This window comes from Poeciliopsis prolifica, unplaced genomic scaffold (assembly GCF_027474105.1).
Source record: "Poeciliopsis prolifica strain line A6 unplaced genomic scaffold, Auburn_PproV2 SCAFFOLD017, whole genome shotgun sequence".
Lineage (NCBI taxonomy): Eukaryota > Metazoa > Chordata > Actinopteri > Cyprinodontiformes > Poeciliidae > Poeciliopsis > Poeciliopsis prolifica.
In genome coordinates, this window is record NW_026562392.1 from 10,279,522 (window position 1) to 10,334,869 (window position 55,348).

The window sequence follows — 55,348 nt, forward strand, 5'->3', positions numbered from 1 at the left end:
AAATCCAGGCCATGTAGAGCAACAAACACTGACAAGGTTCTGAGCTCCTGACCCGTAGCGGTATTGTCATGACACATCTATGATTTCATGCAATTCTACAAGTGAATGTTGATATGAGATATTTTTATGTTTTTTTTTTTTTTTGCTTTACTGGATGTATCTAACTCTATCGTACAGAATCTCCTTTCATCTCTGCTCAGCTGAATATAATGTAGTATAAAGATGAGCGACTTACATTTTTAAGGTGTACTGGGGCAGAGTTTAGTGCCAATGATGATGAGAGAAGACAAACTTTGAGTGGTTGTCATATTAAACATTGTACGCTGTATGAAATGTACTGTAAGAATAATGAAGAATAGGGATTTCTAATGGCCAATAATTAAAGTATTATTATTTATTTTGTGGTTTTGTTTGATTATGTTGCTGCACAAATGAATTAGAGTTTGGTGAACTAAGTGTTGTGTAATTACTAACTCTGTAAATATTGATTCTGTAGTTAAAACATATATATATTCTGTCACACTTTGACTTATTATTATTGTTACTATTGTTTTTTGCCCAGAATTTATAGGAGAGGATTTAAACTTAGCACAAAAAGCAACACTTTTCTTGGTTGGTTGACTATTTCTCTGTTGCAACACTTCTTGGAAATAAATTGTGTACTTTCAGACTTATACTATTTATTTTCTCCAAAATGTTGCCACATTTGTGAGAAAATGTTTTTGGTTGCGCAGCAGAGGTTGGAATAAAACCTCTTGGTTGCGCAGCAGAGGTTGGTCATTTTGGTGGGAAGAACAAAAGCTGACCCCACAGGTGTTCAGTGGGTCAGAGGTCAGGTGTGGAGGTCAGCCTTTCTAGTCCCAGAATCTGAAGGTAGTTTCTGATGAACAACCCTACGTATGACCAAAAATCTTTGAGTTTGTGGAACCATCTAAGGTGAAAGAAATGTGTGCTGTTGTTTTTTAACAACATAAGATCTATTGTCAAAAATCATTGTTCTTACAAACACAAAATAAAAACATTTAGTTGTTGTTTCTAAATGTATAAATGTCCACGACAGTCATTCAATGGATCTTCATCAGTAAGAACGGTGAAGATGTTATTACTTTTTTCTCTTGATTTGTTTTGTTTCTAAAATGATAAATTCTTCTAAAGAGAAAAACAATTTTTAGTTTTTAAGATTTCTGCAGATGTTCACACACATGCTAAATTATACAAATACTATATTTACTGCTTTTATCGTTGCTGGAAAAACTGCTGTAGTTTCTTTCTGGTGTGTTTTATTTTGAAGTGCTGATTGACAGTAGTTAAATCCTGCACTTCCTTTTCCGTGACATTTATGTCTTATTATGCTGTTAACAGAAGTGAGATGTGTGAGCTTCTTGTGTAATTGGTAGAATATGTTGTTGATCATTATTTGAGTCAGCATACAGTCGACTTGTGGCACCTGGTTACAGTTGAAGCTAATATTTGAAGTCTGCAAATGTGAGTGAATAAATAAAACATGACTGCATCAGGCTGTGTTGCTAGTGAGATTTTTGAACTCCAAAAGAAAAACATGATAAACTGTTTCAGGATGTCTTGTATCGTTTTAACTCTGACCAGCTCCTCCTATTGAAGAAAACCTTCCCCACATACTTTCCCATAATGCTGCCACCACCATGCTTCACAGTGATCGTTGATTTCTGTTCTACATCTTGGCTGATAAGTTCAATTTTGGTCTTTAGAGAGGTAAAGGAATTAGACATAAAACTATCAGTGTTTCTGACTCAGATGTGAAATGAAAAAACAACTTTAATCAGATCTTTTTGATTTTCTTCCCAGCTTAAATTTTAACATTACAGACTAACTGGGAATTGACGGGGGAAAAACAACAAATAACGGCATAACCATTTTCTCACATAAAGATAAAATAATAACAGAGGGAATTTAATGGAAGCATTCATCATCGTTAGCATGCAATTTCGAAGATGTAACAGATGCAGGCTTACAAACCACAGTGGACATAGTGGCATATTGAAATTGAGCAATTCATGTAACACTGACGAGAACTGCTGAGTAAGTGCTATTTCACCCAGAACTTAATATTCGCCAGAAGAGACATTACGATTATTTGATTCACTGATGTGGGCTTGGTGCTCTCTGCAGCAGATGCTTGCAAAATGAAGGATCAGATCATCGAGCCTCGCTTGAAATGTTGACTGGAAAGCTGAAAAACAAAAAGCTGCGAAGCATCAATTTTTATTGCAGGAGAGCCGAGACTGGATGCTGAATATGCATGCCATCTGCTAGCAGTCGAAGCAGGCTGCTTGGAAATGAGAGATTCGTAAGGAAGTGAAGCTTGACCAATATATTTTACTTTGCTGACAAAACAGAAGTTGGAACTCAACCCTTTAACTGTCGTTGTGATTCACTACCAGCAGAATACACTTTGTTATTCCTCACAACGGAAGGTGACAGCTTTATTAGGACCTTTAGTTGGATCATTGAGTAAATGAGAAAGTGTGGAAAATCTGTTAAGACTTAAAAACTTAAATGCTTGTCTCTAAACCACAGAGATAATTTTTAAAAATAGAAAATGGTGGGTAGATTTGACAAGATGTTTAGCCTGTTTCTGGACTAAAGCCCAGTGATCTCTGACTACATCGACTGAGGCTGGCACTCAGACAAAATTATGTGGCAATTACAGCTTTATCTGGGCAGATGAGAATATCACTGACTTAGTTCAGGGATTCAAACGCACAAAGTTATGCACAGAGTTACTTTGATGTCTGTGTCTAATAAAAATTCTAATTTGGGTTTGTCTAAAAATTACAATATCATTTAAGATAAAATAGATTTTAATGTAGAAATGGACTGGAGAAGACTAGAATGGAGATAACCTTTACTGTCTGGTGTACCAGCAGTAAAGTGACGGCTGATGGGAGCATGCAAATTCAGACAGAGGTGAAAAACATAAAAACGAAAAATAAGAGTGTACATAAAGTCCTAATTTAAAGAATAAACAATTTAACAGCATCAAGTTTCTGTTTTGAAATGAATTAAATTAACTTTCTGATGATGTTCTGATGTGTTGATTTGTCTGCATGTGTTGCATTATTCCTTCTTCTTAATTTGAGCACTTTTATAAATCATTAATTCAAAACTGATTGGAAGTGCATATGAAATTATAATTTTTAAAAAAAGTGCCTCTCCATTTATGACCACCCACCACTTCAGCTGCTGGTAATTTCCATTCTCTCCCAGAGAGTCTCCCCCTGGCAAATCTTTTCACCGAATCATAACTCAGACTGTCGCTCAGCAGTTGGATCAAAAGAAATGGTTTTTATTCCAACCTGCCCGTCATGGACCTCTGAGGCTAATTATCACCCAGTCAATATGAAAGAGACACAGAGGTCCATCAGAGGGATGAGTCACACCACGTCCTTCTTTCACGGCTGCCGCTGCACTACCGTGGCCTCCAGGGGAACCTTCAGCCCACGGGATGAGCGACCCAATCTATCAGGCAAATCACCAGTAATTACAGGAGCAGTCTGCAGGCAGTGGAAGACCCGCAGTTTAACAACAAAAGAGATATTTATTTGCAAATGATCCCTGTTTGTTTTCTGCTCGCACGTTTTCTCAGACAAAGACAATAACATTAGAGTATTTATGTCGTTTGGTACATCAGATACTGACTAATGCATCAGTGACCAGCAGTGGCATTTGCTGCTTCAATGTACTGACAGGCAGCTGTTTGTTTTTGTCAGACAGGAAGCGTGACTCTATAAACAATTAAAAACCCGGCGGTCTGTAAAGGGCCCTTGGCCAACAAATGAGCCCACGGATCCTGCGTTGTATTCCCACCTGCAAAGTAAAAGCCGGAAAACAACGCACTGTCAGGAGTGGTTGATGAAAAAAAGACGCGTGGGTTAAATGTTTGCTCGTACAAACATAAACACTCACTCACACCCGCGCTATCGGCCATTTCATCACAGCAGTGACAAAAAAACGAGGAGTGGCTCAACAAGTGGTTTAGGGGCAGCAGGGATGGTGCCAGACTGTTGTCAACCTTTTGTATTTCTCTGTGACTTAAGTATCACACAGAACGTATATAATCTTAGCAAACCTATTCATACTGTTTTAGCTTTCTACATGTTGTCGCTTTACAACCTCAAACAGGCAGATAGACTGACAAAAAGTAGAGCAAAGTTGTAAAGTGGAACAAAAGAATGATTCTATGAACTCCAAAAGAGTGACGAATTGTCTTAGAGTAAAATTTTCATTAAGCCCCCTGTGTGCTAATACCTGTAAATAAATCCCAGGAAGAAGCTTTTCTGCAGCAAAGGCATTAAAGGAAACATACATTTAAAAAGAAAACGTCGATAGCTAGTAAAGACTTGAGATCAGAGCATATAGAATGGCCCAGTCAAATTCAAATGCGACTTTAGGGCAAAATTTGATGCCTATAAATGTTCTCCAGTCAATCTCACTAATCTTGAGCTATTTTGCAGGGAACAATTGCCAGAAAAATATCCATCCCGAGATGTGCAATGCTGGTGGAAACTTACAATACCTGAAAAAATCCAGGTGTAACTGAATATATAGAGATACCTGCTTTCCATCTTTCCCTCTTTTTCTAATTAATAGGTAATTTTTGAAGGAAACTGGTCACGCTGTATTTTATGTAGGGGTATCAGAGTAAGTGGGCAGGATTGAAAATGCATGCCTTGCATTTTAGATTTTCACACGTAGAAAAACATTGAAAACCATGCACTCTTTCCCTTTCACTTTACAATCACGTTTCTCTTTGTTTTTATGTTCCAAATCCATTAAATCCAATAAAATACGTGAAGGGTTGTCATTGTGGTCCAAGCCTCTCAATACCAAATACATTGTCCAAATGATTTATTCTATGAAATAATCCTGGGTTTCTTAATTGAAACCTCCTTAAGACACTGCATTCAGTCTAATTCTTAATGACATGTTAAATAAGAAACCAGCCGCGCAATTCAAGAGCTGCCAAGTTACACACAAAGAACTGCAAAGTGATGGGAACAGGTGCAATATTGCACTATTTTATTGAACACATGGTGAATGCACACGCATACGGTGTGAAGAGGACGCTCCACACCTGCAGCCTGGAGTCACATCCCGTAATGGATCAGCTGCTGCTGTGATTAATGTGGCTTTGTCTGTCATTAGGAGCGAAGGAGCAGCAGTGCAGGCGCCGGAGACGTCTTGGTCTCTCCTGCGATTAGCTTAACAAGAAGAAGATTAGAGCCCACACTTGTGATGACAAATCCACTTTCAGTGTGTGTGAATGAAAGGAACTAATCACAGGATTCCATTGCTTCCATTCAGCACAAATGTCTGTCTTTGTGCTGGGAAATTTTGAGTCTTTTTCTCTTTTTTTTTTCCACCATTATCCATCACTGAATGTTTCTGCTTTTTCAAAGCTTATGAAATCATTCCTTGACACCCGTTAACCTTCACAGCTTAAATTGGTCAAAACCTGTGTTTTTAAAAAAGGCTTTTACTTTCAGCTCTGGGGGGAAAAAATTTAAATGTTCTGCCGTTCAAACTGAAAGTTAATTGACTAAAATTGCATTCCAAAAAGAAAACCTTGCAGTAAAAATATTTGCAGAAATCATGTGAGATGTGTTTTAAGAGTTGGTTAAGGTCTTTAAACAATCCATATAAAGCGGAGATTACAGCATGTTTCATGCAAGGAAGCGAAGCATCAGAAATCAATACAATCTTGTTAAAACTCAGACAGTGCAAACATTAAGACATTTGATGCAATCTGACCTCTTATAATTTCTGACATTTTTTCCAAATCAGAGAACATGCAACAAAACAAGTGATGCACTTAGACCAGCCAAGTGCTTATAAATTCTACATTAACAGCCTTTTCCCACAATAACTCCAGTCCAACAGAGAATCCTCAGTCCATTTGGTCAGATGAGAGGAAGATGAGACCAATGACGACACACGCATCTCAGCTTCACAAATCAAACACAGGTGAATGTGGCATCATTTACATCCTCTCTGTTCATTTAAATTCATGACTGCGTTTGTCTGGAATGTGGCTATTTGCATTCATGATTGGCATAAAGTGAATGAGATGCAAACTCCTGAGCATTCAGGGAACCCGATTTACATATTTCTCTTTAGAGGCTCAACAGGACAGTGTCCAGCTGACAGTAATGGCCCTGGAAAGCAGTGATGTAGGCGTATTCTAACAGAAAATTGAAGCGCATGTGGAAGGTTTAGAAAAAAAGGGGTTGTTAATAAAAAATAAGGGATCTAAATATTCTATTTACAATTCGTTTTTAAGAACCAGCAGTTCACTCTGTTGGGTCAGAGTGAACTGCTGGTCCATTACGATCGGGATGATCAGTTATGTTCAGGGATCTCCCATCGTTTTTGCTTTCATAAAGCTGCGGCCGTTCCTCTATATGTTATCGGTGGTATCCTGTGTGTCATTTGCCTGATTGCTAAACTGATGCACTGACAGCTGTGTTTAGGGCTTTAAATCTTTTAGTTGAATCTCGGGTGATGCTGAGTGGTGTTGACCTGCCTGAATAAGGCTACATGCATTTTTAATCAGCGTGGTTATGATAGAAAATTCAGAAATGTTCTGTGATCACTCCGCCTTTCAAGCAAATTTTCCAAACTGCTGCAAAATTAACTTGTAACTAGTTCATCCATCATAACAATTTTTTATCATCCTCCCCCTTTTATCCCTGCTCCTCTTCCTCCCACTCACTGCTGTCATCTTTTCTGTCACTCTTTATCCCATTTATCCACCTAGTGTTACAATTAACCTTTAATAAGAATCACTCCAAAGCATTCAGAGTAAAAACACAACTAATAAGCCTCAATGTGCCATCAAGCAGATTATTGTCAGTGCTGTCCGTTTCAATATTATAGCAAATTAATCCTTCAGCTCTTTCCGCAGCTCTAACAATGTCAATTTGATCTCTGGCTCTTCATGCACACTTTTCTTTTCCCCAAAGCCCCTTTGAGGGATGGAGGATACAGTGACAGATGGATCTCTCATCTCTCGAGTTTGAACTTCCCCTCAAGCCTGAGTTTTTGTCTCCCAAGTCACATCTGTGGCGATGGCAAACTAGTCATCAGACTCTGTAGTTCGATGACTCGCCTTTTCACTTTAGTTAAGCCAGTAAACTCAAATCAGTGGCTGGGAAAGTCTGGGTGATATTTGCTGTTATGGCTCTGAGTGCTGTGGACATCTACTCTAATCTTCTCATTTCTGTGACTGTTGTGCCCTGCAAACATTTTCCATCTTCTTTCTATAACTGTTGTGAATACCTTGTGTAGTTTCTGGCCAAAGCACATTGGTAGTGCTGCCCTCATAATGAAATGCAACCAGATCCACAGGAAAGTACCAACCATTTCATCCATTTGCAGTTTTGGTCATTTTGCTCACATTTTTTAAATAAAATTCAGATTGAGCTTTTGGTAAGTGTGGTTGAAGAGCTCCACTTTCTATTTAAAGTGGAATTTTATTACTTTGCTTACAACATAAAGAAGAATCTCTTTGAGGCTAAAAGCAATTTATTGAAGTCCTAAAACTTGAAGCCACAACTTTAAAATATGAAGTACTGGTATGTGTAATTTACAGAGTGGCTTAATGAAAAAATAACTTGCTGCATGTCAAAAACACATCTTAAAAAATAATCACCTTTATTTTTTGCAGGACCCAGAATGTTATTACATTTTCAAACAGTCACAACAATTGTGTGTGTTTGCGTGTGTGTGCACTGAATAAAAACGAACAGTAGTTACACATCTTGAACATGAATGTCCCGTCTAAACCGGATTATTGCTTAAGGAAAATACTTTAAAAGACTAGCCTTTAGAAATGTCAAACAGCTTCACACTTCCTTGTCGAACAGTTGCTTTTATCAATGCACTAAACACTTTCATACAGAATGACTAAATGAAAAACAAAAAAAACAAACAAACAAAAAAAAATTTAAAAATAGTCTCTCATTTTACATGATCTACCATGTAAGTCATATGAACATGTCACCCACATTAAGAACAAAGCAGTTCTGCTAAAAAGCCAGGCCTCACCTCCTCTGCATCCTGGCCGCCGCTCTCCCTCAGCACGGACAGCCGAAAAAACTCTATTCAATCTGATCATCCTGAACATGGCCCCCCACTGCAATAATTACCAAAACTATCCCCATCATGGTGTCAGAGGAACATCAGCTCTCCTGTTTGTCTTTAACCAGAAGGGCCGTATGCTGCCCTCCACTGGAGGCAAGGAGGACTTCACGATTCTCCAACTGCTTTCCTGTCATCTTCACTGGGCTCCACTCGTCTTCCTCCTCTCCTGTGCCGAGCTGCAGGTTGGTTCCCATGCCCCAGGCATACACAGATCCTAAAGTGAGTGTGTGTTTGAGAGCGGAGAACAAAACAAGTAGTGAGAACTCAACTAGAAAATTTTAACATGAAGTCAAGCAAAGAATAAAATCTGCTCATCAATTTTTAAAAGTGCAACAAAACTACATTTGACCACAATTTAAGTTTTAAACAAAGAATTCTTTAGGCCAGAATTCCTTGTTTGACACATTTATGTTAGATGATTTTACAGTTCAGAAAAATATTGATTTTGTTTCACTCTCTATTGTTTACTCTCATCTCAGGAAAACAAAGCAGCACTGCAGAGGATCTACTGGTTTATTTAAACAAAGTTGAACAGCCTGGAAATCGACTTCCACAGAGACGTTTAAGTAACTTTTGAAAAATTGAAAACAATTATACAATTACTACAATTATTTAACACAGCGTCAAGGACTAAAGCAGAACAAAATGACAGATTAAACTAGAATATAAAGCTCACAAACACAAAGAAATATCAAGGTAGGAGACAAGAAGCACAAAAACACTGCAGCTGTTGAGTAATGTAATGTCATACCAACACAATCTGTGAAGTTTTGTTTTAAAAGTCTGACAGCAACTAGAAGCTGGAAACAAACCTGGAAGAGTTGCTTTTGTGAAGGATACAAACTGTCTATGACTGATTTTTAAAATACCTTTACTTGCCAGTCTTGTTTTCATGATAAATACAGAAAAATGACATAATTAAACTATACTTCCATATTTGCCTATTGCTATTCAGAAAGGCTACAACAGCTGGTGACCGGAAATGCTGAAATGTACAAAAATAAATGCACTTTAGTGACGAAAAATCTGATTATAGTTGTGACTTGATTAGGATAATCTTATTTATATTGCTTTCATTTTCTGTTGGATCCTGAACTGTTTCTTCATGTTTATTCTACATGCTGAACCTTTCTGCTGCGGCTAATCTTTGTTCTTATTAGATCAGACATCAAGGAAAAACCTGAAGCTGTATTTGTTAATATAAATTTGATTCAGGAAACTTTAAACCAAATACTCCAGTGAAACTCAGAGACCAAATCCAGATTGTTTCTCACCTTCTCTGGTAACTGCGTAGCTGACTGAAGCTCCACATGACACTCCTTTCGCCAGTTCTATCCCCTCCACAGGAGTCGGCTCACTCTTCTCTTCAGCTCCTTCACCAAGACCAAGGCGGCCGTACTCGGCTCTGCCCAGACTGTAAACCTGTCCTTAAAGCACAAAGGGCATAAAAGATCTGGTTTGCCTCTCATTTCTATTTTATTTAACATTAATACTGTCTCTGTCTCTACATATAAAAGGTATTCATAGACAGTCATGTGTGGTCTGCCAACCTTCAGCATCGAGGCAGAGAGTGTGATGTTGTCCTCCAGAGAAATCCACCCAGGCAGTGGTGGAGTTCCTGAAGCATGTTAGTTTTACTGGGGCAAAACACATCGAGGTGTTTTTAGTGCCTGGACAGAAAACATACAGATTTATAATGGAGACATGTACCAACACCTTTTACTGCCAAACTGAATCAACTCAACAAGCGGCGCAGACAGATGAATGGAAAGAAATGAGGCCAGCATTAATAGATTGATAATCACTCCAAATATCGAGCCAATAGCCGCTCTTACCCAGCTGATGGTAGTTTGAGAGGCCAAATCCATAAATGTATCCTTCTTTAGAAACAGCAAAGGTAAAATATGCTCCACAGAAGGCATCTGTGAAGCAAACTTTCCTATGAAGTTTCACCATCTGCGGGACCAGCAGTCGTTCTAAAAGGCCGAAACAAAGTCCACAAAAATAAAAAATTTGAAAAACATACAAAGATTTTTGCCATTGATCATTTTTTTAAACCAGTAGAGGACATGAAGTTACCCACCAAGGCCTTTCCTGCCTCCTCTGTTTGAAAAATGTTCTGGTACTCTCCCCAGCTGCCCCTGCTCCGCTGTGCCCGACGTGTAAAGGTTTCCATCCAGCGTCAGCAACACTATGTGATCGTTACCTATTAATGCACACACATTCAATTAAAAAAAAAGAAACAAATACCTGCTTTCTAACACAGAGAAAGCATAAAAGAACTTGACAATGAAGCAAAAATATTTCACACCTGAGGCAATTTTCATAACAGGTTCTGTGAGGGGAATTTTCACAGGAAGAGGACATGATTTCATGGGCTCCAGGAGACCAATAACACCATTGTTGTCCTGGAAATGAAATGGATCAAACCCACACAAATTAGGCACTTTTCAAAAAACATAGCAGGACAAAAAAATAGAAAAGCAGAAGCAAAAAAAAATACAACCTAAAAGATGGGCTACAAACGAGAGCGGACAAAAAAATGTTGAAAAAAAAATGTTGACATTGAAATTTAGCAACACAGAGATACTTCTTAAAATGGTTTATGTCAAATATTAACAAGCTGATTAAGCATTTTTTAAGCTATGAATTAGTTACTAATAATCAAATGATCCACAAAAATTAAGCACCTTTACCTTTATCTCATTGTCAAAAAGGTCAAACAAGCAGAACATGAAAACTCCCATTGTTTTTATCTAATGCTGCCGTCTATCACACAAATTTTGATTATGTTTCCACTGCGATATATTTTGACTTGTGATTTCATGCAAGGAGGAAACTTGTAATACACAAAGATGTCCAACTATATGAGAAGTTGATCTAAGCAGAAAATATTAAAAGATGAACCCTGAATGAGCCGCAGATGTACACCGATCCATCCTCTGTGAGCGCAGCAGTGTGGCTGTCCCCTGCAGACACCTGGACCACCTTCTCATTCAGCATCATCTTCCCAGGAACCGTTTCGGACCCTTCCTCTGACGTATCCCGACCCAGAGCTCCCTCATCATTACAGCCAAACGTATAGACCTAAAAACAGCCCAAAAAATCACAAAACTCCTCACTTGACAAATTCAGACTTTTTAATTCTTCCTCTTACAGAAACAGACAAAAGTTGACTTACATGACCAGTTTCACCCAGACACACTGTGTGCATGCCTCCAGCCACCACCTGCACTATCTCCTCTGGTAGAGACAGCAGGGCTGGCTTCTTCCTCTCGGTGATGTTCTCACCTAAGCCCAGCTGTCCAACATCACCTTGGCCCAAAACCAGAACCTGGCCCACCTCTTTACAGTGACTCCTGTGTGAAACCACAACTAACACAAATACAAAGACATGAACTGAATTATAAACCATTATTAATTTCCTTATAAAAAAATGGACTCAGACATCACAATAGACTGGGTAGCTTTGCTAGAAGATGTTGCTTAAGAGAAACGATACTGAAATAAATACCAACACCCAGTTGTTAGTAGTAGTAGTACACATTTTAAATTGTTTTGCAAATAACTCAAATGAACAAAAAATAGTTTGCAGAGTAACAAAAGAAAATATATTTTGTATGGTCGAAAAGGATGTTTTTCTTGAAGTAATGAAAAAAAAAAAACGCTTTTGACTCAGTAATTCTACAGACACAGGTTGTATCAGGGAGTGTGACATAATGTATAAAAATGTCAAAGGCACCTAATTTCACCCTTGGCGGCCTCCTGACATTTTATATGTTATAACCCTGAAAAATTTAGCAGGAAATACAAAATACAATGCATGCTTGAATGTAGTCTTGTGGTAATTTCCCACCTTTTCTAAAAACTCACAGGAAACCAGAATAGTTTTGAAGCTTAAGACTTACCTTTTATTTTCTTGGCCTGTTCCACATCTTCACTACTGGCTACAGTCTTCCTCTTGTTGGCTGACTTTTTGGCAGGCATGGCAGCAATGCATTCACACTGCAGAAAACAGTGGTACAGTGAAAACAGCATTGGACGGGATTTTCATTGTAATTTCAGACAAAAATCATTCGTTTCATAAAACCATGTTTTAAAGGGAAGGTTGCGTGAGACAGAAGTCTGCTTGGTCTGAACAACAGCAATATAATGTTTTTAATCACCTATAATGCTCAAAAGTTTATGACTTAATGAGACGTGTGGTAGGACATGACCTGATGACTGACAATAGCACAAGCAGTCTTTATTTCATTGACCGGTGGCTGATGGGTTTTAGCAGCTGTGAAGGGATCGTTTTACACTGGAAACAGCTGTACTTTCTCCACCTCTGCTACCAGACGGAAAGCGACGTTCAACGTGAGCATGCACGGTGAGCCACTATAGTGCAACTCTCTCCTGGGTTTTATTACATCCACACAAAAAATGACGTGCATACATGAATGACCATTGGCCAGTCTATGTTGCCGTTTAGCAAACCCGGACAGTTTAAATTCAGTTGCGTGACCCAACACTTTCCACATGTGTGCTATAGTTAGCCTTACATAAATGTGTCTCCTAACAATAAATATATACGATGTGTATATTGAGATTGCGCCTGTTAAAGTAAAAAATGGAGCAGTCGTTAATGGTTCAATGTAAAAGTGAGACATTCGCTTACAAATAAATATGAAGCTGGGTTGAGTCTTCAGAAGCCAACGCAAGCTAGCTAACCGTTAGCGTCACTCACACTTGGTAATGAATGAACAACGGTTACAAACTACGGTAACTTACAAGTGCGCGCATCGGTAACGACTGACTTATTTGTCTGTTGTTAGCTATATCATCACAAAAACTGGGTAAATATTTTACTAACCTTAAAACTCGCAACAGTTTGTACTTTGGGCAGAGGTGAACGTTCACAGCCTGTTCCCGGTTTCCACACGCGAGATGTACGTAAGACGTCACGTTCTTTGGAACCTTGAGAGAGCACGTTTTCTTAAAGAGACAGTGACGAATTGAACTTGCTGCACAAACACCGAGTCTCTACTTTCATAATAGTTGCAGTGACATGAAGACGCTGCTTGTCTACTTATGTCTTTTATTTTAAATTTTTGTCACAATTATACAGAACCCGTCTGGTGACATGGGAGAAAGAAAATAAGTCGTGGGAACAAGGTGTTTAATTTAACATCTCCAGATAGCGAGTCGTCCAAACAAATTATAACATCACACAAATACTTAATAGAATATAATTTACTGTCCCACAGTGGGCAGCAAGGACCGTAAATACAAAACGCAGTTTTGAGTAGAAGATATGAGAGAAAAAACCCCTATGCAAACTAACCAAATCCAATGTAAAATAATAATAATAATAATAATAATAATAATAAAAGATGTAATACTATTTCTCTTTGCTCTTCAGATAAGCAGTAAGCATGAAACGTGCCCTACTACTCAAAAACAATTTCGCAGAGATGATTACATTAGTAAATCCGTGAAGTAGTAGCAGTGTCCAGAGATTTGCCTGCTCTGGACACTGCGATATGCTAATTCAAGTCAGATTTAAATAATATTAAGAACACTAATTATGACAAACTCCCCAGAAAAATCAATTGCCTTAAAGTGATAAGAACCTAATTTGTAATCTTTTCTCGATTTACTTTAAAAATAAACAAAATAAAAACCCAATAAAATACAATGCCAACCTCACATATATAGAATAGCAAGGATGTGTAAAAAGACTTATTTTGCCACATCAGCAACATATTGAATGATGATCAGCTGTTAATGGAAGTGAATTTATTCAATGGTAGACACACACTTTAAGAGGGTGGAGTGAAACAAAGGTGACATAAGGTAATTATTTCATAATGCGACATTTCCACGCTTAAATAAATGTACTCACATTTAAGATGACATAATAAAAGATCACTTTCTTTCAAGGCTTTTTGCACATCCTTACAAAACCCCTGGCCTGCAGGGGACGCTGTTAGACAGTCATATTGAGTAGGAATAAAGAGTCAGGCACAAGTTTACTTCAAATGAGGTTCATAGAATAATAGCATTATTTATTCAGATCCAGATGTGACTATTTACAGTTAAAAAGAAAACTCATCAGCTCATATAATTCAACATCCAATTAAAACTGAACTTATCATTATTGTGTTTTTTTTTTACAGGAAAAGAAAGGCATTTCATGTTCCCATTCTTGTAGCATTTAATCACAAACTAATGTTTTGTACTTAAAAAAATAGCAACCTATAATACCTTTATATTTAAAATTTATTTCCAAATAAAAGGAAGACAAGATATACAGAAGCATCAGTTAAACCTTTATCAACCTGTATACAACAGAAAGAACCCTGTAAGCTACTGGCCAGACAAAAGTACATTAAAACAGCTTCAAAATTCTCCAACCAAAATTGACTCCCTGTTAACCGGTTATTCATTTTCAGACTTTTTTGTTGTTGTATAAATCCCTGATCTACACTCACAGCAACTTATATTTAAGCTCTTATCACAGACACTATGAAAATGACCTTATTTAAAATGGCTACAGAATGCATTGCTTGCTCAATCGTTAAAGGGAAGTACAAAAACTCATAAAAAAAAGTATAAATGAAGAGAGATCGTCCGGATCCAACGGCACTGGACGTCCGGTTGGCTCATGCAGAGGATTGCAAAAATTAGTTTCCTTTAGTCCTTCAGGCATTGCTTATGTTGGCACGCATGAAAATGTAGATGGCCTCCCTGACCTGCACTTTTCTTTTCCTGCAGCTAGATTGATGCTAAATTGGCCACCTTACAACACAACCACAAATACAGGCAAAGCCAAATAATAGTAAAAAAAAAAAAAACAGCTCAAATATAAGCTCTCACTACTCATGTGATTACAATTACAAAATAAAATGTCTTGTGCATTACAGAGTATTTTATCATAACATCTTTTCCCAGTTGCATTCTAAGATATAACAACAGCAGTCTGTACATAACTAATAGAAAACACAAAATCCCAGAGATGCAAAGTCCTAAAGCGGAAAATGTCCAAATCTTCACATTCTGGTGCTTCAGTCTCTGTTATCTATTATTACCGTGTGAAGTATGATAGGTCCTCATCGTTATTACTGTTTTTATTGTATGCTATTACATTAACAAGATGAGTTAGTGTTTCCATATACAACAAAGAGAAGAAAAAGGCAACACAGAATGAGGCCGCGTTAAAGGTTTTAACTAGATCCAAGTCTCTGAAGGGTGCCACACGCAGCAGCAGAGTGGCTGTGATGCAGCTTCTCTGCCGCCTCACTCCCTCGTTGGCACGTTGGGTCTCTCACACTCACCCCAAACCCATGTCATCTAGGAGAAATACTGCATCTGGACCTCGCCTGCCACCGCCTCGGGTCAGGCAGAAAGCGATGTGGTGAGAGGGTGATGGAAGGCAAGCGGCGGGCATTCTTGTTGTGAGTCACTTCCAGGCTCTTCCTCGATCACACAATACAGCAAAGTCTGGATATGGTGGGAAAAAAGGGGCAATCTGCGCACAGAGCCGCCTCTGTTCACAGAAATCCTAAGTGCTTCACTCTCCGAGAGCTTGAGCGCTAAGGCCGATGAAACCTACACAAAACAGAGATCCAGTTTAAATAAATTCATCACCCTAATATATCTTTTTACTGATGGTGCATATTGCTTAAGAAGTAAATTAGAATGATTTCATTACTAAGTCTAAATAATCACTAAGTATTTACACCATGTAAGCTTTACTCTTTTGTCACATTAACCACAAACTTTGAGGTATTTGTTGGGATTTTTTGATAAACGGAAGGTTATGATTTTGATGTAGGAGGAATATTAACTTTTCTACATTGTTTACAAATAAAAAAAATAATACTGTGGAATGCATCTGTATTCAGCTCCAGTTACCCAAATATTCCTGATTGGCAAAAGTCAGGAAGAAAGTTGTGGAGTAGTTTTAAGCAGGGTTACATCCTAACCTGTTGATATCTCAGATCACATCTAACACATCACCAAAAGGAGTATGCCAAGACATGGGTGTCAACCTAAATTGACAGGCTGACAAGGAGAGCATTAATCTGAGAAGCAGCCAAGAGGACCATAATAACTCTGGAGGAGCTGAAGAGATCCACTGCTCAGGTAGGATAATCTGTTAACAAGATAACTAACATTTCCGAACCCCACAAGTCTGGTTTTCATGGAGGAAAGATAAAAGTAATTGTTGAAAGAAAGCCCAGTTTGCAGACGCAATGCAGAGGAAACAGCAATTAAAGATGGTCAAATTAGATCAAATTAAACTTTTTAGCCATATATGGTGATATATGTAGTGCACAAAAAACAACCAAAACACCAGAAACCTGGTGGTAGCATAATTGTACAATATGCTCCTTTATTGTACAATATGCTACCCGACTGATTGTATGCAATCAATCAATATGTCAAGATTTTGAATTGAGTTTTTGAATACGATATTTTCTATGGTATTCAGATTTATTGAGAAACACCAGTGTTATAAAGGTGACATTTAACCATAACTGTACCTTGTGTAAATTCTACTCTCTTCATGAACTTCCATTTCAGTGCTTTTATAGTCGTTGAGCTCCTTTCGAATGGCGGCCTACAAAAACCAACAGGTAACGTTAAAACAGGGAACTTTAGAAGAAAAATATTGAATGTCACTCACAGTTTTTATGAACATAATCAATTAGGTGTATTTTTTACAAAAAGTATTCTCTGTTTTAGCTTGATAACAAGCAATACTTTGTCTGCAGGAGTCAGCTTGGTCCATGGCTTGTCTGCCCTCCTGTCATAGTCCTGGGCCTCTGTGACTTCCACATACTCGTGGAAACGCAGGATCTTTCTTGCCTGCAGCTCTGCGACTGTGGGTCTTTGACTCAGCTACGACAGAAGGATGATTTTTGTTACTGCTTCATATCCATCAAAAGCAAAATAAGACACTTGGGTGTTTGTTGTGACGTGCTTGTTCACCTTTCTGGTCAGACGCCGTTTGATCTCCCTGACCTCTGCTTGCCTATCAGCTTGATTTTTGGCTAAAAAAATAACAGGGACAGAGCTTATTTTAGACTTGAATGTGAAAGCTTTGTTTGATGTGCAGGAAAGGTAGAGACAAAAGAAGTTTCCTAAATTAGATCTCTCAAATAAATTGAGAAACCTTTTGAAAGCAAAAAAATCTACACAAGAATCAGCTTTGCTAAATACGCTGGAACATGAGGTGTAATTTGGCTTCACTGAAACAAATAATTCAGAGGTAAAACCATCACAGCACTGGGAGATGAGTAAATACTGGAGAATATTATTGCTGCTGATTTAAAGTGAAAGGGAGAGACAGTTAATACTGACGCTGAAGGATGTTCCTTTGTTCAAGCTCCTCAGCAGTCGGTCTCTGGCTGAGCCGCCTGAACAGTTAAAAAACAAAAAGAAATTAGTATTTTCACAGTGTTTCATCCACTTTTCAGTCAGGAAATAAGTAGGGCAATGATCTAAGAATCTATTTCCGTATCCTTTTTTAAATTTTTTTTTTAGAAAATCAGATTTGACATTGTCTGTTTAAGTCACACAAAAAACCAACAACAACAAAAAACGATGACAGTGAATTTACCGTGTGAGTGCCGTGCCAATCTGCGTACGAATGGCCTCCCACTGCTCCCTGCTCTGCCAGGTCAGGCCCGTCTGACCCGGAGGCTGGTCCTCTCTGCTGCTTCTGTCCTGTGTGAACCTGTCCCTGTCCGGGGCGCAGGGACGGCTGCTCAGCTTCAGAGCCAGAGTGTCCTTCCTCTTGACCCTGCTGGCCAGGGCACCTGCATGAAAGAAATGGAGAAAAAGAGACAAAGGCAATGGCTATGATGGAGTACCAGACTAACTGCATAGCTTCACATAGCAAAAAACAAATAAACAGAAAAAAAACAGAGTTCAAAATCTAATTTCAAATTTCTTTGTAAAGTAATCACTGAAATAATTTGTCTATCAATAGAAACTGAGCTTACTGAGTGGGGGCTCATCCTCTTCATCAGAGTCTTCCTCTTTATGGGCCACCTGATCATCTGAATCACTGTCCTCCCTGTCATGCTGTCCTCGCTCGTTGTCTTCATCATCTTCCTCCTCCTCACTGCTGTTTTCCCCAGGAAGGACACAAACACCAGCATCCCCGACCAGGCAGCGGCGACTCCGTGGCTCCAGCTCCGGCTGGGGGATTTCACCGTCGTACTCCTCTTCTTCCTCATCATCCTCTTCTTCTTCTTCCTCTGAGTAGTCATCTTCCGATCTGACAGGAAGGAAACATTTCTGAGTGGATAATTACACAAATCCTGAACTTGTCTTTATTAAGCTAACAACTTTTCTATGACAAAATTTTGAACAGTGCAACTCTAGTTGTGACATGAGCAGAGAAGCAAATCTCATGATTTTAAAGCGGTCCAATATTTGTCATTAAACTCAAGTCTGAACTGTGACGCGCTCTGAGACTTATTTTGAAGTAAGAAAGGAAGTAGTTTGTTGTTGTTGGTGGAGTTGACTAATAAAGACTGATGGTCAGATTAGCAACATTCATAAATAAAGATTAAAGAATCACTACACACTTTTAAATAATTTATATGACAGGATTTTTGTTATCCAGAAGGAACGGTAACATCCTGACAGACAAGATCAAACATTGCGAATTGCTGAATTGTGCAGCTATAGTGTAGCACGAGACATGAGGATATGTCATGAAAAGTGCTGAAAAACTCACAGCTTTAGAGGCTGAATGCTGACAGGCAGAGGTCGGCCGCGATCTGCTTGATACTCCGGAGGGGTTTCGAAAAGAAGCGCATGTGCCCGCTGCGCCCCGTCTGGATGAGGCTGCGCCGGGCCAGGACTGGACAGCGCTCGCTGGATCATGATGTGCAGCGGTATGGGGGCGGGGCGCTGAGGCGACTCCACGGTTGGGCTCGGTGGGTCGAACAGCATCGGTAAGGGCTGGGGAAGTGGGTGGGGGTAGGAGTGCTGATGGTGGAGGTGGTGGGTGTGCATGTGCTGGCGGGGCGGAGAGGGCGGTATGTGGGTCGGCAGGGGTGGGGAAGGAGGAGGAGGGGGCAGCTGGAAGCCCACAGGGAGCATAGTGTGGTCCTCCACAGAGTGTGGGGATGGAATGACGGAGTGGCTAGGAGTAGAGTCCTCTGTGTTGCGCTTAGTGACCGGGGTTGTCCTCTTGGGAGGCATTGGAGGGGAGGGCTTAGCCGGATGAAGACTTGCACCCCCTGTGGCTTGACTGAAGTCACCTGCAAGTGAGGAAAAAAAAAAACGAAACATCTAATCGAATTGTTTCAAACATAGAGAGACTGCTGGGGAATATGCATAATGGCGAGCTGCTAGCAAGTTTTCCTTTTTCAGTGCAGTTTGCCTCGTGACATGTGTGCACAAATGTCAGTCACACATATGCAGTCATTAAATGCACATGAACAAACACTTTTATTACATGTGTGACTGGGCATCAGAGCACATATGCAGTGTGTGCCAGAGATACACACACTCCCTGGGCAGAGCGGAGTGCAGCATGTGGCCCAGGCCAGAGAGACAAACAAGATGCATACATGCTCTTCGCAGCCAGACCCTAAACAATCCATCAGAGCTCATATGATTTGCCTCGTACTGTGCAAAAGAGGCTCTTAAACATAAAGCTTCAGCTGTTTGCATGCACAGCTATGTGGTTGCTACAGTGCCTTGCAAAAGTATGTATAGTTCTGGAAGTTCTTCACATTTTGTCACACCACAGCCACAAACTTGAATGTTTTCTTTCCATTTTATGTGATAAATCAACTTAAAGTACCATAACATTGTGAAACGGAAGAAAATGCTGCGTAGTTTTGGAATCCGGATCATTCTAACATGAATGTAGTTTGATCTAAACCTCAGTTTGAAGTCCTTTGTTGCCTCTACCAGACCAGGATTTCTTTTATTTGGCTCCATACATCTACAAATCAGTTGTAAGCAGCTTTGATGTGCAGCGTGACGCAGCCAACACCACTATCATGTCATCCTGGCGATTGCGTGTTCAGGTTCATGTGGAGTGGTGCTCAGTTGAGTTTGAATGGTATTTCTTGATAGGTTTTGCACCTTTACATTTTTGAAACCTCAAGATTTTCAAAGCTTTGGATATATATTTTTTAATTAACTTTATCTGATTTTAACTTCAGCACAGTTAAAATCAGAGTTTCTCAGTCCGTATGACACTATTGGCTCACTAATGTTCTCCAGCAATCCCCCGAGGCCTGGACAGAAAGGCTGGACTTTGAGATTAAATCAAACCCAAGACAACTCAATTTACTCATTAGGTGATTTTAAAGGCTGCTTTATTTAGAACATGTGTACAAAGGCCACACCTATCTGATGTTTATTTGTTAAAAAAAAAAAAAAATTAAATAAAATAACTGAAAACCAGCTGTCCCTTTTCTTCCACATCTCCAATGTTAGTGGTTTTGTGTGCCTACCACATAAAATCTCTCTAAAATGCATTGAATTTTGTGGTTTTAATGTTACAAAATGTAAAAAAATAAAAAACTTTGCATGGCGCTGTATATAGCTCTGGAAACTCTTCAGAACAGCTGGGAAAGCATAGTTGTTCTATGGAGTCAAAGTGAAAGAACAGAGGAGACAGAGTTACAACATGCAGTTGACAGTACTGTAAAACATCTTCTCCTCTACCTGAAGCCCATACCATTGTCTCCACTCTACATTCCCATCCCTCCATAATTTTTTCCATTTTCTCTGTGTATAACATGGGTGGATTATAACACATTATATTATGCAAAAACATTTGATGCAGTGCAGTCAACAGCTGAAACCTGCTGAAGGCTTGTCCTCATTCACACGTATAGCCTCTAAAAACAGGTCAATCGCACTCACACAGAAGCTCCCTCATTTAAACACAAAGCAGAGCTCAGTATCGGCTTATCGTAAGCATGCGACTCTTATTTAGTGCATCCAAAGAAAGGAATTCATTGGCAATCAAGTGGTTAAAAGGCAGAGCAGCAAAACATTTTGGCAGCAAAGAGGGGACGTGACACGATGAAGAAGGAAGACTCTGGACTGGCGGCGTCCTGGTGACAGAAGCGTCTCCTCTTTACCTGAGCGCAGGCCTCCTGCCCGCCGGCACAGGTAGACGGGCAGAGACAGGTAGACATCGTAGTCGCATTCTCGCTTCCAGCAGGACCAGTAGAGAGGAAGCTGAGCGTTTTCTCCCCCCTGCAGGGCGGATACTAATAGGGAGGAGACGGAGGCCTTTCAGCGAGTGTTTGTTACATAAATGAAGCTACGTGGCGGGGCTGTCGAAGCACTTCGTTAGGGAGTTTATATTGCTGTAACGCAGCAGATGGGAATCCTTAAAGGCCGTTAATTAAACATGTGCAGCCAAACTGTAGGTTACTTTGCTTTAGTTTTACATTTTTGAAAATCATAAAGGCAAAAAAGGTGTAGCCTCTCTTAAATTTTTGTGCTTTTAAAATCACATGCAGACATTTCAGATCATCTGAAAAAGGTACATTAGGCGCATACAATGCAAAAGCAAAGAAAAAAATCAGTTTCTAAATTACAAAATTTTTCAAAAACTGCCCTTCTGGGGTTATAAGCACACTTACAATCTACTGAAAGACATTGTCCAATAATGGAGAAAACATGGATCAGTGATGAACCATCCCAAGAGCATCGTGTAAGTTTTTCTAAATTACTCCAAGTTCACATCAACAACTCACACAAAAGGTGAAAAATAAACCAAAACAACATATAAAGCTCGGGCTCAGATAAGGTCAGGGTTCACGAGACAACTATAAGAAAAAGACTGGGAAAAAATGGTAACCATGGAAGGGCTCAGGACATAAATCCCCCAACTTTGAATACAACAAACATAACAGTCTATCTCATGTTTGACAACAAAACCCCCAACTATCTTGATGATTCCCAAGAATTATAGAAAGATATTTTGTTGACTGATAAAACTAAAGTGGAAGGTGTAAAACATATAGAGAGAGTCCAATATGCAGTTTTGGTGTTTGGGAACTGGATGACATAACATAAGTGATTTTAAGTCATTTTCAACAGAAATAGAAAATCCTGAAGGACAAATTTCTTCTATAAGCTTGTGACCTTAAGCTCAAAGCAGAACCTCTGAATGGCTCCAAGAAAAGGAAAAAGGGAGGTTTTATAACGTCTTTGCGTAAATCAGATAAAGACGCTGCTGCATGACCTTCAGATGAATGCTCCAAAAATCTTCCAATAACACTGAATTGTTAAAAAAAAAAAGAAAAAAAAGTCAATCAAAATTCCTCTTAAAATTTAAAAGGCTTTAATTAGTAATTGATTGTCAGCAGTTTTTGCCACCAGGGGGTGACAGAACCAGTTTTTAAATTTAGAGGGCAATTTTACATGGTTTAGGTAGGTTTTTTATTGTCTAATGAATAAAATCACCATTTGAAATATGTGTTTCTTATTTTACCATATTATCTTTCATCTGCTTGATTATGTTAGTGATGATTTTAGTAGGACAAATAGGCATAATTTATGACTCCTTTTGATTGGAAGGGGAAATAAGGAAGCACTTCTCCTGCTTTTTGATGAGCAAGACATGCTGTGTCTCACAGGTCTATAAAGAACCGTCCAAACCCGACTGTCTCTTTAAAGCAAACCATGCACTTCATTGCCAACATGGATGGCTTGTTTCGCTGACTTCAAGAACATGAAGTACACTAATTTATCACGACACTACAATATCAACAGATGTGCTGTTAAGACAAGAGTGAATCATAATGGAGAGTCTTAGCCTAGAGGGAATTAAAACAAGATCCCAGATGAGAGGAAAACCTCACTGTAAACAACAACTACACTGTCTGTACTGAAGCACAGCCACAAGAGCCTCTGTTATCTTCACAGTGTAAAATGCATAAAATGTTGACACTGAAGGAGCCCAGGCATGATAAATAACTAGCTGGGGAAAAGCTTCTCAAGCTGTTCAAATAACATCATTAGTGCAATGTCGGAATGTGAGTGCGTGGAATTTCTCAAGGCCAAAACTCTCCGTTGTCATTTCCTGTAGAAAACTGCTTGCAAAGTGAGTACTCATTAAGAAGTCTGTGCATTTTGTTGACTAAGATCTGCTAATTTTGCAGCACTTACCCAGCATGGCTGCGTTGTTCCTGTTAACAGGCTTGGGTGGAGGCAGAGGAGGCTGCTTAGTGCCCTGAGAGGAGGGCGTCAGGGTTGAAGGTGCAGGCTGATGCGTGCTGGTTCCCGCAGAAGACACGGATCGAACGGGCTTGGAAGTCCCAGAGGAGGGGGAGGAGTAAAGGGTCGCGGGGTGGTTGGACGGGGTCCGAGGTGGGCCTTCGTTTCCAGGCTCAGGGGTTGAACTCATCAGCCACTTGGGAGGCATGACTGACTGCTTCGGCGGCAGAGGTTCACGAAGAGTGTCCTGCAGCGCCTCCACTTCAGGTGCAAAATGGCTGTCTGACTCTACAAGCATAGAATACCAGAGAAGCTTTATTTAATAAACTTCATGATGATTCACTTCAAAAGTCAGTTCTGAAATCAATTAAATATGTAATCACACCTATCCAAAGGTTTGCCCTTTAATATAATTACATTAACACACTGGTGAAGCAAATGTAAGCTAATATTCTCTGAGTTGAGTGATTTTATCTCGAGACGATTTTGAGGCTCTTATTTAGAAGTAAGAAAGGAAAAAGTTATCGAGATGCCAGTGTGGACTGTGGTTTGAAGAAGCATCTGCTACTCGTAAATTGTTTGTGTGGCAGCATTTATAGTGAAAATGAACAGGAACTGAAAATAAATATTTTTACTGCAGGAACAGCCCAAAAGGTGCAAATAGTGCTAAAGCTAACATCTTCTCCTTAATTAAAACTACAGACTGTTACACAGTTGCACATAGAATATCATAGGCAGGTCACGCATTGTTAAATATGACCATATCTCTCATCTTGAGCGAAGTCTTGTGCAAAGACCGTCCATTATTAAATCTTTATTTAGATATTCCAACATTGCCAATATTGACTTTATTTTAATAATGATTCACAATATATTTTAAAACAGATTTTCATTTTCAACTGAACATTGATTTCAACTTGTAAGAAATGTGTCTCTTTACATTTCTTTCTGTGATTGTAATATTATGCAATGAATGGAGCCTTCCTGCTATATGTAAACTTTCCAACAATATTTTAGTACAGTGTTTTTCAGCAGTAATGTTGCTGAGTTCAGTCAAGCTATCACTACCATAGAGAAATAAACAAAACAAAAACAAACAAAAATGATCAAAAATAATAAGTAACTCCACTGACTCCCAGCATTTTTCATCTGTCCAGCAGGGGGCTCCTTCTGTGGTTCCCGAAAGTCTTAATTTAAAAAAAAAAGAGAAAAGAGGCAAAACTGTCACAAGCTAACAGTTATCTTACTAAAACCAAAAAAAACCTAATCCTAATTAGTTTATGGGTTTCATATACTCTGTTGGAAGCCATACTCCTCGCTTTGATAGTTATCTTCAATTCAAAATAAAATGGAGGATGATAATCAGGGTAAACTTTTGGGATGAGCCTTTATTATTATTGTGTTATAATTTGTTATGTGATATAATGCAGTTCCTTTCCAATGTGCAAATCAGCTCATGAAGCTAAATGGTGAAATGAGGTTTCACTTGATTACTGTTAGAATCTTTTATCTGGAAATTTTAAAAGTAGCCAAATTCAATTCAAGTGTATAGTTTGTGGGTTTTTTTTTTCTTATATTGTATAACATAATACTTAGGTTATGTTAAGCTCCAGGCGGTATTATTCCCTAGTTGCAATTACTATGTCAATAATTCACCCCTGGACAGAAATGAACCATTATATGAGCCACTGACAGGAAATGTATAAAAAGCAGAAGATTACAAAAGACCTTGCTGCAAAGCGCTGAATGCTTCAGCAAAGAGACCGAGTGAGCAACTCTCTGCGGCTGCACCACTCGAAGCACTGTCTGTGCAGCTCTTGTTTGAGAACGGCATTATCTGGGATCAGCTGTGAAGGTAAACAGTGTGGGCAGCTGCAATTACGGCCAAAAAAAGCCCACCTCCCTCTGACCACCCCTCTGCTGCTACTGCTGCTCCCACGCCATTCCTCAAAGTCGCAGCTCCAAAGTACAAAGCTGTTTATGAACAGATGAACCTCTATCAACGCGACGTTACCAAGCCAAAGAGGAAATCATCCAGAGGAAAGCAGGAAGTAGAAATGAAGCACAGTGGAGGTAGAGAGAGAGAGAAAACGAGGACAGAAAGCAGGATATGTGATAAAGATAGAAAGAGAGTAGGAGAGGGAGAGAAAGGGTCGTCGGAGAGAGAGAGAGAGACGGAAAAGGAAAATACAAGGTGAGATTTAAGAACAGGCTGGAAGAGGCATATGAAGGTGTGCAAAAATCTTTCACATCCAACAGATTTAATTTTGACACCTTTATCTGTAGTTCTTCACATAATTTGTAAATTTTTCATCTGTTTATCATTAAAATTAACATTAACCTCTTATGTCCCAGAGACACCACATGTATCAGTGCTACACAGTGTCCTGCAAAAGACTTTTCACTTCTTGAACTTTTTCACATTTTGCCTTGTTGCAAAGGCAAACATCAACGTATTTTACTAAGTATTCATGTGACGGAGCAGCACAAAGCTGTACGGTTGACATAGTACAAATAATAATCTGAAAAAAACACATTCATCTGCATTCAGCCTCATTTTATCTGATACTCTTAAATAGAATCTGGTGCAGTCACCTGCTTTCACAAGTAACCTAATTAGTGAATGGAGTCGACCTGTGTGTAATTTAATCTCAGTACAAATACAGCTGTTTGGTGAAAGGCTCAGAAGTTTGTCAAAGAACATTAATGAACAAAAAGCATCACAAAGACCAAGGAGCACAGCCGACAGGAGATTTAGGATATCAAAAAATAACCCAAGGTCTCGTGATTTTTGCAAAGTGCTACTTAATCATGCTTTGTGTGAAACTGCAAACGTTCAAAGACTTGGACATCCACCAGGTAGACAGATCCACAGAGTTTCAGTCCCTCAAATGGACAATGATCAGTTTAACTCCACAAATATGACCATTGGGAAATACATCGAGTTTACATTTTGGAACAAATCAGTGTCGCAGCAAACAAGTAGTGGACATTGCTCTGGTCAACACACCATCTTTTCTTTTCTTAAGGGAAGCTTGTCAAAACTGACGGCAAATAGAGATAAAAACAAGGCAATCCCAGAAGGACACTGTTTAGAGGCTTCAATGACTTGAGACGGGGGTAGAGGTTTAGCTTACAGCATGATCTTCATCCTGAACATACAGCCAAAGCTAAAGTGCAAATATTTTGATCAAAGCCTATTCGTGTGTTAGAATGGCCCAGCCAAAGTCCAGATCCAAAAGCAATGTTCAATCAGGAACAAAATGGCAATGGTTACTGATTGTTGTCCTTCAACAAAAGAAGAACTACCGTTATTATTTACCCTGTCTGTTTTTGGGAGGAATCAGTTGGTTTTTGTCTAAAAGCGTGAGCATTTAGGAGCAACAATGGCTGTAGTGATCATGACAGATTAATGAGGAGAAGAGAAGGGAGGACGATCTGTTCTCTCATGTTCCTGAATAAGAAGCATAGCTGGAGCAAGCCTCCTGGGAGCCGACAGGAGGCTGTCTATATCTGGGAGGACAGCATTGTGCGCCGAGGAGTGACAGCAAGATGGAGGGGAAAAATATACAGAACTGAAGATTCGCCTTCAACAACATATCAGCAAGGTCAGGTGGGGAAATGTGAGCATTATCTTTGACTTTCACGACAATAGCTCATGTTCTTGCTTTAGATCTTCAGAGGAGCCTTACCTCTGCGGGTCCTTCCCTCCTCTGCAGAGGCATGTCGAGGAAGCGTCGGCTTCCACTCTGCTTCTGCTGGCCGCCTCCTGCCGTCCTCTGAGGGGGCCTTCTGCAGCCCCGGCCTTCTCTGCCCATCGTCGGGGTGGAGTCTGCCTCCGCGCCTGCCTTCATCCTTCTGAGCGTGGATCTGTCCCTGCCAGGCTAAGTTGGACTTCCATTCGCCCTCCCCATGCACATGTGTCCCCATTGCCCCGCTTCTCCACCCCTCCTCATGCAGTCCGGTGCCCCTGGAGCACAAAGCTCCACGGCGGTCTCCGTCTGAGGGAGAGCGGCCCCTGTGGTCCTCTGGCTGGGCGAGTCTCCCAGGGTGCATCCGAAAGTCCGACTCTCCAGGGAGTTTGACCTGGTTACCTGGGCTCCTCCCACTGCTGATGACTCCTCTTCCTCCACTGACTGGAAGTGTGTGGCCGTTTTTAACGTAGGACTGTTTCACATTTTGCGCCTCTCCATCTGAAAAGGTTGGTTGTGAAACACAAGACAAGGAACAGGTTTAAAATAGGATCTGACCTTCCAAACCAAAGACAGTCTGTAACATAGAGAAAAGATGAACGTCTCAATGATTTAGATAACTATCATTTTAGGCAGTAATGCACCAAGCAGCATCCTCTTTATTCTATCTGACTGTTATGTTCAGCTCTGACCAAACTACTGGTAACATTTAAGTAAACTCCAACTGTTTGCATTTTTCTGATAGCAGGATGGAAAAGGCTTTTTTTTAATATTTTTTTTTTTATCTGGCATGTTTGCAAACAGCTGGTTTGTCACTCGAGAGCATTTCATTGTTGTTATGAAAACTTTGTGATATCATGATGCAACTGTTTCCTAAAGTTACCATCCTGCTCATTGTATGTGGCAGCAAGGTAAATATTATTTAGCCAGATGCTAAAACCTCATCTTTACTTTGTGGACTTGAAGAAGGGGAGTCGCCTGAAATGTTTTCCTCACTAAAGACAAGGTTAGATGTTTGGATTTAGCTCTTAGTAGCAAAGAACAGAGAGGGGTTGCCTCTTAGAGGAGAACTGCTCTTCACTTTTAGAGTAAAATACCTGATGGCAACAAGTTAGGAGAAGTTATCCTATCTCTTTGTCAAATAAATAGCTCAGTACAGGTATTACGTCAAACAACATGGCTACCTAGTTAGCTAAAAATGAGTGGGGAAATGACAGCCACTTATTCTTGTTCAAATTTGTAAATGAGTGAATGTCCTCACATAAAAGACTGAGCTTTTTCTTTAAAAAAAGTTCTCTAAAATAAATCCTGAATGTATTTGGAAGATTTTACATATTTGTAGTGTTCCTAATAACTACACCTGTGACCCCAGATACATATTTTATGCATCTGATCTGTTGTAATTTGAGAGTAGCAAGTAAGAAAGTGGCAAAAAACAAAAAACAAACTAACAAAAAAAACAGCCACTCAAGAGATATTCACTATTTGTTGTTGTAATGCAGAAGCAGCTGTAGGCTTAATAAACGGGCTTCTGAGCTGGCGGGGCCGGCAGAAAGCTTACACACACACACACCCACGCACGCACACACACGCACACACGCACGCACAACACACACACACACACGCACACACACACACACACACACACACACACACACACACACATACACTTCTCAAAGCTATTTTGCTGCAGGCCACAATCCGTTCCACTTTTCCAGAGCTGTGGAGAGTGGCATGCAATTTTAAACTTATATTACATTACTATGAAAAACAGAGTAAATTTCCTTGTCCTAAAGTGCATTTCAGACACCTGATGGATGCCGTTTCTGCCACAATGTACTTGTGACCTAACCGTGATGTCTGTGTCGATGTGATCGCCTCAGGGCAGCTTCTGTCAGAGACAGATACTGCCGTTCAAAGAGATCAAATGAATCACAGAGGACCTCTTACCATTATCTGGGACTTCCTTCAGCAGGCCCTGCTCTATGAGCTCCTGTCGGGTTCGCCTAGTCGACATCTTCCTCTCCAGTTCTGCCGTCAACAGACACAATTCAAAGCAAGTTTTCATCTCCTGATGTTTTTGTCAAAAAACTTCAGGATAACTGAAGAACATGCTAGCATTAAGGGGAAAACGCACACACTTATTGGGTTGAAAGTTGAATGTAACCAATATGATCAGTAAGAAAGGACAGGTGGAGACCACTCAGAGTCCAAACAAAATAAACGACACAAACCTTCGGATGTTTCTTTGAACTTTTCGCTGCTTTTCTTTTTCCGCCACTTCCAGGGTTTGAAGATCTTGCCAATGGTAGAAAACTTGCCCTTACGCTTTGGGGGAGGGGTAGTGGCCCCTGTGCTGCCCCCCTCTCCCACCATTGTGCTGTGGTGCTGCTCCGTTTCGTCATCTGAAAGTAAGAAATGGGAAAATTGTTACATTTTAAGACACACCGCAACACAGAATAAGAGGAGGGGAGCTGGACTGTCAGAGCAGAGCTTCATCAACAAGAAGAGATGCACAGAGAAATCCAAGTGACCGGAGTCTGCTGAAAAATAGACTCGGAAACTCAGAAATTCAGTTTATTTCCAATCGATAAAGCATCACAAAGGATAGAGACAAATTCACGGAATCTTCAGTGTGGAGAGTGAAAGACTCAAAGTAAGCGATTTTCAATACCGGTGAGTCTCTTAAAAATGAAGTCAGAGGAAGCAGAGGTATAAGAAGCTACTTAAGAAGAAACAGTATTTCATGGACCATATGTCTGCGGTTCAACCAGGCTGATAGAGAGCGAGATGTCCAGGAGACAACTGGAAGGCTGGACAAACAGAGCAACAGGAAAGTTGCTCTGTTTTATCGTTTCTATCTTCAACAGCTGCTTGTCCTGAAACATGTTGGCTTTTAAAATGTTGGCAGCTTCTTGGAAATCTCAGATATACAGTGATAGTCTTCATCACTAGGAACAGTGGTTCTCAAAAATGTGCGTACTTAAAACCAATCATTAGCATACAATTCAGAATATTCCACTGGTTTCTGAATGTGAAACTGGAAAACCATTAACTTGGGTTTGATGCGATTCCTTGCTGTGAAAAAGCAAAATGGGCGGCAAGCTACTGATTCACTGCTGTCCACTACCTCACAGTTCTTATTTATGATGTAAATAACTCTTGCAAAATCTTATAAATACTATTAGATCAGTCCCCATACATTGACAGCAGCTGGAATGGTGGCCATGATAACCAACAACATCAAAAACTGAAAGTTAAGTTCAAACCTTTAATGCTGCAATGCTGCTTTTTTTAAAATGATAAAAACCCAGTTTCACATTGACTACTCTCTCACACATAGCGGGGTGAAGATGCCTCCATTCATATATTAAATGAGAAATAAATCTAGATTATTTTCAGTGTTGTTCTTCTTGTATCCTAAATATGAGAAATCAGGGTTGGTTAGCAGCAGCAACGCAAAGCTTTAGACTGATCAATGCTCCTCTAACTGCTGGATGTCATGTTTCTGGTTTCCTATCTGCACCAAGCTCCAGTGCCTTTGTAAAAACAAGCTGCCTCATCATGGCTGGTATTATGTTTCGCTGTTACTTCTCGGGCACTGAGTGTGCTTTGGCAGGGTGATGCTGAGAGCTCGAGGACTCCTCCACAGAGCTACCGCTAACAGGAGGACTCTAGTGTTGGCTTTTAGCCAGCCTTTTTCCCTGTCAAGTGCTCACATTCCTTAGCTCGATGGAGCCTCGTGCTTATCAGCCCTTCAACTCTCGCTGTCTCAGTGCAGAAGAGGGGCCGCATGCTGGAAGCGGCCGTAGGCAGCAGGAAAACACTGCCAGTCAAAGCACACACGATACAAATAGCATTAAGGAAACGAGAGCTTTTTTAAGGAACCGCTGATTACTATGGGATGTCAATGAGGCTGGGAGCACTCCATCAAATTCTGCAGTACTGGCTAAATATTCTGGGATGCATGACTGGCAGCTCCATTGAGAGAGTGCTGAGCTCAGAGAGAGCTTCGAACATCAGGTTTGTGTAAAAAGCTGCAGCTGCCGGATTCAGCAGACAAAATATTTACCACTGGAACGAGAAGAGAGTCGAGTTTAAAACTCCCAGCGAGATGCACACACAGGATGCCTCGGCGTCGGAAGAGCCTTGCAGTCTGATTTCCACGACAATACACTTCCGCAAAATACTAATGCACGTTATTTAGTAAATTACTAAAAACCACAGAAGCGGAATAACAACATTAATCTTTTCTGACAAGCAAATCTACATTTCAAACACAGTGGGTCAGGGTTGTCTAGGAATATCTCCCAGCCCTCATTCAGGGTTTTAGCATCATCCTCAGAAACACGATGACATGATGAACAACTGCTGACACAGAACCAAAGCCCGTTTTAGAGCCAAGGGAACGACTCCGTCAGCACTTTTCATCAGTGCTTAAAGTAAAGGTTACCATTACGAAGATATAATCAGGTATTAAAAAGTTCTGCTTCCAGAAATGTTCCTCCAAATCATTAAAGTAGTTTAAGGCCCCTTAACCTATCTGAACAGCTAGCATTAAGGAAACAAAAGCTTTTTTAAGGAACCACTGATTATCCAGATGCCAGACAAAGTGGCAGGAGTGCCAAGAGTTTCCTGTCCCTATTGAGGGACAGGAAACCTGTAGCTGGCCTCTGCTGGCCAGCTGGCTGCAATGAAAGCTAATACATTTCCCCTGAGCAAACAGTGGACTAATTAACCACCTAATACCAGCTTTTTACGTTTGAATTTCTCTACAAGAAGCAGAAGAGCAAAAATGTAGATTCCAGACAATAAGTAGTTAAATTTTACTAGTAAACTTAGTCAACGTTTGTTCTATATTTCTAAAAGTGTAATAAAATAGTAAATGGTGTAGAACATTTTTCCCGACAGATTCCCTGTTCATCACAGAAAAGCACAGACACCCATGCATTCACAAACTCTTTCAAGAGAGACTACATAACTTAAACACAGCTTGACGACCTTTTTTCCCTTCATCTGATCAGTGCATCAACCAGCAGAACGTACAGAATCGGTCAGAATGAGAATCTGTAGGTCAGAACTCGTAGAAATCCAGAAAACAGTGCAGCCTTTCTAAAACCGGATCCTAAGCTACCTGGAAGGGGGCTGTTAAGTGTCCAGCTTCCACGGTGACGGGACCTGAAGCAACATGCCATGGGGAAGCAGGCAACATTCAGAAATCCAAGATGTCCAGCCTTCCTGTGAGTGTCTCAGAAATCAAGGAGAATCCAGATGAGCATGTTCCTGTGCAAAAATTAAAGCAGAGAAGATCCAGGTTCCAGGGGCAGGGAAATCCGCTTATCTCGGTGAGACAAGAATGCAAGGATTCAGAGCAGCTGCCATAACGTCCAACTTAAGCTTGGCTAAGGACGGCTTCTCTGTGATCCAGCTTGGATGGCGTTTCTCACACAGAGCAGACTGTTCTGTCAGAAACGCCTCTGATACAGAGGCTCAGCTGAGCCAGCGGAGCAGGATGAGAGCTCTGACTGTGCCGGGCCTGCGCACACGCAGCGCCGATGACGATTGTGGAGGCTTCAGCCCATCCAGCAGGCTTCCGTTTGAAAAAAAAAAGATCTCAGACAAAGCTCGTTGAAATGTGTCAATCCAACGCCACAAAACTAAAATGATCCTTTGGACCCACAAAATGATTCCTTCAAAGAAAAAACAAAAAAAACTAAAAAACTTCAACTTGCTTTTGTTGCAGTGAGAAGTGATTCAGGGTCTTGTTGGAACTGCAGCTGTTTGTTCCTGTGAGTTTGGAAATGGTAGTAGACAGAATAAAAAGTGCTACAAAGAGAGAAAAAGTACAGGCGTGATCGGTGGTGGTGGTGGCGGCGGGTGGGGGTACTGGAAATGCAGTCGCACAATCAGGGTGGAGTGCCATTTCCTCCCTGAGAACAAAGACAGCCTCTTCCCTTCAACTCAACACAGTCCACGAGAGAGACTGCAGAAGAAAACGACCAGTAAGTCTGGTGAAGCCAAGAAAAAAGAGGAGAGAAACATAAAGTATACTTTAATGAATGATAATATAATTGGTTCTTTATTCTGAGGCTCTGATGAGATGAGGCCGACTGGTCAGAAAACATGTGGGAGTCCAAGCATGTGTGGGCGGTTCCTCTGACATGCCATCCTAATGCTCTGTCAAGCATCTCCTGGAGAGGCTGCATTACCCTGGACAGCTGACCGTGCAGCTAAAGGAGCCTGATTTTTACAGAGTCTGTATGAAAAGCTTACAAAAGACACCCACGTCCACTCAGAGTCCTCCAGTTGGGAAATACCCCCAACCTTACGAGAACTCTTATCCTTAGCAGGGCAGATTATCAAATTTAATCTTCTTAATTGAGCACAGTGGTTATAATCGCAGTGACTGGTTCTTGTGAAAATTCATTAACAACTTAAGAGCAAAACACAAATAAGAGAACAGTATATTAGTTATATCCACAATAAAGTTGGGTAAAAAAAACATTTTATCTTACCAACTTTACCTTAATTTAACCCAAAGAAGTATTTTAAGTTACAATTTAAAGGTTTACTGTTAAGGCTGAAATGAACTAAATACAGATACATAATCCAGTTTAAGATAAGAATAATAAGAAAACCCAGTTCTACTAAGTTCAGAAAAATTATTTTAGACATTTTCAGACTCCTATATGAAAATTATCATTTAAACCAACCCAAAGCGTCATCACTCAAACCTATATCACCTGTTATTTTTACAGCAAAAATGTTACTTCCTGCCCTAAGTGTTAATAACTTCATGTATTACTCTCATGGCTGCTGTTGTAGCGCTACAGAAAACATCTCTGTGTCTGACCCCTGAAAACCTTGAACCAACCAGGTATTGCTTGGATTTAGCATTCTGGAGAAGCTGAAATACTCCAATAGTCACGTGGGTTAGGGTTCACAACCTCCCACAATTAGCTAAAATCAGCAAACACTTTTGAACCCCCCCATCTAAAAATGCTTACAACTTCCCATTTCATTACCTCAAACACAGTAGAAACTGTGCCAAGGAAAATAAATGGCGTACATGGATTTGGAGTTTTCCAAACTCCAGCTTATTTATTTCAGCTTCCAAGTGCAATTTCTATTCAATACTTCATGTATGCTCTTAATTTAGAGTTAAGTTTCGCAACAAAACTTCCTCAAATAGGTGAATTCATTAATATTGAACATCAAAGAAGCAGGAGAAATTTTGAGAGATATAATTATTCAATTATGCAGAACCAGTGTTGAATCAGGCCAGCTTTCCAGCTACAAAGAATGACATTAGTCTGTAGACCAGCGTTAGACGTACGAGCAAAAGGCTCAGCAGTAAAGTAGTTTACAGTTTTCAAAACACTGGTATTTAAATAGGTCCAGAATCCTGTTTTGGATCAACAGCTTTTAATTCTTTATGGAATGCCAGAGTAGGAAGACATAGAAAAACAAACTTGACAGGACAGGAGGTGAAAAGTGAATTGAATTCAAAATGATACAAGAAGAAAAAAAATTGTTTTAAATTCACAGTGCAAACAATTTCCTGTGCCCTGTAACAGGAAGATAAATGGCCAGCACGTGCATGAGTGTGTAAAAACACAGCTGAGATTCATGCACATGATCCCATGATTTAGCATTCCTTGTGGTGGTGAAAGTGAAGGAAAGGAACAGAAAGAGAGAGACAGAGAGAGCAGGCTATGCAAAGTTGATTACACAATATTCCGCCCCCTTCTCTCCAAGATGTTTAAAGTCTTTGAAAGCACCATCAAATAAGGGAACAGATTTAAACTCTGCGTGTGTGTGTAGGAGGGGGAGTAAATCCTGTACTTTGACAAAGAGAGCCAGAGTAACATCAGAAACTCACCGCCAGAGTTCTGCTGTTGTGGTCCTGAGTTGGGATCTCCACACGAAGGCTTTGTCCCATGATCCAGCCCCCGAGGGGCCTCTACCTGTTCTGCACCCACACCGAGGCCGCCACTCTAGATAGATCAGCCGCTGCACCTGCCTTCCTGTTCCTTCAAAAACAGCACCGTCTCTTTCATCCACTTTTACTCTATGTCTTTCACTTCAGTCCTTCCCCCCTGTCCCTCCTTCTTCCAAACTCCTTAAGACTTTCCCTCCCTCTAGGAGCTGGACTCCCTCTCCCCCACACTGAAGGACCCTCCCTGCTTGGCTCACAGCATAGATCAGCAATCACTGAAGGATGCCTGCCATTCCTGGGAGAAAGACAGGTTGTGTTTTTAATTTGGCGTGTGGACAGCAGTGGTACACGGTGCATTGTTTTGAATCTGTTGTAGATATTTAAGGAAAGAAGTAACAAAATCTTCAGAGCCAACATAGAAATACTTGAGTTAAACCTCAAAGCTTAGATCACAATCTATTTGAATGAAACAGTTGAGGCACGATATTATTTTTCTACTCACTAAAAAGCATCCAAACAGTGTCTTACCAAAATATCCATACTTCTGGGTTTTTTCTATCATGAAGAAACAACGAGCACTGTTGCATTTTACAGCTATTTTATATGATAGAGCAACAAAAAACACAATTGCTGTTTATTGAAGGTAAAGAATGGAAGTCAGGTAATTTGCAAGTAAAAATCAGCTAAATGTGGCAGGCATTACTCTGATAAACCTAAATAAGACTAAATAAGGCCAACACTGAACATTTCAAACCAAAAGCATCAATGCAGACATTCTGTGAAGGCCTCTGAGGTTCATTCAAGAACATTAATGAACAAACAGCATCAGGAAGACCTGGGAGCAGAGCAAGGATCCAAGGGAAAAGAGCTCTGAAGAAGTTTAAAGCTTTGTTGGGTTACAAAATATCATCAGAAGCTTTGATGATATCACAGCTCAATCGCTCATAAAAAATGGAGCGATTGGTAAACTATAGGATTTCCCAGTAGCTCTCCAACAACACTGACAAACTTGGAAGGGAGAAGAACAAACGGAGAAGAAGCCAATGAAAACTCAGGAGGAGCTGCAAAGAGCCACAGCTCAGGTGGGACAATCTGCTCATAGGACGACTACACAATCGGCACGCCGCAAATCTGACCTTGATGGAAGAGTGACAAGTGGAAAGTCATGGTTGAAAGAAAGTCATTGGAGATAGAGATTGTTGGTAGATTGCAGCAAGTCATACAGAAGATGCAGAAAACACGTGAAGAAGGTGCAAATTGAGACCAAAATGAATGATTTGGACTACATGCAAAATGTCAGGAAACTGAGGAGAATATGAATGTGGCTAATCGCAGCGTAATACTGTAAGAAAACCAAGTTGAAGGTTACTTTTTAACTGCAAAATGACTCTAACATGCAGCTGGAGCTGCAGTGAAAAGATTTGTGTCAAATAATATGCGTTGTTAGAATGACCTGGTGAAAAGTCCAGACACAAATCTAGATGATAATCTGTGGTAATGTCCTAAAAAATGCTGCTCCACCCATCTGATGGAGGGTAAATTACTTTGGAAAGAAGAATGGTTAAAAAAAATAAAAAATCTAAATGTGCAAAGCTGATAGAAACAACCATAAAGGCTTGCAGCTGTAATTGCAACAGAAGGCGGTTGTACAAAATGATGACTCTGTATGGTTGAAAACGAAATGTGTATAAAAAAATACACCAACTATTTAATTCATATCTGTTCAAAAAATTAAAACCACAAATAATTTTCTTTCCAAAACCAATAAAAACAAATTTAGTTGATGGTTTAGATGTGACAAAATGCAAAGAAAAATTCAGGGGTGTGAATGCTTATGAATCTGATTATTGCTTTTGTTCAAAACTTGTAGAGGGACTTTAATTACGCTGTTCAGCACTCCTCCTGCCTCCAGACACTATTTCATACAATTCTCCAAGTCTTTTATCACATTTCTAACAGGCCTGAGGGAATTAACATGACTGAAGCACATTAGCCAAGAAAGGCATTCTAGTTTGGGGCAGACGCAAAAAAAAAGTAAGAAGGAAGAAAACATGAACCAGATAAAATGAGGAGCAGGAGCTGGACTTTCTGAATCGGGGCTTTGATTCGTTTTGAGGCCCGCCTGACTTCAGAAAGTCTCCTCCGGTTGCCTCTCAGATGGGTCCAGTTCACCGAGCTGTGTCATTCTGCCTGGACGGATCTGAGGTTTCAGAGCCGCTTCTCAAGCTGAGAGCTAATGTGTTCAGCAGCGCCCCTCTCCTCTCTCCCTGTGCCCCACATACACCCTCTACACCGGGCCGGCATCCAGGGAGAACTGAGCCAATCCGAATGAGTCCAGAACCCGGTGCTGGCCTGACCTGGATAACAGACTGGGCCAGGCAATTTCACAAAGGCGAGGAAGTGATGGACGTAGGAGCAAGCAGTCACCAAACCGTCACCGTCAGAGCGAGTGGCGGGTCAGAAAAAGCATAGAATTGCTTCATCGGTTCATCACCGGCCTCTTCTGCAAAAACACAACTTGAAAAGATTTCATTTGTCATAACAACACAAAAGGGAGTTAAAACAAGGCATAACACCATGATCACCTGCCTAATGAGGTGTTTGGAGTAAAGCATGACCCCTGTAATGCAGAGGTGGGGAATTCATGAAACAACTTGTTGAAAGATGCTGAATTGGACTGAGAACTGGAAAATATGAAGGCTAAATTAACACCAGAGACTCATTACTGTAAACTAGAAACTGTCTTTAAACTAGCAGAATTTTAGCTTTTCTGTGAATTATCCTACTTTAAGAAGGCAACAGCGGTCTGAAAATAAAGTTTTGTTGAAATCATGTATACGGTCTGCAACGATGCTTAGGTAGGTGTTATATGTCAAAGTAACATTTAGGTGGACAGAAAGAACATTTTCTAACATCACATTGCTTGTGTCTGCTTCCTTCCCCAAATCCTAATGCCAAGTATTTTCCAAGACAGGTAAAGCACAAGCACAAGGCCATCTATGACGTAAGAAAAAAAACATGATTCATCAGACCTGAGCACCTTCTTTCATAATGCTCATAATGCTGCAACTACCAGGTTCTTCTGCAATTTCAACTTCAGCAGCTCATCTGTAAGATTCGCCCACGGCGCCGGATTTCACCCCTCATCCTCATCAATGGCGCTGTCGCCAGTTCATGCTTAGATCACTTGGGATAAATGCAGACTTTCTGACTTCATGCACATATTACAACTACGGTAAATAGTTACTAGCTGTCAAACATATTCCACCCACTTACATCTAGCATGTTGAAGAGAGAACCAGCATTATTCACTTCACTGCGTTCATAATGTTACACTGTAATACCTTCAGATGCACACAAAAAATAAATAAATAAAACTAAAGACTACGGTCTGTAATTTGGTGCACAAAGAGGGATCTCTGAACATTTTCCAGATTCAGCAACTTAGAGCACTTACATTCAGGAAAAAAACATATCCTTGTGAAATGCAGGAGGTTACAAATTAAAATATAGAACTTCAATCTAGTAATATATTCAATTTAATAAAGAAACATCTAAGTTCATTTAGCTAAGGCAGCTCAGAACACAATGTGGCATTCATGAAGCCGAGGGTCACAGAAAGAAGAACTAACATGAATGGAAGCCAAAATGCTTCATCAAGAAAACTTTTCATGGCAGTTCATTAAAACATTTAAATGTATGGCTCTAAATGTATAAAAGCAAAGCTCATTTAAGTGAGACTGCAAACAGCTTTATTTTCCCTACTATCAAACTAAAACGGTTCACTGCATTTGACGCAAACACTTTTATTGTGAAATGCAACCACAGGATATTCTGACTGAAAACCGCTGCTCATTACAGGACGCAGCGACACTTAGCAAAGTTAAACCTTTTAGGGTGAGTTATTTTTAGCGAAAAGGAACCAAGGTGTGAATTAAAAGCAACCAGTACGAATAATCAGGCTAAGCACTTCCTTTCCCTGCAACGTTCCAGTTCCCAGAGTGAAAACCATTTGAACAGCACAGTGCCTAAAACAAATAATTTTATTCCAAAATACCGGTCCAGTGCCTAAAAACATATTTTGATAAAGGAGAAACCAATCCTCAGTCCGGCTCTGATGTTGTGAGGAAGTGTCCCTCTGACTCTGAGTGGCTTTTAAAGTGTGGAAAAGTTCAACAAACCCATAAACACTGTGGATCCACAGCTTTTATTTTCCTCCACAGCATCACCACTGCACTTAACTGACCACATGCAGCCAGTTGATACTCACCACGATTTTCCATTACAGAGAATGAGGCACGCCAATCACCGGTTCCTGAAAAACAAATGTTGGAAAATCAGCAACTACTTCAGACGTGAGCTGAGCCTTCCAGTCAGTTACATTTTCAGCAACTCTGATTTATTATCTTGTATTAAAATATCTATGCATTCAATGACATTTTACCCTAACGCATGAAAATAGATATACGACAGTGGTCTGAAATTTAACTTTCTATATGGTCATCTAAGGGTTTTGTTAGTAAAAATAAGTTGGGACATACAGTGCAGAATGTCATGGGCGCTGCTGGGGAAGTAAGGCAGAGTCGTTGCATGTTTTTCATTTTTCCCACATGATAATGATGTCAACTCCACCCATCCTAAAGCATCTGCAAGGAAAGAAAAGATCAAAGTTAGTCTTGACATCAAAATATAGCCAAGTAAGGATCTAAAGAAAGGCAAATCCTAACCGTAAAGGTACATAAATTAATTAATAAATCACACAAAAATCTTTCTGGATATTGAACAAAAAAAAAAGCACAGAACAAAGTTCATATTTAGAGTGGAAACTTGTAAATGTTTGTTTTTGCTAGACTTATTTTTCCATTTGTAATTGTGTAATGTGTCCATAATCTGTATCAAGCTTGTTACTGTGAGATATAATTTCATTTTTCTTTAAACCCCGAAGTGATTATACATAGTCGCATGGACAAAACTCAAAATTTAACAAGATAGTTTTAAATACTGTAATTTTGGAATTGTTTGGTAGGATATCTATCAAAGACCTTTTTTAATTCAAGGCTTTCTGTGGTAGTTAGACATATATCTCAATAATAACCTAGTTTGGGATACAAGAAAAAAAAAACTCATTCAGAATGCATAAATTAATAAAAAAAACTTTTACCAAAAATGTCCATTACAGAGAATGAGGCACGCCAAAGAGGAAACGTAAAGACTTGTAAGCATTATGAGGCGCTGCATGCCACATTGGCCTTTTATCTAGTTTCTTACGGCAATTTCATTTGATTGTCTTCTCTACAAAACTAACTCCATAAAACTAACTGGAGGTTTGGTTGCAATGTTTTTCATTTCACTAAGAATTTATATCGACAATATCTGGACAGATAAGTCTATACGACAACAAAGCATCTGAAAATGATTGCTGTTTTGAAATATAGAGAACTTCTTATTTAGTTAAGAGGTTCTATAAGAACAAATATACACATTATAAATGAATGTATAATAAAATTAACATTTAGGAAAAGACCTTCCCTGACACCATGCTGGCGTGTTGCGACAGTCACATCATTTCACTGTATTATCTTTCAGACTCAAAAATGTATAGAAGTGTGTTAAAGACATAGTAGCAACAGCTAAATGGAACAAATTTTTACATTTCACAACGTGTGAACAGTCCTCAGCAGCTCAGTCTGCAGGAACATTTAGTTCACACAGATTACAGGAGATAGTCCATAGCTGATTCTGTTCTGTTGCATCACACCAAGGGCAGTGAGAAAGTAGTTTTCTGGCTCACACTCAGATGTCTGTTTTTAGGTTTAATTCCACTATTCACAAGTGAGAACATTACACTACAGTAATTCAGTCATTAAACACTTTTAGTGGCCAACTCTTACATAGAGTGTCACTGATCCAAAACAGAAAACGTTGATCAGGTGAACATTTTGGATTTTTGAGCTGGAAAAGCAGGTAGAAAACAATAAAAGTTGATTCTTTCCATATATTTTTGAGGCATTCTGAAACTGTGAATTGAAAACAATAATAAAAATTACACAATGAGTCTGTTCTTTGAATGTTTCAGGCCTTGTCTGCCTGGACTCGATCAATTTGGACCTGCTTTGTAGACTTTTCATTAACCCACGAAGGGGCAAATTGCTGGAGTCGGCACGTTTCAGGACGTCTGAAAGCATCACAGCAGAGATGCTCTGATTCACGTCTCTGAGCTTTCGATCTCCTTCTGTCCTGGAACACTTTGAATTTGAAAATGCTTAAAGCTATTTGGAAATCTCAGCTAAAATAAACGTCCACGTTCTCTAGAGAATACACAGAGAGACTGATTCCTTTCCACTTGGTAATGCTAAGTACTCTAATCACCAATGAAATATGCTAGCAACATATTTTCTTCTACTCCTATTTGAAATAATGATGGACGTTGGCCACAAATTACTCCATTACGTCTTTAAGTTTAATCAAGAGACTTTTGAAAAGAGCTCCTTTTGTATGAAATTTGTCTTTGTGAAAGAAGGCTGCAGAGTGGACAACATGGACCCAGACTGACTGTCAAGATCTCACATCCTCGTTAAACAGACTGAAATAACCAGGCAGACTATGCTCCAGTGTCCATCATCTCTTTCTCTCTCTGCTCTAATTTCACATCGTCTTTAACCAGGAGACTTTTGTCAGGATAATACGACTCATACAGATTTCCTTATTTCTTCACAGAAAAATCACAATTCACCTTTGCTGATGAAATCACTCATATTGACTGTTTATTTTTGAGACAATAAAGGATAATGAAAAGTTTCATCTGGTCAGGTTATAACCAGTAGTCAATACAAATACTGTAAAATCACAGACACGGTTGGGCTGGGAAATGGGTACGAAATCATTTCAGCTGAGTTTAAAAAAGGGTCAAATTCACTTTGTTGTACTTAGAACATGGTGTGTAAACAGCATTGATGGACACTGGATGTAACAGTTTAACAGCCTTTTATTAGACATGCTTGTTCCCATGTCTAATAAAAGGAGAAGTGAAATAGAAAATATTGCATCCTCCACAATTATTGGCACCTCTGGTAAAGATGTGTTTTTCACTGCAGTCACAAAATCTCACATTAAATTGGAGATTGTTTTGCCTCCTGTGCACTGTGTGCTACGACTTGGTTAACCTGGGAACCAGTTGTCTGAAACTTTTTGCAATCATTTCCTGGCTTAAGAAAAAAAATAAAAATAATATATATATATATATATATATATATATATATATTATATATATATATATATATATTTTTTTTTTTTTTAAATCGTGCTCATCCTGCATGTTGTTATTTTTAAAAAAATATGTGTAAAGGTTTGATTATGTATTTTATAGAATTAATTATTAATTATATATACCAAACTTATATATTGACCATTTATAGTATTTTTATATTGAGTAACTGTACTGAAATAAAATTTAGAAAGCATTTTTTCTAAGGTTTTTGTTGAGACAGTGAAAATATGAATATGTTTCACAAAGGGTGCCAATAAATGTGGAATGTATTGCATTTATAAATCATACCATTTGCATCATATAATACACAAATATACTTTTATAGACACTGGGTTTAACGGTATGTAGTATATTAGTAAATACTAGTACATCCAAACTTCAAAGTCAATATCTAAAATTCATTCAGAATCTCTGCCAACATTGCAGCAGACATTTATTGTAAAGTTTCTTCCTGGGGGTCTGATGGTGCTCTACATTATCTTACATTTGAGCAAATTACTGGACTAACCAAATTGCAGCCATGTTGCCTTGTGGGATAGTTTTATTTTCGGTGCACAGATGAGACAAAAGTCCCCTTAGACTCTGCTTCTGGCCTGATGGCACATGAGGCCATTTGATAAAGCTATTACAGCAATCAATGCTCCATGTCCCATAACAGACGACCGCTGCATCTGCCAAAATGAATGTGACTGTCTGTGATAATCCAAAGCTCAAGATCACAACTCTGGATTTCAGTATTCTCTATTCCTCTCAAAGGTCAACTTACTGGTGGGGTCAAAGGTAGACTTCCCTATTAAAAGAAGAAGCCAAACTTGGAAACAATCAAATAGGCCTGCATCCTGAAAACACATCCACTGATAAAACAGTTATGATAAACCTAATAAACAGGCTGAAGTAGAGTTCAAACATACAGTCAGAACATACAGTAAGTGAAGGGACCCCCTCTACTTATGCTGGGGTTTGTTTAAACCTCACCTCAAGAGTGAAAAGCCACAAAACCACAAACTCTGGCACGTTATACTTTCTTAAACTTAAAAGTGAACCCAGTCAGTCTGAGAAACATTTGATGTGTTCCTAAGTATATGAATAAAATTAACAAAAACACTTGTTAATGTTTGTCAGGTCCATGAAGCCACGCTTTAGTATAGATTGTATTGGGATGGTGTGTGTACAGTTTAGTGTTTTGATGTGTCATGGCAGATGTTTCACTTTGTGTTGTGAGTCTTTTTTATAAATAAGGATAAGCAAACTAAATATGAGCAGGTACAAGATTCTCATTGTAACCTGGGCCAAAAATATTATGGCTTCACTGCATTTACAAACACTTGCTGAATATGATAATTAACACGTTTTTCTATTTGTTTTTGTTAGACAGAAAAAGAGCCGAAACATTTTTTTCCTGATATTTATAATTGAAAGTACTTTAAATCAATGAAATAGGATATTAAGAAATTGTGTAATTCATAAAAACCTTCGTCAAGCTTTATTACGGTAACTGGGGCAGGTCAGCAATTGGCTACCTGGGGAGCAAAATGTCCAAGTAATTATCAGGTGACCAGGCTGCCATCAGTTGGAGCTGCTACAAGCACTCAGCATGCTGAGGTGAGTGAACCTTCATCAGCACATCTGCACAGTGCAGTAAGAGATAATGCCACTTTTCCATGTCAGATCAAGATAGGTATATGCAGTCCTGCAGCAATTACGACATATAAACTATGCTGTATGTACAGAAGGATGGATGGATTTTTCTATGCCACTGAAATGCCATGAAGATACGCTGTAACATGATTTGGGTATTAGAATGAAAAGGGGATGTTCTTTTTTTACCACAAAGGAAGCTAGTAAGGCAGATGCTTTTGTGGGCTAAAATTGCATTTTTTATTTATTTATATATTTTTTTTTTTTACACTCCCGCCCATCGCTTACCACCGCCTTGGCTGGATGACTCAAAAATAATCGAGGAGAGTGGTGAATGTTTCACAGCAAGAACAAAAAAAATATCCCTGGAGTCTGACAGTAAAAGTGGATTAAAGGCAGTGAGGGGGTAGAACTACAAATAAAAGGCAAGTTTTCTGAACAATTCGCTCTCCTTTGATACATTAAATAAGCAAAACCGGTCCAAGCTCACTGCCTGTGAGCCAGTACACAGACAAAAAAAAAAAAGCGAGTCACAAGTCTAATTAAATATTAGCGACTGGCTTACACTTTCTGCCACACGCAGACAGAAACAGAAGGAAAAAGGGATGTTGATAGCCTACTTCCCCTCTGAGTGGCGAACCATCAGACTACCCTTCATCACGCAGATTACATCTATATCAAAGTCACGGGACCATCCAAACTGATTCTCCTAACAAAACTCATTCTCAGAGGACTTTTAACTTCACAGCAAGTCCTTTATTAGGCCAGGACAAACAGATCGAAGAAGACATCGCCAGCTAATGACACCAGCTCCCTATTAAGGCTTAATTATTCTAACAGAGAGAATAAATGAGCCAGCCTCTTGTCCAAACATCATCAGTCACTACCCATTCTATTATTGACTGTACTCCAGCAGAATAAAGTGAGGGGTCTCGCTTTTAAAAACTTACATTATGTGCATTCACATCCTCCGCAGCTTCGGCGCAGACGATCCGAGCAGAGATTCTGGCTTTCTTCCTTTCTCTCCAGCAACCAGGTACGTGAAAGTGTAGCCGCTTCACACCACACAGAGGTTTGGACTGTGTAATCTTCTGCGCAGTGCACACACCCTCACTGGTGAGTCTTACTAGTTCTGATTCAATTATGTGGGGAGTGGAAACGGCAGCAGCTGGCTAGGTTATATGCCATCTTTAAATAGCAGTTTGCTCCTAACTCCAGGGCTCAGGCAAAAAAAAAAAAAAAAAAAAAAAAAAAAACAGAACACCAAGCCAGATTAAAACATGCACTTGAAGACCTCCATGTGTTCCCTGATGCAAATCCCTCTCAGAAGCAACGCAAAACTAACTTAACAAACGCTAGTTACCTGGGAAAGGTGAGCGAAAGGTCTCCTAAAGGCCGGACATCAAGAGTCCACCCAGTCAGAGCTGCATGAATACATCCAGCAGCAGTTTTCTCACCTGGCTCCAAAATGGACGGACAAGGCCGTCTGTTCCCAATCCGTGCTGGGCGAGCGTCACCGCCGAGGCTGCCCCAGAAAAGCGCCACTCACCACAGGGACTAGTGGCCCACTTTTACAAGGAGCCCAAAACGCTTCTCGCCTTTGCTAAACTTTTCCTCCTCAGTGTCCCTCCAACCGGTGTGTTTGTGTGAGGTTGTCGCAATATTTAGTGTTGTGGCATTCACTCGAGAAAATGTGTATCACAGTCAAACTGTGTCAATTTAAAACAGCAGACACTCCTGCTGCTTAAGATGCACCGATCAATCAGCTGTCGATGGCAATGGGTCGGTTTTCAAATAATCGGCTCTGATCCTTGGTAATACTGATCATTTTTTTTATTTTTCTATTGATTAATTGCAGTAAAGTAAAAAGTTGAACCACTTTTCATCTACAAACACAATGCTGCACTTGAGATTATAAAAACACGTTAAGGTCAGGTTAGGAAGGTTAGGTCAAGGGTCAGGAAGCTTTACAATTCAAACAACCACTTTTGCGTTGCCTCTAGCTAATTTACCGACAGCCGCAAAACAATCCAAGTGTAACTAGTACATACTAACGATTACTTTCTTTTATGGTTAATTTTGTTACTATATTTAGGTTTTAGAACACAACAAATGAACTTTTTCTGAAATGGGAATTTTCATAAAAGAAGAGAAAAGGTTCGGTGCGTAGTTCGCTGTCGAATAGCAAATATTTTTCATTATGTCATTGATGTGATTCAAATTTTGAACATTTTTCCAGATACTACATTAAAAAACAAGCAAAAACAAAACAAACAAAAAAACCAAACTGAGTGAGTCTTTTTCTCAAAGATCCTGCTCCTTTCTGTGCCATTGTTGTGCAAAGTTAATCAGAGCTACTGAAGAGCCTCACATGGGACAGGTGCAGAAACGGGAATCATTTTGCAATGATTTCATTTTCAGCTGAATTTAAAAGTACCTTTTTTCAATGACGCTGGAGCGTTTCCACTCTTTGCATTATAGTCCTTTGGGGAAAACTATATCACAAATGCCAAAACTCAGGAAACCTGCAATCAGTATTTGCCAAGAAAGAGTCTGATTGGTGCCTCTCTACTGCTACAATAATCAAGCATATCTTGCATATCTTCAAAATAACAATAAATGTCAGCTAAGTTGAAAATAAATCCACATTATTTTCCTCCATTACTTTCCAGTTTGTGCTTCCAGGACTCACTGTGACTTGGCCATTAAAACCTTTATTAGATATTAGATTATCTGCATCCAGTCTGCATCCAACAGGCTGAACATGACACATGTGCCCATTGCTGAGCAAATTGTGCAATAAAACCCAATTATTTATACGCCTGCTGTACTTTGCAGTCCGTTCCTGTTCCCTGCCCAGTGACAGCTCTCTGAAGAAAGAGAGCAGGAGTGGGGGTGGACTGGAGACGTTTAGCTGAGAGCTTCTGGAGGAATCTCCAGCACCGATCAGCCTCATCTGCGGTCTGACAGAATCAATCAAACCCAGCTGACAGCTTAACCATCGTGGTTGGCTCTTAATGGCCCATTAAAGACAGGACTTTCAATGGGAAGTGGGAAGAGCTGCATCACAAGGCAGCTTTTTATTTTTCTTGGGAGAGCAAATTAAGTTGGAGAGCCATTAGAGGAAAGAGGAGGAAATGCATGCTGCTGCTGCTGCTGCTGCTGCTACACAGAAGACCTGGATCACAGAGGTCTCACATGTCACCCAACTACCTGTTTCACCCAGAAATGAAGGCACACAAACGCAAAAGTGCCAATAGTGACACGGTTGCTTTGCTTTCTCGGGGGAATTTATCGCTTGTGAATTGACAATGTGATTCTAATAATTTACATTTTGAGCAATTTCTATTAACGCCCTTGATGCAGTTCTGGTCCATCATCGACGAGCTTTTTGACAGGATGCAATATCAGTAAAAGAAGCATAATGTAAATACAGAACCAAATGCATTTTTTTTCTTTAAAAATAAAAATCTTTACCGCCAGAAATATACGTCCTTTGTGGTCCTTTTTTCAATCTCCATATAGAATCATTTCCATCTCCGGAGCCACGCAACAAATTACCTGAGATACGGACTCGGTGTAACCCGTGAAAGGCATCAGATCCAGCGGCAGTGACTCCCGTGGCCGTGTGTGTGTATGCGTGTATGTGTGTGTGAGACAGAGAGAGAGAGAGTGTGTGTGGATGCTCTGTGATCTCGCGCCGGTGGACCGAACATGCAGCTCAGAGGTAAAACAGACAGGTGTTGAGTCGAATTGTGTTCCCTCGTCATAATGAGCTTCCCCAATTAGCGGCGCTTCTACACAGAGTTTTACGGGCGCGTTTGGACTCTGTGGTTCGTTCAGGAACAGCTCGTACACCCGGCAATCTTTACAAAAAATTAGTAAAGAAATAAATTCAGTGATTACACGTCATCAAAGTCTTACGAAACACTTCATGATAAGTGACAATTTGAAGGTACTTTATATGTAAGATGGTGTTCCTGTTGTAAACTTTGTTTTTCTTTACTTTTGCTATCTTCTCAGTAGAATCTATTTGAGGGACTTTAGTCTGTATCTCTTGTCTTTACGTTGTCCAGGCACTGCAAAAGGTCATTGTGACAGCGTTTTTTTGACGCTCTGACTTCAAGAGATTCACTCCTCAAACTAAATCACTGAAATGAAGAAACATTTTCAATAAAATTATAATTTAATTAGATTTACACGTGGTGCTCATTAGCTCACCTTTTCTCACCTTTGTGTTAACTTGAGATGTTGCTGTCTATAGCACTTCAAGACACTATTAAAAAAATAAATAAATATAAACATGAAATTTTTGTCCAATTTTAGCCCATAAAATTCACTAAAAATGTTTAATAGTGTAACGTAAAGTGTTCACGAACACTGTGGTGAAATATTGCAGTTATTTAAGTTGAACAGTGTTGTTAATAGCTCAGTGAACGAGGTGTACTTGAATACACCATTGTCCCCGTGGCCGTAAAACGCTGCGTAGAGGCGCACGCAGGCAGCGTCGGACAGATAGAAAGGCACAAGCTCGAATCTGAAACCGGACTGGACCGAACACTGCGGTGAAGTCAGCCGGTACGAGGAATACATCAACTTCCGGTAGAATACACTAAAACAAAAGCGGGCGTTTTGCTCAAAAACGTGCCACCAACTTGTTTAAGACATTAAACATTAACCTTTCAAACCAGCGTACGCACGACGCATGTCAACGCAACCAACAATCAGAGCTCGGAAACAGAGGGCTCTGTCCCTGCACCGCTCACACGCTCAGGCCTGTGCGTTTTAAAAACGACGAGCGCCACAAACAAAGTCCCCGAGGCTGCATGCGTCGACACGCACCCGCCGACATCCTGCAAATCCCACACACGCTTGAAGCGCATCCCTTTGTTGCGCTTCAGCGGCGCATCAGTGACAACGAAAGCCCAGAAACCACCGGCGTTCTCTGGCGCCCCGGATCCGCAGCATCGCATTGCAGACTCGGACCCGACTCTTGCTGCCTATCGGCCAACTTGGAGCATCGCAACTTGTCGGAGGTCATTGTCTGCGGAGAGAAGCGAACTCACCCGGCATGTCTGCTCCTCCGGGGTTCATTCATGCTCCCTCCAGGTTCCCCTCTCACCTCCTCCCTGAAAATAGTTGCAGCGGATTTAAAAATAGCACTTCGGTCATTTACCTCACACTTTCTCCCCCCACCCCTTCCCGTTCCCCCGTCTCTTCTCCCAACACCCGGTCCAAACATTTCAGGCTCTTCCCGGAAACCATCCCCGCGCGGGCATCTCGGTCCTGGTAGTTTTCCGTGGAACCTGCAGCTGATCGGGCCGCAGTGCAAACGCGACCCCCACTTTGTGCCGGGAGGACTTCAGTACCCACCAGGCATTGCAGTGCATTGATCCGGGGGGCGGGGGGAGGGAAGGCCGGGGCTGAGGGGGTGGGGGTAGCATACCGTTATACCAGCTCATCGTGTGGGGAGAAAGAATGCTTTACTCGCTCCTCTCCTGTTTTCCCACAATGAACACCGTTATTTGACTGCTTCTGCTTTGGGAACCATCCTTCAAACTCCCCGGTCTCAGATGCGCAGATAACGAATGCACATCTCTACAAATTAGAACATAGTTAAAAAAAAAAAGTTCATTTGCGCCCTTGATTTCGAAAAGTACAACTCGCATACACACACACATGCACACACACACACAAAGTGATAAATGTTATGAACTGCAAACTCATAGGGCAGACAGGATGCTTGATTACGGTTCTGCACATCGCCATTGACAATCTGTAAGAAGGATAAGCCACAAAAGGCCTATCCAAGCATTTTACTGTAAAATTGAGTGGAAGGAAAAAGTGTGTTTAAAAATGATGCACAAGCAACAGAGAGAACAGTTAAGTTGACCTAGTTTGAATTTAACTTCTTAAATTCATGTATGTTTTATGATAGTCATTGATAATTATTTATCAATATGTAGTCATATAACAAGTTATTGACAAATTGATTGTTTTTAATAAGATGAACATTGTGATAGATAGATAGATAGATAGATAGATAGATAGATAGATAGATAGATAGATAGATAGATAGATAGATAGATAGATAGATAGATAGATAGATAGATAGATAGATAGATAGATAGATAGATAGATAGATAGATAGATAGATAGATAGATAGATAGATAGATAGATAGATAGGTAGGTAGGTAGGTAGGTAGGTAGGTAGGTAGGTAGGTAGTTAGGTAGGTAGGTAGGTAGGTAGGTAGGTAGGTAGGTAGGTAGGTAGATAGATAGATAGATAGATAGATAGATAGATAGATAGATAGATAGATAGATAGATAGATAGATAGAAGGATAGATAGATAGATAGATAGATAGATAGATAGATAGATAGATAGATAGATAGATAGATAGATAGATAGATAGATAGATAGATAGATAGATAGATAGATAGATAGATAGATAGATAGATAGATAGATAGATAGATAGATAGATAGATAGATAGATCTCTGCAAAAACCCACAATATAAAATAATATGTTGTACATTTTATATGATGTCTATCTCCTGAGGAATGTCAAGGCCAATCCAAAAGACTGATTGTCTTCTTTTAAGCATTTTTGCAGTTTAATCCATTACTAAAAAATAAAAATAAAAAAGTGTCAGTCTTGTTTTGTTTTTTTCTTCTATTTTTATTTATTTTTTGACAAACCTCACATGTGAAAATACTTTGCAATTTCATTTCACAGGACAATAATGTCTAACAATTGTGAAAACAAAAGACAAAATCAAACAAACAAAAATAATCCTATCCTTAATTTGAAGCCATTTATTCAACAGTAAGGGGATTGCTTCCAACATGGTGACTTTGTTTTCAGTGTAGGGTTTTGTTTCTGCAATAAAAGATTAATCTACAATCAGCCTTTATAGATTTTTTTTACTGTACATGCACAACATTCTTGCATTCTCAAACATTGCATAATAAAGATCTTCCCTTGATTTGTTAGTTGTCATCGATGAAATCATGGTGAGCTTTTCTTGTTTACATTTGTTTACATCATCCTGACACGCTTTCTTCTCTTGATGTTCCTCCTGCAGTCAGATTGAGGCTGTTCTCTAACATTCTTACTCCTCTCTGCACTGAGCATGAGCTTATCTTGTCTCTCCATTATCTTGATGACTGTGTAGTGGACTTTCAGATGACCTGAATTACAAAAGAAAGCTTACAAAACTGTTTTTACAGCCTCCGCTTGTTTTTAGCAATGCAACAGGGAAGATGCTGACTGCTGTTGGTCTAATGTGAATTTGTCTAGAGTGATACAGGCAGGGGTTGTAAATATTAATTTTAACTGTCTTGTCTTAACCAAGAGTTAATCTAAGTTATTCCTTTAACCCTTTGTTAGCTAACCACAGCTGTAAATCAGTCCAACAGCATTTTGCTAACAATATTTGTTCAATCTGAGACTGTGGTAGCCAAACGCCCTCTACTGGTCAACCACCGTACTGGCATAGATCTTTTTCCAAACAAAGATAAAGTGTTTTATTTTTAAAACAGTTTATATCTACAAATACAGAGACAGGTTGAAACATCTTTGTGGATCTGCACAAAGGATGTATTGATGATTATTTGAAGCACAAGGAAACATTTGAACCCACTGAGAAAAACCTAAACTAATAAAATCAATTTCTCCCTTGTGACTGTTGTGAATGTTTGACATTAAACATTAAACAGAAGAATTATATAATGCCTTTTGGTTTAATGGTTTATTTTTGTTTGAGGGTTGAGGGATGAGTTGCAGTTTAGTTCATAAGTTGCCTGTTGATGCTTTTAATTATGTTTTCCTGTAATCTTTTGAAAAGGTCTTCATCGATTTTTATTTGTGTTTTGGTTGCACATTTGCTGCCTTTTTGCTCTTTTTCGGCCCATTTACTGATTGTTTTCAAGGAAATATAACTTTTTTTTGTCACTTCATTTAAATCTGACCTTATGAATTATTAAACTAAAGCAGAGGAGGAAACAACTCAAAGAAAGTTAAATCAGATACCAATCCATTACCAGCCTGTCTCAAAGATGCAGTTTGTTTATGGCTATTTTTTTTTTAATCCAGGAATAATATTTCAACTAAGTTGAAGTTGAAAGATGTGACTATTAGATGCAGATATTGTTTATACTTTGTGAAGCATTTATGTTTGCTTTGTACTATTTTACACTATGTTATCAACTGAATCCAATGTGATAGGGTGCTATTGTCTGTTTTCATGAGGCCAGGTCAAAGGTTACTGAGGTGCTGAGGCATGACCTCAAACAAGTCGTTCAAATTTAAAAACCCTTGAGCATTGTTGAATTAAAACGATGTTGCAAAGAGTAGGCCAAAGTTCCTGCACAGTGACGCAAAAGATGATGGCAGCTGCTGTTGCCATGGGTGGAGCAACTGCTTAATAGGTTTGTTATCAAATTCCATTTAGATTAAATCTCACCGAGTTTCTGTTTACCGACGAGCGTTATGGGTTTCCAGACAGATCATTACCCAAACAGCCACAATCCCTGAATAGAAATCCACGAACCTGGTGGATAAACCTGATATTTTGGACGCTTGTCTTTCTCCAAGGTGTCGGGAATCAGAAAGAGCAATTTCAGAGCTTAACTGGCAGTAAATATTGAAATTATACTAAGCTAGAAATGGGTAGATGAGATTACTGACAATGCAGCAGTAATAACTGTTAACTACAATTTCATCTTCATTTCCTTCTTTAATTGTGACTTTTTCTGTTTTAATGAGTAAAGCAGTTAGAGTCGTGTTTTATCACAGTGTTGTCTAGTTTGTTTGCTTTCCCAGTGCTGAGTGCTTTTGTCCATTTCTGTGCAGCAATTTCCGTTCTGAGTTTTGCTCAGTTTTCCCACTTTAAACTACTAAAGTAATCAGCAGTGTGGATGGTGGTAGGGGTCTGTCCCACAGTCGATGGGTTGCCGGACTGCTCTACCTGCGTCTGTAGCGTATGAATATGTACGAGCCAATTATTGTCCACCATTGAGTTTATACAGGCAATCACTGTCGCCAAACCAATGTAAAGGTATACTCCTGGTTTTCTCTCAGTTTCAGGTCAAATCTTCCTACCAATATCCTCCCCAAACCTCTTGAGTTTATTTCATTTCTTTTAGTAATAATCTTCTTCTTTGGCTGTTCCTGCAGCTTAATGCTTTTCAGGCCAGAACCATAAAACAGCATACATCTTTCAAGTGTTCAGATGCACTGTGATCTAAATAAAGCGAGTATGTTAAAAGGATAATACAGGTAGACTAATTCCGGTGTCAGTGTTCAGGAATTATTATATTTTGTAATCGGTTTCATAAGTTATCAAACTTCCATGGAGATTTTTTAAATTCTTAATAATTATTCCTTCAATAATATTTTGTTGCAAATTTAAAGACAGAATTTGACTTCTCTATATTTTTAAAATAGTTAATTAGCAGCAATGTAGGGTCAATTATTTGTGGACAAGGATTGCCATTTAGACTTTAGCACAATCAATACTTAAAGTTATGAGTCATTTTATGAGAACGAACTAGAATGGATTATTTTCGTGTTCTGAATTTCTAAATTAGCAAAACAAGATCATTGACTGTGGATGAACTTTTACATACACTGACAGGAATTTAGACAGGCTGCTTTCTACCACAACACATAGAGTTCTTCAGAAAAAGTCTGGACCTCTGTCTATGCAGGTTAAGATTTTACTACGATTAAATTTAACACGCCCAGAAGGAATATTTAGAAGTGATCGGAAGAAAGTAATTTTTTAATCCAAAAGGTCAAATCTATCAATTTGATACAAAGGCTGAAATGTATCATTAACATCTCTGCTGTGTTGCAGATAATCAGAAACATTCATGGTGCAGTGCCTTCTTGTAAGTGCGAAAAACCCAAAAGGTTTTTTGGCCTGAGTGGCTTCAGTTTTATTTTGGATGTTTAGTTTATGTTAATTTAGTTGTAAAGAAAACATTTTCACAATGACAGTATTTATTCGTATTATATAACAACCTCTCCACTGATTCTAATCTTAAACATGACTTTGCTGTAAACAGTTGATAGAATATGTAGAAATTCATGTAATCTGCAATATCTGAATTAGGATCCTGTGCACTATATCTTTATCAGCTGACTCTGTGAACTCTGGTATCTCAAAGTAAAACAGATAAGGGATGAACAAAAATTTCTCTTGCTCTGCCACAGGGATAAGATTTCAGTGTGAGAATCTGATGTTAATACTGACATGTAATGTGCAGCATTTTAGGACCATTCTGCTTTTAACTATGTTAAGCTTTGTACAATCACATCCATTCAACATTAACTATTAAGTTGTTTCAGCAAGAAAACTACAAATCAAGACACTTATTTGAGACAATATACAAATATGGCTATCACAATATTTTAATGGTTAATTGGTGCAGTGAAAAGGACTTTAACACATAAAGTATGTGAAGAAACAGGCCTGAATCGGGTACAAGCTTTACCTCTAGCACTTATGTACATGCGCCGCCGTCAAAGAAATAACCTCAGTCCTTTTGAAATCCTTTTTGCAGGTCCACCAAATATGGGAATGGGACCACCCAACCGCCCAGGAGGAGAGACCACACTTTGTGATGAAAAAATGCTTAACTACTGTGTTTCTCTTACAGAACAACTGAAAACCATCAGACAGCAGGTCCAAGGAGGCCAACCTGCGCCGGCTTCTAAACCCTTGCATGATTTACAGCCAGGAGATTTTGTGTTTATTAAAAATTTCAGGAGGAAGAATTGGAGAGCCAAGAGGTGGACAGGACCATTTCAAGTGTTGCTTATTACCCACACCGCCATCAAGGTTGCTGAAAAAAACCACCTGGGTCCACATCAGCCATTGTAAGAAGTTGATGGGAAGGCCCCCGGAGACAGAACAAGAGCCAAACCGAGTGGCTCCGTCGAGCATCTCAGGCTAATCTGAGCTGCCAACTTTCGGCCCACTCAGTAGATCACTAGCATCTGGCTGAGGCAGCATTAAGAACATGGCCAGGATGACACAACACTGTACCAGAATGCCCACATGGATAAGGGATGCCATACTATGCTGGCATTTCTTCCTGGGATGTGAAGCGATTGTGCTGTTTCTCTGGTACCTGCTCCCGGTCCAGAGTAATACCAAAGAAAAAGGACAGACAGTCAACGAGACACGGACAAATCACACAAATGAAACTCATGAATGGAACAAATGAAACTACTAACCAGTGAAATTTGTTTCAGGATGTTTATTCTGCACAATGTCTATCAATAGCATTCTATATATTTCAGCTTTTTTCTTTTACTTATATTTTGAAATATTACTCTTATATTTACCATTAAGGTGGAAGGTATTTTAACTGTAATCAGAAAACAATTTTTGCTAGATTTTTGTTGATCCTGTGGAGG

The 55,348-nt window shown here is 39.6% G+C and overlaps 2 protein-coding genes across 2 annotated transcripts; both read right to left on the reverse strand.

The window, feature by feature from the left end:
• Nucleotides 1-7,675: 7,675 nt before the first annotated feature.
• rcc1 (regulator of chromosome condensation 1) lies at nucleotides 7,676-13,109 on the reverse strand. Its single transcript, XM_055041759.1, has 10 exons — nucleotides 13,037-13,109; nucleotides 12,090-12,186; nucleotides 11,363-11,556; nucleotides 11,089-11,268; nucleotides 10,493-10,589; nucleotides 10,265-10,387; nucleotides 10,017-10,157; nucleotides 9,732-9,851; nucleotides 9,456-9,608; nucleotides 7,676-8,395 (listed from the first exon to the last, which is right to left on the reverse strand). Exons 2-10 carry the CDS (start codon nucleotides 12,166-12,168, stop codon nucleotides 8,220-8,222), a joined length of 1,263 nt encoding a protein of 420 aa, XP_054897734.1. The 5' UTR covers nucleotides 12,169-12,186; nucleotides 13,037-13,109; the 3' UTR covers nucleotides 7,676-8,219.
• Nucleotides 13,110-14,205: 1,096 nt separating this feature from the next.
• phactr4b (phosphatase and actin regulator 4b) lies at nucleotides 14,206-35,138 on the reverse strand. The gene is given in 15 exon segments (XM_055042224.1): nucleotides 14,206-15,774; nucleotides 16,713-16,789; nucleotides 16,933-17,070; nucleotides 17,161-17,222; nucleotides 17,533-17,588; nucleotides 17,792-17,990; nucleotides 18,177-18,454; nucleotides 18,920-19,448; nucleotides 21,294-21,425; nucleotides 23,335-23,670; nucleotides 27,075-27,575; nucleotides 29,025-29,105; nucleotides 29,309-29,479; nucleotides 34,957-34,980; nucleotides 34,983-35,138. Coding segments are annotated over 15 exon segments (2,634 nt in total). The 5' UTR covers nucleotides 35,017-35,138; the 3' UTR covers nucleotides 14,206-15,758.
• Nucleotides 35,139-55,348: the final 20,210 nt, after the last annotated feature.

Bases quoted from the DNA above. Each gene is read 5' to 3' on its own strand.
- rcc1 (XM_055041759.1), bottom strand. From the start codon at position 12,168: ATGCCTGCCAAAAAGTCAGCCAACAAGAGGAAGACTGTAGCCAGTAGT. The intron at 11,557-12,089 runs GTAAGTCTTAAG...TATTTGTGTTAG, and splicing joins ACAGGCCAAGAAAATAAAAG to TTGTGGTTTCACACAGGAGT. The intron at 10,590-11,088 runs GTTCATCTTTTA...TTTCATTTCCAG, and splicing joins ACATCTGCGGCTCATTCAGG to GACAACAATGGTGTTATTGG.